At 37.8% G+C, this 72,089-nt stretch overlaps 3 protein-coding genes across 5 annotated transcripts in view; 1 reads left to right on the forward strand and 2 right to left on the reverse strand.

The window, feature by feature from the left end:
* Nucleotides 1-11,466, reverse strand: part of LOC107786997 (uncharacterized) — an 11,919-nt gene extending 453 nt beyond the window's left edge. Inside the window, exons 1-11 of one of the 2 annotated variants that reach the window (XM_075235184.1) lie at nt 5,694-11,466; nt 5,507-5,593; nt 5,347-5,424; nt 4,551-4,759; nt 4,286-4,462; nt 3,930-4,196; nt 2,975-3,256; nt 2,151-2,360; nt 1,956-2,048; nt 1,786-1,884; nt 1,395-1,706 (exon numbers count right to left, since the gene is read on the reverse strand). In XM_075235184.1, the coding sequence (XP_075091285.1) occupies nt 2,356-2,360; nt 2,975-3,256; nt 3,930-4,196; nt 4,286-4,462; nt 4,551-4,759; nt 5,347-5,424; nt 5,507-5,593; nt 5,694-7,603 (3,015 nt within the window). In that variant the 5' untranslated portion in view covers nt 7,604-11,466 and the 3' untranslated portion in view covers nt 1,395-1,706; nt 1,786-1,884; nt 1,956-2,048; nt 2,151-2,355. The remainder of the gene's footprint in view (nt 1-1,394; nt 1,707-1,785; nt 1,885-1,955; nt 2,049-2,150; nt 2,361-2,974; nt 3,257-3,929; nt 4,197-4,285; nt 4,463-4,550; nt 4,760-5,346; nt 5,425-5,506; nt 5,594-5,693) is intronic. The other variant, XM_016608513.2, reaches the window with a different exon arrangement.
* Nucleotides 11,467-16,299: 4,833 nt separating this feature from the next.
* Nucleotides 16,300-46,886, forward strand: LOC107786990 (MADS-box protein EJ2). Of its 2 annotated transcripts, XM_075235185.1 has the most exons (5): nt 16,300-16,705; nt 18,365-18,443; nt 19,355-19,416; nt 26,584-26,610; nt 46,841-46,886. In XM_075235185.1, the coding sequence occupies exons 1-5, from the start codon at nt 16,521-16,523 to the stop codon at nt 46,845-46,847; spliced, it is 360 nt and encodes a 119-aa protein (XP_075091286.1). In that variant the 5' UTR covers nt 16,300-16,520; the 3' UTR covers nt 46,848-46,886. The 2 variants fall into 2 exon arrangements, with proteins under 2 accessions (XP_075091286.1, XP_075091287.1); XM_075235186.1 differs by lacking the exons at nt 26,584-26,610; nt 46,841-46,886 and adding an exon at nt 27,480-27,752 and having other exon boundaries at nt 16,302-16,705.
* Nucleotides 46,887-54,874: 7,988 nt separating this feature from the next.
* Nucleotides 54,875-58,831, reverse strand: LOC107822993 (putative disease resistance protein RGA3). Its single transcript, XM_016649578.2, has 4 exons — nt 58,392-58,831; nt 56,215-58,056; nt 55,878-55,937; nt 54,875-55,565 (listed from the first exon to the last, which is right to left on the reverse strand). Exons 1-2 carry the CDS (start codon nt 58,527-58,529, stop codon nt 56,608-56,610), a joined length of 1,587 nt encoding a protein of 528 aa, XP_016505064.2. The 5' UTR covers nt 58,530-58,831; the 3' UTR covers nt 54,875-55,565; nt 55,878-55,937; nt 56,215-56,607.
* Between the last annotated feature and the right edge of the window lie 13,258 nt (nt 58,832-72,089).

A 72,089-nucleotide genomic window follows, 5' to 3' on the forward strand; every position in this document is an offset into this window, starting at 1 on the left:
TTGGTTGGACTAATCAAAGCAATAGTGAGAATTTGGTGGTAAATAGTTTTAACGGCTAGAAGCACTTAATCTGCCAATTAAGATCTCCCAGTAAATATCTGGCGGCGGACAAATTAATACATCATTATATAGCTAGTGAAGCACCTTAGAGAAAATGATTTACCCTTTCTCAGCCATCAAGTCAAAAGGCTAGAAAATGATTTACCCTTTGGTGAATGTTGATACATGTTATCTGATCAAGTATGAAAGTAAAATCTCAATTTTTCTGTGTGAACTTTGCGATGCTTAATGTCCTGTTTTTCTTTTTTAACCTCCTTCCAGAATTTATCCTACTTTTTCTTTTGATGGCATCTTTGACCAGTTTCTTGTATGAAAACTATGTAAATAAAAGAAACATGCTTAGAAATTACTGAAAAGATGCAGGATGAAAATACTTTTGCATTTCAAAACGGTTAGGAAGATGTTACTGTATAAGATTATGTTCCGACTGTTAAGAAGCTCAATGACATTCAATAAGATAGTTGTTTAATTTAGGTGGCACTGCACTGCCAATGAGCTGAGTATTTCAATTGCTAGAATGATATTTAATATTTATGACATCAATTTCCTAATAGGAAGGGAGCCTTTTCGAAACAAATTTAGTATTTCTAGTAATTTCAGAACATGAATTACGTTGTTTAATGCACTTAATGGCTGTCTAATGTACAGTATAAATACATCACTACGATGTTGACCAAATTCATATCCTAAATCAATGAAGAGCTATACAGTAACAAACAGATGCCAAATGTAAAAGCTCCTAACAAGTATGGAGAACTATCCTGTAGAAAAACTAACCTATCAGTGTTGGAGACGAACCATTCAGGTGAAGTTCTAAGCCACATATTCCTTTATGTTCGTTTTAATAATGTTCACATGGGCAGTTATTGACATTGTCCTTTCGCGAGCTTTTTGCTATTGCAGTCAGTTTGTGAAGACCGCTAGAAGGCTTACCATCTTAACAGATTCTGGCAGCGATAATATACGAGATAGAGACCGATGGATATTGATCCTTGTTAACTGTACAGTTGATTGTTAGTAGTAGTTTCAACCTACTTCCTTTTCCTTCTTTGAGTTGTTTTTAAGAGTTGAATGGGGAAATCTCTCCTTCAACCAATGTTTAGCAAATTGTAGACTGAAAATTCAGCGTTGTTTAATATTTTCAATCTACCTGAATTTCTCAATGTTTAACTAAATATTGTTGCATATAATTATAATTATTATTGCAAATTGTTTCCCTATGCACAACCAGCAAACTCGTAATCAATGGAAGATATAAATTTCGCAAATGATATATAATAACATACACTTAAATAAACAAAATAAATTGATGTTTAGGGTAAGTTGTTACTCACTTGGTATCATCAAGGATCCGAATAGTCATTTTCCTAAACTGGAGGCTGTTGCGCTAAAAATAATTGCTTCAGTTCTTTCATCTCATTTTCAAAGTTAGACAAACGATCCTTCAAAGACTGATTTTCATTTTGATTTGAACGTAGCTTAGCCAATAATTTAGCTTTTGAGGAAGTTCCACCTTTCAAATCTTTCGCCTTTAATCCACCCCCGAAGCCAAATACATGACTACGACTTTGAGGTCCAAAGCATTTTTCTACAATCTCTATGCTAGGAAGTGACGGTTCGCACTGCACCAATTCCTTGATTTGAGCCTACAAAGTATATAGAGAGATTTTTGTTAGATCCTATAATAACTAAAAGTAAAGAACTTGTTCAATTAACCAAACGCACATGTTTTTCGATTGTTTCAGAATCAACAAGTGTGTTATTCTTCTTGCGAGTCTCGAAGAAAATAGTTGCCAAATCCGGTGGTTTGCCATCTTTCCCGCCCTTTACATAAAAGTAAATATGTCAAATAACGTCTCGCCAATATTAAGAAAAAATAGATTTGATGATAACACCTTTTGATAAATAATCTCTCTAATTGGCTTGCTACCAATATGATGAAGCATCTTCAACTTAGTTCTATTTGCTGCATTCCTGTTACTTCTCGCCTATATTTGAGTAACAATATTAAATTCAAATGCTATAAATAAATTATTAGTCAAAAGATAATAGTATAAAATAAAATTACACAACTAGGTATTATGTCAAACCTGAAAACTTTCAGTAGAAAAATATTCCTTTACCGACCACTCCCATTGTTTCTTATCTGCCCTCTTGGGCACATTCTTAAGAGCCTCATGTATTGGCTTACCCTTCACATACTTTGTATGCAATTGTCTTCTCCATTTGTTCTATAACTCTTTCATCCATCCTAAAATATGATTGCGATGAATATCCATGTCATCACTCTCAAATTTATCCTGCAATATATCATGAGGATAATATAGGTTGATATCCAATATCATCACAGAAACTCCATGTGATAGAAGAAAATATAGTTCTACAATCAGTCTTGAAATGATCCGGCCAAATTATTTTTTAAAAATAAATTAGCTTTATTTTATTTTTGTGAATTTAAAACATAAAACTCACAATTTTATTATATTTTAGTGAAAAACGTGATAAGAACTCAATAATTAAGTACCAAGAATGATAAGAAAAGAGGAATAAAAGAATAAATTAGAATAATCCATCCAGTTATCGTAACAGCTGCCCACATATGATTTAACTTTTTCTCCTTAATACGATCCCATGATGATACTCCCAGCGGACATATATTACGGTCACGAACTATTTTTCCCAAGTGCCTCGAAAATAGATTGCTATTCTTTCCAACTGTTCGATTATTGTAAAATGTTACTTTTAGCTTCTCTCCAACTTTAAGTGATGCAACTTCTTTGCACTTGTTACTTCCTCGAACCTTTTTTTTTTTTACCTTTTTAGCAGTACATGAACCTACATTTGCTTAATTATAAATATCAGAAAATATTATAACATGATAAACATGTGATCAAATAGATTTGAGAAACCGTACTTGTTTCAACTGTTTGGGTGGACTGCATAACTTGATCAATAGAAGGAGAAAATGGAATATCAGTTTGCATATTCTCTTTGTCATGAACCAAAGAGTTTTTATTCTTTGTTTGCACTCCTTGAGCGGAAAACATGGTTGTGTCTAATCTTGTACTCTTAGAAGGTCTTGACATGCTTTGACTTGCATAATGAGCATTATGATGAAAGGATCGTTCCTCATTTTCAGACTCTTCAAAGGAGCACATAGATCTAAGCTCTCGCCTTCGTCCTTTCCCTAGAGTACCTGATGTAAGAAATCATATTACTAAAAGTTTGATATTAAAGTAAATTCAGTTAAAAAAAGAATAGAATTGAGAAGTTACAGCATATTACGCCGCAAGCTGTTTTCATTATTTTACTACAGAACATTTTCAAGACCAACACTTGAAATAGGAAAGCATTGTTATGGAAAAAGGTCAGTGAGTGTACCAAATAGATCCTACAACCTTTAACCTGATGCATAGCCTATAACTATCTTAATAACTAGGACAACCACAAGATATCATGTGCTCAACACCTTAGCAAAGCAATATAATTACCAAGTACAAGAACTATAAAAACCATCTATCAATGAACAATTTTGACATATCTTTGGTGTTGTCCACATAGATAGATGAGAAGTGAACGAGACCATTTTTCACTATTCTGGTTCTGATCCTCAACATGCCAATAGGAAGTAACTCCTAAAATGAACTGAGAAACCATTGGTCAACATATATTATATCATTCATAGGAATGTGGATCATTTGGCATCCTAACAGTCATGTACGACAAATTTTGGCCAGTCCAGAGTGATGTAAAAGCATGACGCAAACAACAGAATACAGAAAAAGACATACACCAAGCAGTCATTATCATCAACTAAACAATCTACATTCACAACTATACTAAATGTCTCAATCGAAAAAAACACATACTTGTTTTCACTTTTTGGGTGGATTGCATAACTTGATCATCAGAAGGAGAAAACAGAATATTAGTTTTCACATTCTCTTTGTCATGAACCAAAGGGTTTTTATTCATTGTTCGCAATCCTTGAGCAGCAAACATGGTGCTCTTAGAAGGTCTTGACATACTTTGACTGGCATAATGAGCATTCTGATGGAAGGATCGCTCCTCATTTTCATACTCTTCAAGGGAGCATATAGATCTAAGTTCTTGCCCTCGTCCCTTCCCTAGAGCACCTGGTGCAGGAAATCACATTAGTAAAGAAAATCAAATCTAAATAATTACAAATTTTATTCTAAAAGATAATAGCTTTTAGAAACCCTACTCATTGACTTTTGTTGGATGTATTGCATAACATCATCAGTAGATGAAAAAGATGGAATATCAGTTTGCACATGCCCTTTCTCAAGAACCAATGAATTTTTATTCGTTGGTCCCAGTCCAGATACCCCTAAAGAACACATAGATCTAAGCCCTCGCCCTTGTCCCTTCACTACTGCACCTGGTAAAAGAAAATCATGTTAGTAAAAAGTTTAGCACTAAAATTTAAGTGTACAAATTGATAACAAAATAAATTTGAGAAACCATACTCGTTTCAACAATTTGGTTGTACTGCATAACTTGATCAGTAGACTGAGAGGATAGAATATCTGGTCCAGATACCCCTAAAGAGTATATAGATTTAAGCCCTCTCCCTCGTCCCTTCCCTATAGCACCTGGTGCAACAAATGCATATTTGGTAGTGGTTTTCACAGTGGATGCCATCTCATTTTCATTCTTTGAAGGTTTCATATCAAACCTACAAAAAAACAAATTAAGACATTATAACAATAATGTACTAACAAAAAGATCATGTAATCAAAATGCATACCAATATGAATATGGTAATGGCATAAAGAGATACTTCACCTCAGTTGTTCTTTTTCGTTTATTTTGTGTAGGATTTTTTAAATCTACAACATCACCATCCATTTGTTGCAAGATCTAATAGGAATCACGAGGTTGCGTCTTTCTTGCTACACGCCAACCCTTATTGGAATTATCATTAGCATAAAATACTTGATATGCCTGGTCCGCTAATATAAAAGGCTTATTTGTTTTCAAAAACCGTCCCCAATTAACACTGACAATGCCATATTCATCTATTTTAATTCCTTTCTTTTTATCATACGCATCAAACCAATTACATTAAAATAAAATCACTCTTCTTCTGGTGAATTGCAATTCAAGAACATCAGTTAAAACTCCATAGTAATCAATATTCTCACTATGTTCACCAGTCTCACCGACAACAACCACACCACAATTTTGAGTCCTTAAATATTTATCATAATCTTCTACATGAAATCTAAATCCATTAACAATGTAGCCATTATAATGTAATACATATTGGGTAGGACCACGTGAAAGTGCAAGGAGATCTTCCATGAGCAGACTATCATCTCCTTTATACAATTGTGCAACCTATCAACGAGATAAAGTTGATTACTTTAGAATGAGCAATATAATATTTGATTTTCAAATTTGATATGTATATATTACTCACTCTATCTTTAAACATTCGATAAATTGTCTGTTCCATTCTGTATCAGACAAGTGTTGAGTAGAATCTATATGAATTTGTGCAAACTCTCTACAAATTTTAATCGAACCACAAATGTCATACATAAAGGAGAAATAATCCTACAGGAAACAAGGAAAACAAAATATGATATGAAGAAAAAATTTCATACTCTAGAAATGGTAGAACTTCATAACAATTCTTCAGTATGTATATATGTGCTTGCTCTAATTCATCTGCTTCAAGATCATGATGTTTTGGAGCTCCTAAAGTTTTTCCAGATTTACAAAATAAAGATAAACCTCCATCGGAATTTTTTAAACCACCATCATAATTTCGTTCTGGCCGATTAAACTTTGTGTCGATTCTATGCAGATACAATGAACATAAGGTCATACATTCATTTGCAAGGTAACCCTCTGCAATGGAACATTCTGGACAAGCCCTATTACCAATGAGAGATTTCAAAAAATATAACCATCGTTCTATAGGATACATCCACCGATACTGAACAGGTCCAGCAAGCTTAATTTCATTAGCTAAGTGAGTAGGCAAGTGCACCATGACATCAAAAAATGAAGGAGAGAAGACCTTTTCTAACTTGCAAAGAGTTATAGGAATTTGAGCTTCAATCTGATCCAAGTCATTAGTCCTTAATACCTTTGCTCCCAGCACATTAAAAAATAAAGACAACTCGATAAGGGGTTCACACACTGTTTTAGACAACATACCACGTAGTGCAAGAGGGAGTAAATGTTGTAGAAGAACATGACAATCATGACTCTTTAAGCCAGAAATCCTGTGCTCTTTCAAGTAAACACATTGAGAAATATTAGATGAAAATCCATCTGGAACCTTTAAATTCTTTAAGAAAAGGCATATGTTGTGCTTTTCTTGGGGAGATAATGTATAACATGCAGTTGGAACTTCATATTTTTCTCCATTTTTAATAGGGTGCAATTCCGGTCTAATGTTCATTTCTTGCAAATCTAGTCGAGTTTTAATGGTATCCTTGGTCTTTCCTTTGGCATTCATTATCATCCCCAAAATATTATCACAAATATTTTTTTCGATATGCATAACATCCAAATTATGTCGCAACAAGAGAGATTTCCCGTATGGAAGTTCAAAAAAGATACTCCTCTTATTCCAATTATCTTTTCGAACATCATGTGATATCTTGATCCTTTTCTTTGGATCCTTTGTCAATTGGAACCCTTTAAGATCTTCCACTTGATTAAGTATCTCAATACCATAACGCATTTTTGGTGGGAGCCTTTTATCTTTTGTGCCATCAAATGACTCCTTATCATTCCTCCATTTGTGATTAAGAGGAAGGTAACGCCGATGACACATAAAACATTGCTTCTTACTATTCTTCAATCTGATTGAGGAAGTGTCAATGTTGCAATATGGACATGCTAATTTGCCTTTTGTACTCCATCCAGATAAATTTCCATATGCTGAAAAGTCATTGATGGTCCATAACAAAGAAGCATGTAACTTAAAATTCTGTCGAGTTAATGCATCAAATGTCTCACTACCAATTTCCCATAACTCATTTAATTCCTCTATCAAGGGTTGAAGATATATGTCAATTGTATCACCTGGACTATCGGGAACAGGAATAAGCATGGACATAATGAAATTTTGCTGTTTCATACATAACCAAGGTGGTAAATTATAAGGAATAAGTACCACAGGCCAAATACTATATGAGGTTTTTGAATTTCTAAATGGCTGGAATCTATCACTAGCAAGTCCAAGTCGAACATTACGAGGCTCAGCCGCAAATGAGGGATGAAGTTCATCAAATAATTTCCATGCCATTGAATCAGCTGGGTGCCTCATTGTTCTATCATCAACTCTTTCATTATGATGCCATGTCATTAGAAAAGATGTCTTTGTAGACATAAACAACCTTTGAAGCCTAGGCTTCAATGAAAAATAGTGTAACGTCTTTGATGCTATTTTTTTACCATTCTTATTCTTTGCTTCCCCGCTATGTTTATCTGTTTTCCATCTGGATGCACCACAGACTTTACAGGAATCAAGTAAGTTATTTTCCTTCCAATATAACATGCAATCATTTATACAAGCATCAATTTTTTAGTAGGATAACCCAAGGTCCCGAATCACCTTCTTTGACTCATAATATGAATTTGGCACATTCGCTCCATCAGGCAACAACTCATCCTTCAGCATTTTTAATAACATTGTAAATGACTCATTGCTCCAACGACCCATACTTTTTATGTGAAGCAGTTTAATCAAAGTGGAAAGCTTTGAAATTTTCGAATTTTGGTATAGTGGCTTTTCGAAATCTTTCAATAGGTTGTAAAACTTTTTGGCTTCAACATTCGGTTCCTCTCCAAGTAAATCATTATAATTAACGTCTGCAGTACCTCCATCATGATTAGGATACAAATCCCACAGCATTTCATGTATTTTATCCTCATCCTCATAATCTTCTACTTCATTATCATCTTCAACTTCGCATTCCGACTGTGGCTCACCCAAAACTTCACCATGATGATACCAAAAGGTATAATTTCGAATTATTCCATATACCTTTAAATGTATCTCAACTGTCTCACGTGTTCCTAATGTTGTGTTACAATATTTGACACACCGACAACGTATTTCATACAATTCTCCTGTTCTTCTAAAGGCATAATCCAAAAACTTTTGCACCCCAATTAAATAGGGTTCATCAAGTCGATTATCAACAAGTTGCATCCATTACTTACTTGGTGCCATAACCTTGGAAGTAAATAAAAAAAAAGTTTAAATAATTAAGATAACAAAAGTATTAAGATGCACATTACTTTAAAAAAGAGTACTAAGATGCACATTACTTGTTATCAAACTTGTTACACTCATCTTTATGACTAAACTTCCTACGATTTCACAAGAATGAGATAAACTACAAGTTGATATGCATAACATATAACACACAATTGCTTAAGAAAATGAGAAAGTAAAACACATAAGATACTTCATAGCTAAATTACTGAGTTTCTATCTTAAAGGTTAGATGCATAGAAAGCTTGCATTGCAGCAAGGATAAGTCAGTTCGTACAACTAGAAGGCCAAAGATATGTGATTTTTATTTTAATAGATTGGTGCATACTTGTTACTTCAGGTGCTTTAAACTTAAGAAAAGAATAAGCAGAAAAGTTTCCATAGTATTCTATTGGTTCAGAGTGATGCAGTGGCAACTGAGTAAGTTGAGGTTCATGCTCTTATGGGCTCTGTAAGTTAAGTGAAAACTTAAAATGGTCTTCTGTGTAAATTCAAACATCATATGTCATTGAAAAACTGATGCTACCACACTGATGTAGACCACTTATAAACTGGAGTAATTTTCTAGTTCAACGATCTTTTCATCTAACAACCATTGCAGCCTTCCACACTTAACGAGTATTAAACAATTACTAGCATATAAGGGAAGTTTCAAAATGGTGATTCGTGGTCTATTTGCAATATCGTCTAAGAAAATTTTGTATTGCATCATCAGTTGTTGACCTAGCTTGATGAGCGGGTCTAGTGCATGTTTTCTGCTTTGTAAAGTCTTGTAAGAAACTAAGATGCAGCTGCTTATTAAAGGCATCCTCTGCAATAAATCCAGGAATAGATAACTGATAATTGAAATCATTATATGCCAAATGGTACTGTTTAACTAAAGCAACAAAGATAGCAGACTGTAACTTATCACAACTTAATGTAAAAAAAACAACTACTATGCTTCGTCACAACCAAATTAGGATCCGCTATTTGTATCCTCACTATCCATCCCATGCCATTTAAGACCGTCTCAGTCCAAAATGATCATAACTTAATATACCACCCATAGATCCATTATTACAAGAGGCTCGAATATGTATTAATTACGGTACCTAAATTTCCATGGGTGCTCGCTTTCTACTAATAATAATAATAATAATAATAATAATATGAATAAAATAATACCACTAGCCTTTTGGTCTTTACATAAGATAAAATAAAGTTTAAAAAATAAAACAACTAGGCAGCCGGCCTTGCCTTCATTGTGTTCCTAGATATTTATTTACTCATTGGATTTGAAAGCTATTGTCAGTGTTTCCACTTTTTCCACAGGTTGACCCCGTACATATGCCATCATCATGTGCAAAAAGTCTTCATATACCTTATGGTTAATCATCTATGAATTTTAGAACCCAAAGATGATCGTATTAATAAATGGTTTTCATACGGCTAGACTAGTCCATTGTTGTGGCATCAGTGGAACGTACAAACAGGTATATTACTTTAAGTAGTTATCATTTCTTTATACTTGATGGATGTTTTACTGAATCCACGGCTTCAACACAACACACGATGGCTTGACAACCAGGTTACTCTATTGTGTTCACGAGTTGTATAGCTACCAACAATATGAGATGCAAAAACAAAAGACAGAGCCAGTGATACATTGCCACTGCAAGGAAAGCCAGCAAGTTGCTTCTTACATCCATGTTTTAAGGCAAGTTTAGTCCTTTTTGCTATTTTGTTTGAGGGGTTTATCAGTTAGCAAAACCTTTATTATGTATGAAGTCGCGCTAGTTTGTTAGTTTAAAGCAAAAAGAACTGCCTTACTGGACCAGGACCTATTTATCCCCTGCAATATCTATAGAACATAGAGGAGGACTACATGCATTACACAGAGCAAGAAAGAACATAACAAGAGAAAACAAGGTGGCTTGATTGAAATGTTAAACTGATATTTATGTAGGGTAAATGGTGCAATAACTCTTCAAAATCCATAAATAAAGTAATAACATGGCAAATCGTACTCGTTGAGAGACGTGGGAGGAGGAAAAACAAAAAACAAAAGAAAACCTTACATTCAGTTGATCTAGGGAAATCTACGCAGTGATACTGAAATGCTAAATGTCATTTCCCAAGAGTATGTGGCTGTCATAATTGTTGAAAGAAATTGGACAATCTCATCCATACCAGGGCAATGTGAAGGATCTTTCTTGATGCAGTTATCGATCAATCTTTCCACCAAAACCACAGGTTCTCCTTTTCTTTTTTCTAGTACCACCATTCATCTCTTTTTCTGAAGTAGTAGATCGCCTTATCATCCCTTTTCCATAGTGCGTGTACATATAAATTTTTTTATCATTAAATTCTGCAATGTTATTCAGTCCATTTTTGCTAGATTTTATCTCAAATCATTTGAATTCCAACTAAAGTCTCCATATTTTTCTTTAAATTGCAGGTTTTATTTATTGAATAAGCCCATAGCGATGGAGTTAGGGGATAACAAGATTTTTTGCTGCTAGTAGCGACCCTACTGGGAGCCAAACTCATGACCCTTCAAGCAGGTCCCCGGAAGAATTGTATAATGCAAATCGCAAAGGAGAAAACTATCGCAGAGACGAAACACTACAAGAAAAACTCAAATTTCTCCTCCTTGACCTACGAGCCCCATCTTTAAACCAATACTCTCACTTTTATCACTCACACAATAACTATCAGTACTCTAAACAACCCAATTGCAGAAAACAACTAAAGAAGCAGAAAATTACAGAACCCGATTTACGATTTCTGGTTCAATAAAAAAAAACGCAAGAAGAAGAAAACAGGAAACGAAACAGATAAAAGAGAAAGAAATTAAACTTATTGATTAGGCAGATAATCCAATAGTAGAGTTTGTGTAAAGTCCCTTGGAGAGAGATCGAAATTTTGACGCCAAAGTTCGGAGTGATGAATCTTGCAAGCTTCTGAGGTCTGACCGATGAATTTTGCAACCTTTGTGAACTTTGAAGAGAATTGAAGTTGCTGGGATTGTAGCGTGTAAGTGATTTTTTGGGGGAGATTTTAGGATGAAAGTGAATTTCTAGCGGGATTTCACAGTGAAAATATATTTTTGGAGGATTTTTTTACTTTACTTTCAGATTCCCGCTCTTATCCCACTGAAGCCGAGTATTAGAGACCAGATATTAAATTTTATATAGACCAGAATAAGTTTGCTAGTGTATTTAGAAAAAAAATTGGGTATTAGAGACCCAAAAAAAATTCTATCCCTATAAGTACACTTTTAGGGACCATATAAAAAACTTATCGCTAAATACTGGTCCCTAATAATCCTTTTTCTTGTAGTGTGTCATATTATAACGGATTTTTTATCAATTGGCTATCAAATCAATAATTTTTAAAAATAGGGTACAGATTAAAAGGTGACACAAATATAGGGTACGGGTACAAATTCCGACTAATATTTTAAACAAGTTTGGTACTTCAAATTTTCTTGACCACGTGATTGTTGTCAAGAAGGACTACTGACGACAAAGACAAGGCTAATAAATTTAGAATAGAATATTCAAATAAATAATGTTGAATTTGTGATTATGATTTCACGTAATAATAGATAAATTAATTGTAACGAACCGGCCGATCGTTTCGAGAGTTATAACTCCATTTTTTTCATTCCTATTTCTTTTTGTGTTATTCAGCTATATTATATTATATCGGGTTAGTGAGTTCGAGTCCGGAAGGAACTCGGAGTGAAATGAGACACTTAGTCTCATAATTGAAATTTTAAGTTAGAAAAGTGGACCGGATATGGACCTATATGTAAACGACCTCGGATTTGAATTTTGATGATTCCAATAGCTCCGTATGGTGATTTTGGGCTTAGGAGCTTGTCCGGAATGTTATTTGGAAGTCCGTAGAGGAATTAAGCTTGAAATGCTGAAAGTTTTATTTTTGAGAAGTTTGACCGGAGGGGTTGACTTTTTGATATCGGGGTCGGAATCCGATTCTACAAATTGGAATACATCTGTTTTGTCATTTAGAACTTGTGTGCAAAATTTGAGGTCAATCACACGTGATTTGATAGGTTCCAGAGTTGTTTGTAGAAATTAGAAATTTCAAAGTTCATTAGGCTAGAATTGGGGTGTAATTCATGATTTTAGCGTTGTTTGAGGTGATTTGAGGATTCGACTAAGTTCGTATGATGTTTTAGGACTTGTTGGTATATTTGGTTGAGGTCCTGAGGGCCTCGGATGAGTTTCGGATGGTTAACGGATCAAAAATTGAACTAGAGCAGCTGCTGCAATTTTCTTCTGTTGGAAATTTCTTCTGCCAGATTCGAGCCCAGAAATCTCTCAGAATCGAGTCCAGAAATCGAGCCCAGATCGAGCCCAGAGTCGAGGGCCACGATCGAAGGCCCAGTATCTAGAACAAGGATCGAGGGCTAAGATCGAGAACGCCAAGATTGAGGCAAAATCAAGGTTGTCTGGGCAGAATTATAAAAATAGGGACTTCGTCCCATTTGCCATTTTTGATAAATTGGAGCTTGAGGAGAGGCGATTTTTTGATATATTTTCAAGGAAAACTTGAGGTAAGTCCCTTGTGATCATTTCTACTCCATAATATTGAATTATCATCGAATAATCTGACTAGATTACATGATTTTGAGGTGTACATCGGAGATTAGGACTTAGAAATTTAGAAATAAGATTTGTAGATTTGAGGGTCGAGTTGAGGTCGGATTTTGGTAAATAGGTATGGTTAGACTCGTGGTTGAATGGGCTTTCAAATTTTGTAACTTTTGTCGGGTTCCGAGACATGGGCCCCACAGGCAATTTTTGAGCTATTTTTTGGATTTTTATGAAAAAATCATTATTATCTTGTGGAATTAATTCCAATAAATTTTATTGACTGAAACGAATTATTTATGACCAGATTTGAGGCGTTTGGAGACCAATTCATGAGAAAAAGGCATTGCAGAATAAGAATTTCGCGGTTTGAGGTAAATAACGATTGTAAATCTAGTACTGAGGGTATGAAACCCCGGATTTCGTATCATTATACTATTTTGAAGTGACGCACATGCTAGGTGACGCGCGTGTGGGCATGCACTGTTGGGGTTTTGTGACTTGGTCCGCCCCGTAGCAACTGTAAAGTTGCATACTTTGTTCAAACCATATGATACTTATGTGTTTTAGAAAGAATTTCTGTAAATTAGGCTGAATGCCATGTTTGGGCCTTGCGCAAAAGCTGTTTGGACCCTTAGGGGCAGTTTCTTACCATTCTCTCACTGTTTTTGATTGAAAATCTATACTCAGTCATGTTTTTACTTGTTTACCGCATAACTCAGTTGTATGACTCTATTTTGATGCATATAAATATTTTGGGCCGAATTCCCTATTATACTTAAATGCCCGAGTGGCTTGAGAGGTTTATCACTAAGTGAGGCCGAGGGCCAGATTTGTGAGGATGAGTGTGGATCGGGGCTGCCCCGCCTGCAGCATACTTTATTATTATAGCACGTGAGTTGTCCGTGCAGATTATAGTGCTTGGGCTGAAGGAGCCCCTCCGGAGTTTGTACACTCCCCTCCTCCAGTGAGCACAGGTACCTACTGAGTGCGAGTGCCGAGTGCTGAGTGACTGGGAGGCATGAGTGATTGTGAGGTATGCCCGAGTGGCACGAGTGACTGTGAGGTTTGCCCGAGGGGCTGTTTGTGATTTCATCATTTTTGCTCACCTTTGCATTGAGCTTTTGTTTGAAAAACTGTTGGAAAAAATAATTAAAAAAAGTCTTTAAATGATTTTTTTTAGTGGAACTGGGTTTAAACGAGATGTTTGATTCAAATCCTGATTTTTAAGAGCATGCGGTATTTTACTGAGATTTTTCCTGATATGAACGTTATATGCTTCATTGCTCGCCACTACTGCTCAGTCTTTATTTATTGTTGTTACTTACTGAGTTAGCATACTCACGTTACTCTCTGCACCTTGTGTGCAGATTCAGGTGTAGCTGGACACGGCAGCCGTTGTTGATTATTCTGGTTGCAGATTTTCTTAGAGATAGCAAGTTAGTTGTTTGGCGATCGCAGCCCCTGCTCTTCTCCCTCTTATCTTCCTCTAGTTGTATTTAGCTATTTTCCGGGCTGAGTTAACCTTGATATTGTTAGACAGATTGTAGTATATGCTCATGACTAGTGACACCCCGATGTCGGGCTTTTCTTTTCCGCACTTCTATTTTTCTTTGATTTGAACTCTTTAAATGGAGGTTTTATGTTAAATAACCTTGAAATTATCTTTGAAATGAAAATATCGGTTTGTTTTGAAAATGAGTCGGCTTGCCTAGTTCCACGATAGGCGCCATCACGACAAAAATTAGTTTGGGTCGTGACATTAATATCTCTCCCGCATTTTTTTGCATATTCAAAAGCGTAAGGGGAAAGTTTAAGTTATTTATCTATTTATTTTTTGATTCCCGGAGATAAAGAGCAAGCTTCCGTTGCCCTTGACAAAACAATATAATGAGTAAATCTGTAAATGGAAAGAAAGAAAAAGAAAGTTAAAAAAAGAACGCGGGGAAGGGGAAATACTCACGATATTAGGGGGAGAGTCGTCCAATGAAGCGTCGACACGCAGCGGAGAGTAAAAGGTCGAGAATGTCACTTTTAAGGTGGTTGTTCATATCCAATGGGTATTGCGATGTGATACATTAACTTACCCAAAACCCACAAAAAGCAAAATATCTAGAAAGTAATACTCTTCTGTTTCAATTTATGTGAACATATTTCTTTTTTAGTTCGTGCCAAAAAGAATGACATCTTTCCTTATTTGGAAACAATTTACTTTTATACAATGATTTATAGCCACACAAAATATATGTGCCTCATTTTACACCACAAGTTCAAAAATTTTCTCTCTTTTCTTAAACTCCGTGTCTAGTCAAATGAGTTCACATAAATTGAAACGGAGGGAGTAAGTAATATACAGACTACCCCTTAGTTATAGCTAACTGTAACTAAGTAGGGTAACTCTAGGTGCCCTCATCCCCATTCCTCACTCAAATGGCTATACTTGTATTCATCTGTAAAATACTCTCTCGGTTTCAATTTACATAACATACTCTTTTTATTAGTTATACATTTTTTTTATTTGGAAACAATTTAACTTTAAACTTTTTATTTTATCCACTTTTACCCTTAATGAGAAACATTTATAGCACACAATGTCATTGTTCCCACAAAACTTTTGTCCCTTAAGCTTTTAGGATCACATATTTTAAAAGTCTTTTTTTTTTTCCTTAAATTTTGTGTCAAGTCAAACTACATCATCTAAATTGAAATAGAAGAAATATGTTGTAATTTCTTTTCTTACAATACTTCTAAAAGTTAAGCTATCACAGTGAGTTAGGTATCATTTTTATCAATAACAACAATAACAACAACAACAATAAATTCTGTATAATTTCACGAGTAGGGTTCGACGAGGATAGAGTGTACGCAGATTTAACCCATAGCTGGTGAAGATAGAAAGACGATTTTCGATAAATCATTGGCTCAAGCAAAAAAGAAAAGAAGAAGAAAAGAAAGAATAAGAAGAAGATATTTTACCAGTTTATCAATTAATGATTATCCCATAATTTAATTCTATATAATTAACTCATAAGCGATTTGAATTTGTAAATATTTTTTATACTAAATAAAACTTATATATATATATATATAGAGAGAGAGTTTTTTTCTATATAGAGGAATTATTAGATACACTTTTTAGGGTATGCGGACCACTTGACTCTAAGGGTAAAATATAAATGTGCATTCCTCAGGTGAGATCCATAGGATGCTGATGACTTGGTTGGTTTGAGAATACATAATCATTAACCTGATTTATTAATTCTTTTCATTTTTTGTTTTAAGTGAGAGGAGGTCTTTTTTTCGAATAGGGTATTGTTGGGGGTTTTCGGGAGGAGGGGGGGGGGGGTAGGGGATAAGAAAAATACCAGCTGGTTATAGGTAAGGGACCAAAGATACAGAAGCCCCAGGGTTTCCATTTTTTTCATCTTCTCTCCCCTCTTTCATTTCACTCATTTCATTTAATTTGGTACCCTTTTTTAATCTTTGCACTACTAAAAGTAGTTCCAGCTGCTAACCAAGAGCGGAATAATCCCTCATATCATCTCTCTGGCAAATTACAAAGATAGAAAGAAAGAGAAAAGAGAATAAAAATGGGAAGAGGAAGAGTAGAGCTGAAGAGAATAGAGAACAAAATAAACAGGCAAGTTACTTTTGCTAAGAGAAGAAATGGACTTCTCAAGAAAGCCTATGAACTTTCTGTTCTCTGCGATGCTGAGGTTGCTCTTATCATCTTCTCTAATCGTGGTAAACTCTATGAGTTCTGCAGCACTTCAAGGTATTACAAAAATAACCTCTTCTTCCTACTAAATCTCTTTCGGTTTATATATATAATAACCTCTTCTTTTCTATATATATATTTTTTTGCTACTTCTCTATGTTTTCTAGGGTCTGCTTTTTTCGAAACCCTTATATGTGGAAGTTCAAAACAAGAATTGCAAATTTCTGGTTTTCAATTACTTCATCAACTTTAGTTTAATGAGTTCCATTCTCTCTCACTTCAATTTTTATGCAAGATCTGATTTGTCTTAATATGCCGTAATTTTACCACATATATATATATGATCGAATTCTCTCTCTATACTTAAGATTTGATTTTTCATTTGGGATATCAACTATTTTACAATTCTTCTTTCATTCTTCAGAGGATCTACTTCTTTCTGTTATCATCTTGTAGTATTTGTTTTTTAAACTATCTGGCATATGTAAAAATTGATGTTGTTTGTTTTATTTTTTCTGGACAGTCTTTGCTATATAAGTTTTTATACCTGAATATTTTTGAAATTTTATTTCCTTTCCCCTTAGAGTCATTCTTGGCTTGCAGATAGATTTCTATGAATTTGATTTCTAATTTAAAAAAATTATCATCTTTTGAATGAAACTATTGAGCACTAAACACCACTCGCTAAAGGAACTACCAAAATTTCTGAAAACCTAATCAGCAATTTTCCACGTTACTATCATACAGTATTTCACTGTTAAGATTTGATTTGCAGAGGTGTCATGTTTGACAGTCCAAATACTGCTACTTTTGTTCTTTGATTCCCAAGAGTCAAGACGGAGCTAAGGCTGCTTAGTTTCGAAGCTGCCAAAGCTTTAAATCCCTTTGGAAAAAAAAATTAATAGAGTAATGATTATAAAAAATGTACTCAATTATTTAAAAGTAGAATTTCCACCAGATAATTGTCAATATTTGTGACCAGGAGTCGATATATTTTGGTAATTTGAGTGCTTGAACCATGTTGAGCAATACAGTTTGATTATTAAATAGATACATTTTCACTTATATTTTTTATATTTGTTAATAAATTTAAATAACATGAGTTAATCCAGACCTGTTACATATATTTCCACCAGTCATTTCTTTTATTTCACTATATATTCAAAACGAGAATTCTTTTGACCAATGACTTCTGTTTGTTAATTGATAGAAATAATCTCTTTATGTATTAGGATTCTTCATAACATGCAAAATTCGCAACCAGAGAACTTTGGTATTACATGAGTATAGAGAAAAATTTAGAACAAATATTGCTGTTTTTGTCTGAAGAGTAGATCTCTTATGCAAAAAACTTAAAAGAATTTCGATTTAATAAGAGGAGATAGTCACCGGAAATTACTAAGCTCCTCTTTGGCCATAGATTTTGGCTATAATTATTTTTCAATTTTTTTTTGAAAACATTGTTTATTCATGGGAATATAATTAGGTTTTGGAAAAAAAGTCAACTTCCCAAAAACTTGTTAAGGGTAGTTTCTTGGTGAAATTTTTTTCTCCACTCACAAAACTTTAACTTTTATTTCAAGTAAAATTCATGTTCAATCATAACTTTAACTTTCAAAAATTATTTTTCAACACAACTTCAAAAACTCTTTTCTCACGTTTCAACCAAATCTATGTCCAAACACTAGCTAAATATGTCAATTTTCATTCTTACAGCATGATGAAAACAATTGAAAAATATAAACGTTGCAGCTATGCTACTTTGGAAGCCAACCAATCAGCCACTGATACTCAGGTAAGTATTCATGTACTCTTTTCTTCATCTTAGCTGTGATAATATTATTCAGTAAGTGATTCTTTATTGGAAAACAAAGTTAATCTATAAGATGATTCTTTTTCTTTCACTTCGTGTCATTAATTTAATTAAATATTTTCATTCTTTGATCAGTTATTCTTTTTAGGAAAGAAGATTATTTTCAAAAACTGTGTTGCAACCAAACTCAAAGAAAAGGCTTTGAGTTTTAACACTTTTCCTTGGTTGAGTTTGGTTGATGTGATGTTGTCTCTATCAAATTAACTTTTCAGTCATTGCTAATTTTAGTGTTCTTTTCTCAACAATCACGACCGCATGTAATGTACAGGTCAAGTTAACATTTTCAAACTTTGCTACCATTCTTCTTGTTGTAGATGTTGTAATTGGTAAATTATTATTCAACATGAAACATACTTATCATCATAATCTGCATTTGTTTCATGTATAAGAGATAGTCAGTAATGTATACGCTTTGATGGGAAAACAGGAATGCAATACCATCTTATTAACTTGGTTCCACTAATTTGTAGAACTTAGCATTGATTATGCTTGGAAACAATAATCTTGATTATTTTTAAATAGGGGGCCTAAAAGCACAATTTTGGCCCTAATGGAAATAAAGTAGGAATGTGATCATTTCCTACATTTTATAGATGATGAGCATTTCACATCGCATATTCGTTATCGTTCTCTTGAGTTACTACACAGTCTATAATCTCAACTCCAAACCCTTGATATTTTAACTTCATGGTAGAATTGAACTTTTTTCATGCAGTATACTACACAAAAGAAAACACTTTTTTCTGATTAGTTACATTTTTCAAGTATAATTGATTAAACTCCTTAATTTTGTGAAATCATGGAAAAGATTAAAATTGCTAATTTTGTGACAGAACAACTACCACGGGTATTTGAGGCTAAAAGCTAGAGTTGAGCCCCTTCAACGATCTCAGAGGTAAGTTCCTAATCTTTTAATACTCCCTATATATATCTGTTTTAAAAGGCGTTTCTGGGGCGAGCCCCGGGGCGAGGCGTACCAAAAACGCCCCGCGCGCGATGGTGTGGGGCGAAAGTCTCAAGAGGCGTACGCCCTGCAATTTGGGGCGTACGTCCGTCCGTTCAGGGCGTACGCCCGGGCGTTCGGGGCGCATTTTTTTAGTAAGGAGTAAGCCCAGAGACTTTTTCAAATTAAAACAAAATTTGTTGAATTAGTCCTTCATATATTACCCAAATTCTCAAAAGTCAGTTGGGTAATTACTCAAAAGTTTTAAAAAGTAACTCAAAAGTATTAAATTTAAAAGTAAAGACCTTTTTTATTGATTTAAGCCCTAATTCATGGTTTTTTTAATTTTTTTATCTTGTCCGCTAGTCTGCTAATATCTCCCAAAAGCAACGAATATTTAATTTTTTTTACAAATACAAAGAGAACTACATTTTTCTTCATAGCAGCAAATTCAAAGTTCAAATTGCAGGTTAATCATCCTTTTTGTTCCTCCATATAGAAAACTTTATTCTTTTAGACTCAAATTACTTGTGCTTGTAAGTAACGTATAATAGATTGTTTTGATTAGTTTTTTGTGGGGATGGAGCACACATATATATAGTTTTCTTCAATTTTTATGCAATTTTACCTATTTATAAATATTAACTGTCATTATATTATTTTATAAAATATTAAAAATTAAATACCTATGGGGCTTACGCCCCGCTGAGGCATATGTAAAATGCCCCGCCTTACGCCCACGCCTTTTAAAATACTGGTCAAGATCCCAACACCTTTTTATTATATTTGTGAAAAAATATATATACACACACCCATTGATTTGTTACCTTTTATGAAAATAATTATACAGAAATCTTCTTGGGGAAGATTTGGGGACATTAAGTTAGCGTTTAGCCATAAATTCCCAAATTAATTTTGAAAATTCTGATTTGGGTGAAGTTTGGTTTGAAGATAAAAATGTGTTTGGACATGAGTTTTCAAAAGATATTTCACTTTTTTTGCTGAAAAACATTAAACATGACTTAAATCCATAAGTTCTAAAAACTAACACAAATACCCAATAGTACCTTCATCAATAACATTCATTGTATTATCACAAACCACAGTCCTGAACATAAATAAATTTGGTACAAAATTATCATTTTTATAATGACCTACATAATACACTATCAGATGACCGAGAAGACGAAGCAGCATTGTTACAAATAATAAATGGTGGGCTCTTTTATAAAATACAAAAGTTTGGAACAATTTTTAAAAGATGTAATAGTAATATTTTGGGCCAATTTGGGATTTGGGAATTTGCCAAAATATGAATCAAATTTATGAACAAACATGTATTTTCCAAAAAAAAAAAATCAAATATATTTTGACAAAATTTATGGCCAAACGGGTCGTAAGTGTGTTTATTTTTTTTTACTTCATAACCACTTAATGGTCTGAATAGGTCTGTAAGATTAAGATCTATGACAAAGACTTTATTTCATTAAAATGCTATCATCTACATTCATTATTAGTTGCCACCACCGCCTACCATTATCAACTATCACCATGCCACCTACCATCACCATACTCCACCACCACCACCACCATCATCATCCTCAATCATAGCTGCCATGCACCATTATCAACAACCACCACCCACCATCTCACTACCTTCGCCACCATCATTCTCAACCAAAAACTCATACATCTCAACTATCACAACTAACCACCCAATCACCATAAAGAATAATAGTCGGCACTGCCACCATTATAAACTACCACCACCTTCCTTAATCACAACCACAACCACTATCACCACCCACCATTATTAATTATTATTACCCACCACCATCATCCTCAACCATAATCGCCATCACCACCAGTTACCACTAGTTACTACCCAGCACCACCACTAGCAACCAAAACTACCACAAATCACCGCCTCTAGTCAGCATTCACAAACAAAAATTAAAAAATACAAAACTACCATATATATATATATATATATATATATATATATATATATATATATATATTATTAACAGAATATTAGATTAATTTATATTTTATTTGAATTTTATGTTCATTAATTTTCAAATAAAGATAAATTTTGTACATTCAGATGTTAAAATACAAATAGTCTTAATCATTTAGTATTCAGATCTTAATACACATCTTAATATTCAGATGTGTATTCAAATTCAAATAACTCAATCTTAATGCACATCTTGATATTCAAATATCTTAATCTTAAAAAAAAAACAAAGCCTTAGTATTCATACTACCATTGTACCATTGGAATCAACATTTAGCATTGGTGGGCATGTTCTGACAAAGGTCATAAGTTGCATCCATCATGAAAATATCCAAACACTTGTTATGTAACGACCCGATCGGTCGTTTTGAGCTCTAGCACGTTGTTCGGTAGTTTGAGGCCTCGAGTAGCTTCACTTCATGTTGTATGACTTGTACGCGTGGTCGGAATTGAATTTTGGGAAGTTCAGAGTGGTTTCGGAGGAAAGATTCTAAATTCAGAAGCTTTACGTTCGAAGAGTTGACTAAGGTTTGACTTTTGAGTAAACGACCTCGGAATCAGGATTTAAAGGTTCCAATAGGTTCGTATGATGATTTCGGACCTGGATGTATGTTCGAGTTGAGTATCGGGAGATCGGGAGCATTTCGGCATCTATTTTGGAAGGTTAGCATTTTGGAAGTTTAATAATTTCTTAAGTTTGATGGAAGTGATATTTGGTATTATCGATGTCCGTTTGGGGTTTCGAGCCTTGAAAAAGGTTCGTATCATAATTTGTGACTTGTACGTAAAGTTTGGCATCATTCTGGAATGTTGATATGATTTGGACGTGTTCCTCAAAGTTTGGAAGTTTGAAAATTGAAAGAAAGATTTTGATCGTCGAGTCATGATTTTGATGTTATTTGTGGCGTTTTGAGCCTTTGGATAAGTTTGTATAAGGTATTGGGACTTGTTGGTGTGATTGGATGGGGTCCCGGGGGCCTCGGGTTTGAAACGGATTGAAACTTGGAATTGAGGACATGTTGTTGCTGCTGAAGCCTGGTGTCATCGCACCTGCGGAAGGAGTGGCCGCAGGTGCGGTCACGCAGGTGTGTAGGGGCCATCGTAGGTGCAATTTTAGTGGAAGCAACCTGGGAACGCAGGTGCGAGGAAACTTCCGCACCTGCGAAGTCGCAGATCCGGAGAAGTGATCGCAGAAGCGGAAGGAGCTAGGCAAGACTGGAGTCGCAGAAGCGGAAGGAGCTGGACAAGACTGGAGTCGCAGAAGCAGAAGGAGCTGGGCAAGACTGGAGTCGCATAAGTAGAAGGGCTCCGCATGTGCGAGTGCGCAGGAGCGAAAGTTGGACCGCATAAGCGATCACGTAGGAGCAGACTGTCACAACCCAAAATCCAACTAGTCGTGATGGCACCTAACCCAACCCGCTAGGTAAGGCAACTTTCAATTATCCAATTCCAATAACAATTATTAAAGTAATTTAAGTGAATAATCATCTTAATCTTATACATCCCCCAAGAACTAGTAGTACAAATTATGAGCTTCTAAGAATAGAGTATACAAAGCGGAAATAAAATAAATACATAGTCTGTTTGAATAATACATAAACACAGCTTTTATAAATCTAAGGCTACCATGAACAAGAGGAAGCTACAACAGGTACATCTTCAAATCCCGCAACTATCGAGCACAGTAACAACAGCAGCCAACATCTGCACGCAATGTGCAGAAGTGTAGTATCAGTACAACCGACCACATGTACTGAGTAAGTAACAAACCTAGCCGTAGGTTGAAAGTAGTGACGAGCTTCCACCAAGGTCGGGTCCAAAACCAATAGTCCACAACAATCTATAACAACATAAAGCAAATAATACCAGAAGTAACTCAAAGATAAAATACTCAGCCAAATAATGGTTTCAAAAATGGTAGTTCTTTCTTTCAAATACATCAGTGAAAACCCAAATCGTTTGCCGAAATTGTCAATAATACGAATATTTCTAAAACAATAAATGTCTCCAAAAATCCTTTCAATAATAAATAATATGTTTCATTTTCCTTCCGGATAACCCGTGTAAAACAAATGCATCACTATGCCCATCTGTCAAAAATGTGTGAGAAATCATGAATGATGTGATGTTGTACAGCATGACGAAAAATACATCTCTATGCCTGTATGTCATGTGTGCATGCCAATGCGATGTAATTCAGTGATAAAATCATAAACAGCCCCTCGGGCAGAACATCACTCATATACAGCCCCTCGAGCAAACCTCACAGTCACTCGTGTCACTAGGGCATACCTCACAATCACTCTTGCCACTCGGGCATACCTCACAATCACTCTTTCCACTCGGGCATACCTCACAATCACGCATGCCTCCCAGTCACTCAGCACTCGGCACTCGCACTCAGTAGGTACCTGCGCTCACTGGGGGTGTGTACAGACTCCGGAGGGGCTCCTTCAGCGCAAGCGCTATAATCTGCATAGACAACTCATGTGCTGCATGGACAACTCATGTGCTTTAATAATAAAGTATGCTGCAGGCGGGCAGCCCCGATCCACACCCATCCTCACAATCAGGCCCTCGGCCGATATCAAATATGTTGCGGCGTGCAGCCTGATCCCATAAATATGCAACATGCTGTGGCTTGCAGCCCGATCCCATAAATATCCTCATAAATCAGGCCCTCAGCCTCACTCAGTCATAAACCTCTCAAGCCACTTGGGCATTTCAGTAAAACAGGGCATTCGGCCCAAAACATTTATATGAATTAAAATAGAGTCATAAAACTGAGTTATGATATGCAATGAAATGAATATGACTGAGTATGAATTTTCAATTTAAAACAAATAATTCACAGCAATATGACCTCTGTGGGTCCCAATAATACTGGCACATAGCCTCAATCATGATTTTTAATATGCTTTTTAGCTTAATTTCTCTAACTCATAAAACGCATGGAAAATGCCAAGATCATTTAACTACAAAATTTCACTGAAACAATTATGTCACAATTTCTATAGTGCACGCCCACACTCCCGTCACCTAGCATGTGCGTCACCTCCTAACAATTCACAAAATACATATATTCATGGTTCATACCCTCAACTCCAAGATTAGAAGAGTTACTTACCTCGAACAGGCCAAATCCAAAATCGAGCAAGCTAAGCAATGCTCCAGAAATTCCATCTGCGCGTATCAACTTCCAAATGGCTCGAATCTAGTCACAATTAATTTGATTCAGCCCACAAAAATTATAAGAATTAATTCCATATCAAAATACTAATATTTTCAAAAAATTCGAAATTACACACCAAAAATCACTCGTGGGGCCCACGGTTCGAAATCTGACAAAACTAACAAAATACGATAACCCATCCAATTACAAGTTCAACCATACTAATTTCACTCAAATCCGACTCTAAATCGGTATTCAAACTTGAAAAATTCGTTTTGTGACATTATAGAAATTTCCTTCTATTTCTCTTGAAGATTCAATAATCTTACACCAAAAATGAAGATTAATTCATGGAATATAATCACAAGGGATTTAAGAACACTTACCTCAAGTTGTATGGAAAATTTCTTCTCCAAAATCGCCCAACCCGAGCTCCAAAATATGAAAATGGGTGAAAATGTTGAACCCTCGAATTTTAAGGTTCTGCCCAGTCGATTTCCGCATCTGCAGACAAGGGGTCGTACCTGCAACCCTCGCTTCTACAAAAAAATGGGCGCATTTGTGAGCTAGGCCGCTTCTGTGGAGAGCCAAGGGTGGATGCGACTCCGCGCCTGTGGATAAAATTCCGCACCTGCGCTGCCCGACTTCCTCACCCTTTTCCGTTTCTGCGCCAACCCTTCGCAGATGCGGCCTCGCAGATGCAGGCAAATTCCTCGCACCTGCGAGCACTTCCCTGTACCACACTTGGCCGCTTCTGCGGGTTATTTCACGCACATACGGCTTCACACCTGCGATCAAAATCTTCGCAGGTGCGATCACACCAATAGGCAGCAGTTCCAGCATTTCCTTAAGTCCAAATTTGATCCGTTAACCGTCCGAAACTCAACCGAGGCCCTCGGGACCTCAACCAATTGTATCAACAAGTCCCATAATATAACACAGACCTATTCGAGGCCTCAAATCACACCTAACAATATCGAAATGATGAATTACTCCTCAATTCAAAATCAACGAACTTTGAACTTTCAAATTCTACATCTTGTGCCAAAACACATCAAATCAATCCGGAATGACTTCCAATTTTGCGCACAAGTCACATTTCACATTACGGACCTATTCCAATTTCCAGAATCGGAATCCGACTTGGATATCAAAAAGTCAACGCACCGATCAAACTTTTCAAAAATTCATCTTTCGGCATTTCAAGCCTAATTCCAGTACGGACCTCCAAATAATTTTCCGGACACGCTTCTAACTCCAAAATATGGAGCTATTGGAATTAGCAAAATTCAAATTCGAGGTCGTTTAAACATAAGTCCGCACTGGACCCGAACCAAATACCCCCGGCAATTCACACAACAACTGTAAAGTACAATTTGAGAAGTAAATGGGGAAACAGGGTTGTAATACTCAAAACGATCAGCCGGGTCATTATACAGACTTTGGTCGGCAGAATTTGATTTGCCCGGGCTTAGGGAGAACCGCACCTGCGATTGGCAGTGGTGCTTTTAAATCTAGACTTAGCTCTCATTTTTCTCTTGAGTGGCCGAATTTGGGGAGCTATTTTGAGGGGGGTTTCATTATGCAATACAAGGTAAGTAATTTTCCATTTGTTGTAAATTAAATATATGGTTTATATATGGATTTAAGGATGAAAATTTATGAAAATTATGGAATTTTGGTAGGAAACCTAGAATTTGGTATTTTTGGATTTTGACCACGAAATTGGACATGGAATTAGGAATAAATTATGTATTTGAGTTCGCAATGTTATGGGCAAAGTTATCTTCGAAAATATTCGGAATCCGTACATGTAGGCTCGAGGGTTGACTTTGTTGACCTTTCGAGGGGAGTTGGTAATTGTTATAAATTAATTAATTATGAGTATTAGAGTACATTCTTATTGGTTTGCACACTGTTTGACTAGCTTTGGATCGACGAGCATCGGTTTGAGGTGTTGAGAGGCTTTGGAGCCAGTTATGGAACTTCAAAGCGAGGTAAGTCTCCTGTCTAACTCTGTGAGAGGGAAACTACCTCTAGGTGATGTGATTGTTATGTGCTACTAGTTGTGGGTGCTACGTACGCACGAGGTGACGAGAGTCCGTACGTAGCTAAAGCATGTTTATGTCCGGGTAGACTTATGACTTTATCATGTAATATTTGAATTATTTGAACTCATTTTGCTAGCTTAATTAAGTGAATTTATAATTGAAATTGATTTAAGAATATATATTAGTTGTTGGCAAAATATTTGATAAACGGTAAAGGATATATCCACTTTATGCTCAGGTACTTGTATTGTAAGCACATGACTCGTAATTCGATAAATTCCTTCCTTTCTTGTGGAGCGGGCCGAATGTCTCGGCAGTATAATAGATACATCTATGGTTTGTGCCACTCGATCATCGACATTGTATATATTATTCTGGATCGGGCCAAATGACTTCGGCATAATCGTGCGTTATTTCGCTTGCAATCCGAATATTCACGAGGTTATCCTTCCACTAATGCCTGACATCTTATATGGTATTCCTTATCCATTTGATACTGGCACTTAGATACAGTTGAGTTGTTGAGGTAAAATATAAGACTGAGGAATTCATACCTTTAAAAGAAATTTTTGGAAGATTATTTAACTTAAAGATTTACCCTATTATTGTTGTGTGCTTCATATATGCTTATGATCTATTATATTGCTTTATTGGACCTCTAGTAAGTGTTGATGTCGACCCCTCATCACTACTTCTCCGGGGTTAGGCTAGATACTTACTGGCTACACGTTGATTTACGTACTCATGTTACACTTCTGCACTAAATGTACAGGATCTGACAGGTTCAATTGGTGGTCTTTTTGGCGCGTAGGCACAGCTGCTGAGGAGACTTTATGGTGAGATGCATTCCAGGCTACGTATCGCAGCCCACAAAGTCTCTATCGTACTATTTACTTTACCCTGTCTTATTTACATTTCGGATAGATATTGTATTATTATTGTACTCCTTAGTAAATACTCATGTACTTGTGACATCGGATTTTTGGATGTTCTAGAATTTGTTTAAGGTTTGCTTAACCTCGATACACTCTTACTCGTATATTATTTAAATTGTATTTATCTACGACTTTAACATATTTATGTCTCCACCTAACAAGATTCATAATTTCAAAAATACTAAAATGAATAATTAAGTTGGTAGTTCACCGTTGGCTTGCCTAACGGCGACGTTGGGTGTCATCACGGTCTATAGTGAGTTTTGGGTCGTGACAAATTGGTATCAGAGCCCTAGGTTCACTTGGGTCTCACGAGTCATGAGCAATTCTAGTAGATTCTTGCGGATCGGTACGGAGAAATAAGTACTTAACTTTAAGAGGCTACAGGGCTGTTAGGAGCACTTCCCTTCTTGATTCCTCATCGTATGATTTGATTCCATTGAAGCTTATGCCTTCATTTCCTTCATACTCAATATTATGTGACGTGGAGTACTTGTTATCAACTGGGCATCAGGGAGTCGTAGTGGTACTGCATATGTGGTGCAGGATGTTTCTCCATACGTATTTGAGCGAGTTATTATCATCATCTTGTGGAAGAGGTTCTGTCGTTTCAGCCTTGTACCCTTATTTCCTATGGTTCGAGGCTATGTACCGATTATTATGATATTCATGCATTGTTATCGCATAGTGATGGTGTAATAGTATGGTGCTTGTTTATGTGTCGAGGCAGTGAATGACTCGAAAGGAGGATTTCTCAATTCATGGTTTATAGGTTTGGCATTTAATTCAAGTAAAGGAAAGGCAATTGGACTATGAATGTTCAGGATTTGGTTGACGGAGTAACGAGACTTGATATTTTCGAGCATGATGGAATTTTTATTTGGGGTGTGGTGTCACCGTCCTTGTTAGAATGCATTAAGGCCTATGGGTGTTAGGGTCTCCTTTGATTTGCCTTCCGAGCAGGGTGTTGTAGAATGATGCCCAAGTAGCGGTTATCAGATATGGCAGCGTATGTTGGCTTAAAAGTTGAATCAGTGCTCATAATGTTGATGGTTCGTAGGAGATGATCTTTATGGTGTCTCAGAGTTGGTGGCAGATTACCCGTTCGGGTGCTATAAAGATGGATTATGATTTGGGGAAGTATCTTGGCAGCAAGGGAGGAGGAAAGACATGGCGGGAGGTATCTCGCGGTGGTTAAATTGCTAGCAGGTCAAGTATGAAAAGCTGAGGTCAAGAAGTTGCTTAGAGGAGATGGTTTAACCTAAGTGGGAAAGGCGGAGTAGCAAATGGATTCTGTGGTAGGTTAGCCATATGCCTTGAGAAAAGTTTAGAGCGATTTGGGAATCATAGTAGACAATGACTAGGTCTACGGATTTTATTTGGAATGGTGGCTACAGTGCTAAGGAAGGTTGAATATGAAGGAAAGAAGTTTGCTTGGAGTGTTTATGGGTGTAAGAGCTTGATTATCATTATGGGATACGACGTGACCTCAAGTTTGGAATGTATTGTTGAACTTTCGGTCTATGTCAATGGGGAATGAATAGACTTTTACAGGTAGTGGACGAGCATGGGCTCGGGAGGGTTTACTGATTTCTTATTAGTTGTACCCAATGCAGCGTCGTTGGAAGATGTCGGTATGGAATTCCATAGGTGGGATATCTCCTGTGATCAGGCCAGCGGTTGCGTGATTTCTGATGAAGCTTCTACGAGGAGTTCTACTTACTATCCGACAGAAGGTCGAATATGAGATTGTGGCTGATGATTTGAAATGTTCATGAAAAGTTTAACAAGGGACTATGAGAAATTTGGCGAGTTGACGGTGCGAGATCATGGTAAGTGAGAAGGAGGAATCTTTGTGGGTCTTACATTATGTGATGGTAGCTTAAAGCTAAGTGGGGGAGCCCACCGTCTACGATTGGATCGCATGGTTGTCTGCTTGTGCGGTTCTGGTTATGGGTACATTGTTGGATTACTTATGACTAAGAAAAGAAAACATCAGGGGTAATTCGAGCAAAGAACTTGATGAATGTGTGCTATATTTTGCCTTATCGATTCATGTGCAGGTTTTGGGAAGGCTCAGATTTTATGATTCTTGTGGATGTGATGTACAAGGAAAAGAATTCATCCGGTTATTTTTTTTAGTAGTGTTCATGTGCTATCAGAGCATTGGAGTTTGATTATATTCAGGACCAGGTTAGAGTGGTCGACTCTCAATAGTGGTTCTAATGGGTTCAGGGGTGTAAGCGCGATGTCTAAGGATTTCTAGTTCGTTGTATGGCTGAAGACTGGGATTTTGGGTCAGAGTGTGAAGAATACTTGGGGAATTTTCTATGCTATCATCAGGTCTGCGGGGTAGTGCTGGAGGAATGGGAGAAATATCTTTGGATTCGCAGAAGGTCTTGCAGAATGGGTGTACCAGTTAGAGATGCTATTGTGCACTTGAGGAGGGCAAGAGATTGTTCATGGGTATTGAGACGATGTGGTCTCGTGAATTGGGTAACTCGGGATGAGTGTTGTTGGGTTACATTATGTTTTGAATGGAGCGATTATTATTTCTAAGGCAAGTCAATAGCAAATTGGAAGAAGTTAGGTCGGTTAGTAATGGTTGAATCAGCATGATTGTGGCAATGATCAGTTCCTTCGGTGTGTTAAGTTATACATGTGGATTGTGGTTGTACGTGCGGGCTTGACAACCACCATAATCTGATTGATTTGGGAGGCATTTGATTCAAATGGCGTTGTTGTGTAAATGGATTTCTGGAAGAGTTATGGTGGTTTAGACCACGATTTGAGGTTTGTATTTTCTGTGGTTATGGGAATTCAGTCGCGTGTTGCAATGGTTCTTCTAAAATGAGTTAAGTGAAATGTTTCTAAATGATGAAGTGTTTATTCTATTGGTGGTTAAGGAGTTATGATAAAATTCTCGTACTCTCGTGTAGTGGCGTGGTAAGTGCAGCGAGCGGTACAGAAATTTGGAGGTTGAGGACCAAGGTCGAGGTTTGGTGTTCATAAGAATGTCACGAACTCGGAGGAGGGGGGAGATTTAATATGTTCAGAGTATGCTAGCATTATTTCGGGCAGTCTAGGGATGGTCTGTTTGTGGAAGAAGTGTTGGGTATTGAAATGCGGATGCTTGACTAGCACTATAGATGTAGCATGGTTGATGACCATTGATGTTTAGATTTTACTACCTGGTGCGGAATGTTGTGGGGGTATGTCCCATGAGAAGATCGTATAAATGTGACGTGTTAGTCATTCGATTGTTAGAGATTTCAATCATGTATGGAGATTTTGGTACTGTCGCCAATGGGAGAGGTTATGATTGGGAGGCGCTCTAATCCTTTAGTTGTGGACCGTGTGAGTTTGTTCCGGATTTGACGGTGTAACGACCCGACTTGTCGTTTTAAGAATTAGCGCCCCGTTTAGTGACTTAAGGTCTCGAAAAGCTTTGCAATATGTATTATGACCCACGGGTGTGGTCGAGTTTGATTTACTAAAGATTCAGAATTAAATTAAAAGAACAATCCTTATTTAGAAGCTTAAATGGAAAGAGTTGACCGGAGAGTTTACTTTTGAGAAAATGACTCCGGAATGAAATTTGGATGATGTCAATAGCTCTGTATGGTGATTATGGACTTAGGATCATGTCCGGAAAATTATTTGGAGGTCTGTAGTGGAATTAGGTATGAAATGGCGAAATATGAAATTTTTGGGAAAGTTTGACCGGGGGGTTGACTTTTTGATATCGGGGACAGAATCCAATTCTGGAAATTGGAATAGGTCCGTTATGTCATTTATGACTTGTGTACAAAATTTGAAGTCATTCCGGATTGATTTGATACATTTCGGCACAAAATATATAAGTTGAAAGATTTGAAAACTCATAATCCGATTCAACGCGTGATTCGTAATTTCAGTGTTGTTTGACGTGATTTGAAGCCTAGACTAAGTTCGTATTGTATTTTGGGATGTGTTGGTATATTTGGTTAAGGTCCCGAGGGTCGCGGGTGCATTTCGGATGGGCTACGGGTCATTTTCTCTTATTTTGGATGGCTGTTCTGATATCTGGTGTTCTCTTCTAAGCGATCGCGTCTTCTGTTTGGGGGACTGACCATTTTCCTTCTTTGCATTCACATAGGCCTGTCCGCGATCGCGGAAGTGTACCTTTTTCTTCTCCGCATTCGCACCTCACTGCTCGCGTTCGCATAGCCCAACTGTAACAGATGATGATTTCTTCTTCTCCTCTGCGATCGCATGCTATCTTCCGCGTTTGCATAGAGACCTTTTGTGGGTAGTGTCATTTCTTCTATGCGATCGCATGCATCATTCCGCGATTGCGTTCTACATTTTGAGACAGTAGCCATTTTCTTCTTCGCGATCGCATTAGTTCTTCCGCGATCGCGATGTACAAACACTTGCGCAGAACATAAAAGTACTCTATTTCGAGGGTTAGCCATTTTTATCATTTTTGGAGTTGTAGAGCTCGGTTTTGAGCGATTCTTCGTAGGTTTTGCAAGCAAATAATCTAGGTAAGTGTTCTATACGCGAAAGTGATTATATTTCATAAATCCATGGTTATATTGATCGTTTAATTCGGATTTAAATGGAAGAAATCAAGATTTTTGCAAAATCTTCCAAAAACAAAAATTCAAGATTTGGAGGACGATTTGTTATTGAAATTTGATAAAATTGGTATGGTTGAACTCGTATCAGAATGAGTGTTCGGATTTCATAAAAATTATGTCAGGTTCCGAGAGGCGGGCCCCGCGTTGACTTTTGTTGACTTTTTGGAATAAATTTTCAAGTCGACGTATTATTATCCAGAATTATTTCCGATGAATTTTAATGAAGTTGTACAATTAATTTGGATAGATTTGAGCTGTTCGGAGGTCAATGCAACCAAGAAGACGATTTTGGAATATCGGCATAACTTCAAAAAGGCAAGTGTCTTGCCTAACCTCGAGTGGAGGAATTACCCCTTAGGCATCGAGTCTTATATGCCATATTGTGTAATTGAAAACCATGTACGCGAGGTGACGAGTACGTACTTGGTTTATATGTGCAAAATTATATCGGTTGAAATTCGCAGACGCCCTTAAGTATTAAGTTGGAAAATTGTTGTAACTTATTAAATCCCTTATTTGTCATGCCTCATTCCTTGTTTGCCGATGTTGTTTTTATATGATAATTTGGTGTGATTGCCACTTGATTTTTATGTGAACTCTGTGTTTGTTTGAGTTGCCATTTTTATGAAAATCACTTTCATGATTGATTTTACCTACAGATAAATTAAATGGAAAATTTAGTTAATAAGATGAATTACTTTTCAGTTCACGTTGTTGAAAATTTGGTATTGAATTATAAAGGCCATGAATCATATTGAGGCAAAGTGCCAAATTGTGAAATATTATTCGGTTGAGTTGTTCACTCCCGAACATTTTGTTAAGATGTTGTGCACATTATGATCGAGTGGTGGCTCCTTATTGTGGAAAAAATAATATGTTGTAATTTTTGAGCACTTGATGTGCAATTTATGATATGTTGTAATATTTGAGCACTTGATGTGCAATTTGTGATATGTTGTAATATTTGGGCACTTGAGGTGCAAGTTGTATTATGCTGTGATATTTGGGCACTTGAGGTGCGATTTGTGAAATATTGTGATATTGATACGCATGCGGTGAGATAAGGGTGACTTGAAACGCGTGGCTAGTAGGAAAACTACTAGAAGTCATGCGGTGTGATAAGGGTGGCTAAAACGCGGGATGCTATTTCGGAAAAAAAAAATAATTTCTTTAAATATTTAATGTGAAGGCTCCTGCGGTGATATAAGAAAATGAAAGATTGTGAATTTATTTATGATTTGGGACTACGAGGCAGTACCTCGGGAGTGCCCTTTTGTTGATATCTCTATATGGCTGCACTTGCCTTTGGTTATTTTGTTTTTTCGTAATTTATAAATTATTGTGTTCTCTGTGATGTATTATTTCACTTAATATTAAGTGTTTTGTATTTCTTGATGTATTGTGTTGACCTTGACTTTTTCGTACGAGACTTTGAGGATTTGTAATTTTTGGGTTGTACTTGTTTTGATGATTGAGTTGTTTTAAGTGAAAGAAAAATTTAGTATGTTTTAATTTAATAAATTTTATATCCAAATCAGTAGTTTATCTGATGCTTTATTTTAATGAAAATGTCATTTTCTTCACTTAAACGACTTCTAAAATAAACTTATCTTTTTGTTGATTTCTTACTTGATTTAAAGATTTTTACCTTACTTCATTGAAAATAAATAGATGCTACGAATCTTATATACAATGATGATAATAATATTGGCACGTGAACTGTCCGTGCAACTATGATATGAAAAGTGGGCACGAGGTGCCGTGGAAATATGATGATTTATTTATGGGCACGAAGTGCCGTGGAAATATAAAAATGGGCTGAAACCCGTGTTTACGAAAAATATAAAAATGGGCTGAGACCCGTGTTTGTTTTTATGATTATGAGATGAGGTGTCACATGGTGACTTTTTAATTGAAAGAATTATATTCAAAATATTTATTTGGAAGGACTTTTATTCAAAAAGAATTATATTTGAAGAGATTTAGTGAAAGAATTTTATATTCGAAAGTTGTTTATTTGAGAAAATTATATTTGAAAAAGAGTTTTATTCGTAAGAATTATATGCGAAAGATATTTAATTGAAGAACTTGATTTAACTGGGTGTAATTGTATTTATCAATTGTTGAGCGAGATTAATGGTGATTTTATTGTCTTACTGTGCATATTACTGGTTGTTTTATGTTGCCCTTATTGTTATTTGTTTCCTATTATTTTGTATATCATATTGAACAGGTTATTAGATTAGTGAGTGTCTTGCGTGTACCTCGTCTCTACTCCATTGAGGTTAGTATTGATACTTACTGGGTATCGACCGTGGTGTACTCATACTACACTTCTGCACATTTTTGTGCAGAGTCAGGTATTGGAGATATCGAACTTGGGCAGAGTTTAAGCGGGATCGTAAGAATTCAAGGTAGATCTGCTTGGTCGTCACAGTCCCTTGGAGTTTTTTCATTTCATTGTACTATTAATTTTTAATCAAATAGTATTGTATATTCGGTCCTCGTGATCATCCTATGTATTCAGTTAGAGTTCGTGACTCAATACTACCAGTCTTGAGAGGTTGTTATATTCATATTTGTTCCACTGTTAGTTTTGATTACTTATTCAAAGAAAAAAAAATGGCTTGAAATGTATTTATAATCGGCTTACCTAGTCTTAGAGACTAGGTGCCATCACGACGCCTTTGGTGGGATTTTGGGTCATGACAGACGGTTGTCCTTATGTGTCATGAATAGGGTTATTATGGATCCTTGAAAGGTTATTAGCCCAGTAAGGGATAAGCGGAATCAGCTTGAGGTCCGCTAGTAGATTTATATTAGATCAGATGTGTTCATTCAGCATAGTACTATTATGGAGGAGTCTTCGAGTGTTGGATGTTATTCCCCGTCGTTAGCTATTCCATGTAATACTATATTATTCCATGTGGGTTGTGAGACAACTTGATTATTCGCACATGTGTTGTGATCTCGTGTAGCTTGTGGTGTTACATGAGCAAGATGGCTCTCGAGATACAGGTAATTTATTGCACCTTAGCGTGCTTAGGTTTTGTAGCGTATGGCGCTATCCGTCTCCCCAGGGATTATATTATGTACTTGGCGTGCTTGTGGTCGATATTCGGGCATTTCGTAAGCATAAGCATTTCGGCTTGTTGGGTGTTTCCTTATTGATTGTTATGCTTGGATCGAGTTAGATACGTTGTTTGGATTGGGTGGCCCGCCGCCACATGTATGTTGTGTGGATCGGTTTGCACGCCGTAACAGTGTCATATTAGATCGTGTTGCACGCCGCAATAGTGTCATAGTTGGATCGGGTTGCACGCCACAACATCGAGATGTTGAGTTCGGTTCCCTATATCTATTCTTGTGTATTTTGTTTCTCATTCTCTGAGAAGGGTTCATAGCATCTTTTCGGCTGTTTCATTCGTTATGCGGCTGGGTAGTTCCTTTCCAGAGTTCGTTTTTCCTTATGTGTCATATTCCAGTTGTAGCTTATTGGCGCACTGATGGCGTCATATGAGATCTTGGTCAGTGTTCGGGGTGGCTTATTGCCTGAGTAGCTTGTACTGGGTGAGACGAGGTTATTGGACCTAAAATCAGTGCAATCAAACTCATGTAGAGTATATTAGAGAGAAAATATCGTTAATCTGTTCAGAATGAGGTAATGATTCTTGTCAGGTAAAGGGATTCCGTGAGTTATTGATTTGATGGGTAGTTATGAGTTCCTGTGCATCTCTTACATCATAGCAGTATTGTGAGGATTGAAACCAGGCTTATATGTGTTTTGAGGTATACTACGAGTGTTGGGTCAGTGAATTTGCAGCTGTTGTGCTTGGAAGAGGTTGCCTTGGGCAAATAAGTTATGCAGTGCGTTGTGTGATGTCAGCATGGGTTCATGATCATGTGTGGGTTCAACGTGTGGAAATTGATATGGTGTTCGTATGTTAGAATCGGGTCTTGTAGAGAAATTCAGAGGTTGGAATTTGGCTCTAAGGTTTATTGACTAAGTAAATAAGAGGATCTTCAGTCTAGCTCGAGCTAATGTACTCAACTGGGTTGTGGTGGCACGAGTAGGTGCACAAGGTGTTGACTTGTGATTTTGGGACAACTCCGGAGCAGTTCTTGGCACATTCAAGGACGAACGTATGTTTAAGTAGGGGAGAATGTAACGACCCGACTGGTAGTTTTGAGCTCGAGCACGTCGTTTGATGATTTGAGGCCTCGAGTAGCTTCACTTCATGTTGTATGACTCGTACGCATGGTCGGAATTGAATTTCGGGAAGTTCAGAGTGGTTTCAGAAGGAAAATTCTAAATTCGGAAGCTTTAAGTTAGAAGCGTTGACTATGGTTTGACATTTGAGTAAACGACCTCGAAATCGGGATTTGAAGGTTCCAATAGATTCGTATGATGATTTCGTACTAGGGCGTATGTTCGGGTAGTGTATCGTGTGGTCAAGGAGCATTTCGGCGTTTATTATGGAAGGTTGGCATTTTGGAAGTTTAAGAATTTCTTAAGTTTGATTGCAGTGAATTTTGGTGTTATCGATATCCTTTGGGGTTCCAAATCTTGGAAAAGGTTCGTATCGTGATTTGTGACTTGTACGTAAAGTTTGGTGTCATTCTGAAATATTTTGATATCATTCAGACGCATTCGTTGAAGTTTGGAAGTATGAAAGTTGAAAGAAAGATTTTGATGGCCGATTCACGATTTTGATGTTATTTGTGGCGTTTCGAGTCTTTGGATAAGTTTGTATGAGGTATTGGGACTTGTTGGTGTGATTGGATGGGGTCCCGGGGGCCTCGGGTTTGAAATAGATTGAAAACATATTGAAACTTGGAATTCAGGACATGCTATTGCTGCTGAAGTCTGGTGTCATTGCACCTGCGGAAGGAGTGGCCGAAGGTGCGATCACGCATGTGCGTAGGGACCATCGCAGGTGCGATTTTGGTGGAAGGGACGTGGGAGCGCAGGTGCGAGGAAAATTCTGCACCTGCGAAGTCGCAGATGCAGGAGAAATGATTGTACAAGCGGAAGGCGCTGGGTAGGACTGGAGTCGCAGAAGCAGAAGGGATCCACATGTGCGAGTGCGCAGGAGCGAAGGTTGGACCGCAGAAGCGGACGCACAGGAGCAGACTTTGGTCCGCAAAAGAGGATTTGCCTGGGCTTAGGGAGAAGGTGCAGCTAATGATTCGCTGGTGTGAAAGTTGATGGGCAGTTATCACGACTCAATTTAGGATCATGACCGACACTTAGGAGCAAGTGCCCCTAAGTAAGCCTCACCGATATTTTACAGAAAAACGGATAGAGTTTTCCCTATTTTTTGGACTATCCAAAAACTTCCCTGTCTCAAAATCAACAACCAAACAGCCTAATATTAATCCAACCAACAATAACTTTATCTATTAACCAAAATAAGTCTCAACCATTAATAATCCACCCGTTAACAACCAGAAATACTAATTTATCTCCAAATTTGATAAGAAAGTGCAATACTCATCATAAGTCTATAATAACGAAATAATACTCATGACACTAAAAGAATGACTAAGGACCAACTCTAAGAGTTCAAAGAAAAGACTATAACGATTTATTCAACTACTTGCCCACGCGAACAACTACGGGGCTTACCAAGAACTATCAACATGTGCGCTCTAATTAACGAAATTCTCGCATGCGTCAACTGCTGTCTCTGTAAAAAAGAATAGCGGGGAGTGAGTCGCTAGCTCTATGAGTAATAACACTTAATCACAACCGTTTTATTGGGGACAAGTCTGAAAACATGCTAGTATATCAAACAGAAAATATCATAAGAATGCCCTTTCTAAAACGGTAAATATAATCAGTCTTTTCATGTGTTTCCTGTAACAAAAATCAATCTAACAAATCGGTAATAAACTCAGTAAACACTTTCTCATAGCAAATCTTTATGTCTGGGAGATTTCCAAGAAAGGATCATATAATTTGTATCACTGTGTGGACCCCTTCGTAAAAGGAGTCAAATATAACTTGTAGGTCCCTACTCGAGGGAAAACTATAACTGTATGCCAGTTCTACCTTCCCACTAGCGAGAGCTATAACTGTACTCGGTAATCGGTCAATACAAGATGCACCAGTTATAACGAACCCATCGTTAGCTACGGGGTCCTTCAAAATCTCCTCCCATTTATACTTTTTCTTGTAACTAGTAAATATTCATAAGAAAGCATTTTCAAAACAATAAAGGGCATATCAATTCTTATCAAATTATGTAAATCCATTTCGGCAGTGGTAACCATATCTCAAGTAACAGTAAAACATGAACATTTTAAATAGTGGTAAACATCTCCAGTAAACTGTTCAGTACCAGATCAAGTAAAAGACTTGTCCCACATGCAATTCCAAACATTCGGTAACACATTTTATTTTCAAAATAACGTATAAACCATGCATGTTATGAAAATACAAATTGTGGTAAGATTACTACTCACAGTACTCTTGCCGAAAAACCAAATGCTTCACCTCGAGCAATTCGTACAACTTCCTCCAATCAGTCTATAATTACACAATATTGTTAATTTCCATGTTTAGGCTAATTCATAGCTAATTTAGAATACCCAACCCTTGAGGTTTCATATTTGACTCTTAATTCGTCGAATTATATTTACTCATAGAAATAGTCCATAATCTATCAATTTCAAACTATTTAGTATAATTTATTCCTCTAAAATTAGACCTATCAGTGCTTAAACCAAACCTTTATAGCCTTACAGTCCATAGAATTATTTTTTTTAAAAAACAAACTGATATTGAATTCTTTTGTACTTTGTGAAATCGCATAGATGCAGTAAAATAATTCAACAGACGATAAGAAGAAGGTTAACCTCTTGAGCCGGAGGAGAATTGCTACTTTCAATTCCAACTCCTAGTTCTTCTTAAAGCCTCTGTCCAAAGCTTTCTTCTTCTTCTTCTCTCTTTTCTCTTTCCCAGTCACGGCTTACTGTTAAAGTCCCTCTTTCCAAACCCCTAATTTGATTCCTTAAGTAACAGATAAGGTTTTAGACTCCCCCCCCAATCGAATTCCCGTCCCAGGTTTTTTCGGCACTTAAGTGCTTTTGTCTTCTTTTGTTTTACTGTTTTTGATTCTTTGTGGCCTAAGAAATTTTCTTGTTTTTAAAATCCCTTTTTTTTTGCCTTTGTACTTGACCAGATGGGCTAAGGCCCACTAATTGCATTCACTCTTTATTTTATTATTATTTTTTTGCAAATTCCTTAACTACTCATTATTTAATAGGAGATATAACATTCTCCCCACCTTATGAAATTTGGTCCCCGAATTTAAATCGAGTGCATACATGTGGACTGAAATAAGTAAGGATACTTAACTCGCATAGCCTCTTCCACTTCCCATGTAGCTTCTTCAACTGTATGATTTCTCCATAGAACTTTTACGAACATAATTTCTTTTGAACATAGCTTTCTTACTTGCCTATCAACAATAGCCATCGGCTCCTCCTCGTAAGACAACTTCTCATCAAGCGGTATAGTAGGTGCTTCAATCACCCGAGATGAGTCTGATATACATTTTCTTAGCATTGAGATGTGAAATACTGGATGAATAAAAGACAACTCAGGAGGAAGTGCCAAACGATAAGCCACAACTCCCACTCGGTCTAGTATCTCATACGGTCCTATAAACTTGGGGCTCGACTTGCTTCTTTTCCCAAACCGTATCACACCTTTCATAGGAGAGACTCGTAGGAACACTTTGTCTCTTATTGCAAACACTAAGTCTCTTCTTCTCTTATCCGCATAAGATTTTTGTCTGCTTTGAGCTGTAAGCGATCTCTGTCTGATCAACTGGACCTTGTCCATAGCTTCTTGTACTAAGTCAGGTCCCAATAAGTTAGTCTCACTAGCTTCAAACCATCCGATTGGAGAACGATATCTTCTACCATATAATGCTTCGTACGGTGCCATTTGAATACTGTATTGGAAGCTATTGTTGTAAGCAAATTCAGCTAAGGGTAGATAAGCGTCCCAAATACCTCCAAACTCAAGAATGCACGCTCTCAACATATCCTAAATACTTGACTAATGAAGACTTAGCCTGAACACAAGCCAACAATGCCTCTGAATTTCTGACACTAAATCTTACGCTTGTACCCTCTAGTCTATGCATATCTTCAACCAAAGGTCTCCTTGCAGGAACTATATGTGCCAAACTTCCCATAGATTTTCTGCTCAATGCGTCAGCCACCACATTGGCTTTTCCAAGATGATACAAAATAGAACAATCATAGTCCTTGAGTAGTTCCATCCACCGACGCTGTCGAAGATTTAGATCCCTCTGCTGAATCAAACTCTTATGGTCAGTATAAATCTCACAAGTTTCACCGTATAGGTAATGCCTCCAAACTTTTAAAGCAAATACCACTGCAGCCATCTCCAAATCATGTGTAGGATAGTTTTGCTCGTGATTTTTTAATTGTCTCGAAGCATAAGCTATAACGCGACCATTTTGCATGAGAACATATCCTAATCCCACCCTCGAGGCATCACAGAACACCATAAATCCTTTAGAACCTGATGGTAAGGCTAATATTAGTGTAGTTGTCAAACATGTTTTGAGTTTTTGAAAGCTCTTCTCATATTCCTCCGTCCACTGAAACTTTGTATTTTTCTGTGTTAGCTTGGTCAGTGGCGCTGCTATTCTGGAGAAATCCTACACAAAATGCCTGTAATATCCTGCTAAGCCTAAAAAGTTGCGAATCTCTGTAGGAGAAGTAGGTCTGGGCCATTTCTGCACAACTTCTGTCTTTTTGGGATCCACCATCATTACATCCTTGGATACAACATGCCCCCAAAATGCTACTGAGTCTAGCCAAAATTCACACTTAGAGAACTTAGTATAAAGCTGATGTTCTTGCAATGTCTGCAACACAGTCCTCAGATGATTCTTGTGTTCTCCTTGGCTACGAGAATATATCAGGATATCATCAATAAATACTATTACAAATCTATCCAGAAACGGCTTGAACACCCTATTCATTAAATCCATGAATGCAGCTAGAGCATTAGTCAGTTCGAAAGGCATCACAAGAAACTCATAGTGCCCGTACCTAGTCCTGAAAGCAGTCTTAGAAATATCTTCATCTTTGATTCTAAGCTGATGATAACCAGATCAAAGTTCAATCTCTAAAAAGTGGACAGCTCCTTGTAACTGATCAAACATGTTGTCTATACGAGGAAAAAGATATTTATTGCGTATTGTTATCTTGTTCAACTACCTATAGTCAATGCACATTCTTAGAGATCCGTCTTTCTTCTTTACGAACAATACCGGTGTACCCTATGGTAATACACTAGGTCTAATAAAACCCTTATCTAACAAATCTTGTAACTGTTTCTTTAGCTCTTTCAACTCTGCTGGTGCCATCCGATATGAGGGTATCGATATGGGTTGTGTGTCAGGTGGCAAATCAATACCAAATTCTATTTCTCATACTGGAGGCAATCTTGGTAAATCCTCAGGAAATACATCAGAAAATTCTCTCACTACTGGTACATTTTCTATACTAATTGTTTCCTCTCTTGTGTCATTTACAATAGCTAAGAGAACCAAGCAACCTTTCTTCAGAAGTCGTTGAGCCTTCATAAAAGATACAACTTTACAAATCTCTGGAACCTGACCCCTTTTTAGAATAAAACTGGGTTCGTTTGATATCTCAAACTTAACTATCTTTGCATGACAATCGACGATAACATAGCAAGAAGATAACCAATCCATTCCCATCAACATGTCAAAGTCAATCATATCAAGTACAATAAGGTCAGCTAGAGTATCTCTACCCTCAACCCGAATCCGACAAGCACGATATACGTATTCAGCTAATAGGAACTCTCCAACAAGAGTAGTAACTAGGAAAAGATCATTCAATAGCTCAGATTGTCTACCAAACCTCAAATCAAAGTACGAGGACACATATGAGTGAGTAGATCCGGGATCAATCAACGCAAGTGCATCAAATGAACAGACAGAAAGAATACCTGTAACCACAGCATTCGAGGCCTGAGCATCCTGTCTAGTAAATGCAAAAACTCTCGCATGACCTCTACCAGCATTCCCTTATCCTTGACTCATAGTAGCACGATCTCCAGCACCTCGACCTCTATTTCCTGTACCTGTAGCACCTGAAGTATTACGAGTGGTCTGAGTAAGTGCAGCTGACTGAATAGAAGCTTGGCTGAAATTCCTCGGAGGCTGAGGGCAATCCCTCAAGTGATGTCCTAACTTGCCACACCGAAATCACTCTCCAGTCAGAACATGACACTGGCCAAAATGTGATCTACCACAGGTCTAGCAGACTGGAGTAGTGGCATATATCTGCCCAGAATTATGAAGTCCAGATGATGATGGTCCCCTAATACCCTGTATGTAATATGGTTTGTATGTGGACTATGAAGACAAGTGTGTCCCTCTCTGAGAACCCTGTTGCTGCTGTCCCTAACTTCCCGCTCTGTGATTTTCACTAAAACCACCATTGAAAGATCCCCCTGTCTTGTCCCTCTTACGTAAATCACTGGCTGCACACTTGTCACGTCCCTTATTTTCAATCTTTCTAGTGAGATCGACTGCATCAGAGTAGGACAAAGTCTTCATCTGTGGGGCTACTACATTGTATAGACGACCAACCAACCCATCAACAAACCTCTGAACTCGAATTTCTTGGGTAGGCACTAAGTAAGGAGTATATCTAGCCAGATTACAAAACTTGGTGTTATATGTTGACACATCCATATCTGGAGTCTGAACCAATCTCTCAAAGTCTCTAGCATATTTTTGCCTTAGGCTGTCTGAAAGGAAATGATCCATGAACAACTTACTAAACTCGTCCCATGTCAGTGGTGCTGCTCCTACTGGTCTTCCTAGCAATACAGTTTCATACCATATGTTGGCCATATACTCTAGTTTGTATGTTGCGAGCTCCACGACTCTCTCACTAGAACATCCTAGAGCACGTAATGCCTTGAGTGTTCCATCTAAGAATCTTTGAGGATCTGCTGAATTATCAGAACCTGTGAATTTTGGTGATTTCAATTTCAAGAACTCTTGTAGAGATACCTCCTTATTCCCGAAAGTCTGAGTCTGTGCAGGTGCTTGTGTCTGTAAGGTAGTCTGAGGAGCTGAATTTCCACCCTTAGTAGGCACCAATGCCTCTAACACATTCAATAACCTTGCCACTGCATTTGCCGGTAAGGTAACAGTAGGTACAACAGTTGGCACTGGTGGTGGAACATCCTGAACTCCCTGTTCTTGCACATGATCTGGCATAGCAGCCTGGGGTTGACCCATGTTCACAACTTCAGGTTGAGGAATGGCCTGTCTTCTAGTCTGATGAGCCCCAATTTGACCGCCACCTCGGGTAGTACCACGTCCAGCAGATGAAGTTGTGCGTGTCTTAGCCATCTACGAAAGAAATATTCCAAAGTCAATCTCATGTTATCTCAACGCACGATCAAAGAATGAAAGAAGGGAAAACATTCCTAGATGTTCAGTAGCCTCAAGATCATAAGTAGGAGTGGCAAAATGGTTAAAATAATAGTTAACCACCCATATTATCCACTAAAAAATGGGTTGGATAATGAACTATTTAAAAATGGGTCAAATATGAATAAGAACCATATTATCCATTTAGAAAACGGATAACCAATGGATAACTAATGGGTTTAACTTTTACATTTGTAAAACCTCAAATTTGGGGTTCCTCAAGTTTGGGAGACTAGAAATTCTCCCACAAGTGATCATATTCATGAAGCCATGGATAATATGGTTACCCATATTATCCGCTGGTTAACCTATTTTTTATCCGTATTAAATATGGATTGGGTCGGATAATTTATTTATTTTTTCATTATCCGTTTTTGACCCGCCTCATATTCGATCTGACCCGCCCGTTTGCCACCCCTAATCATAAGTATGGGCGCCTACATACCCATGAACCAGACTCTACTAAACATTGCTCCATGACTCAGGACTTAAAACCTAGGCTCTGATACCAATTTTGTCACGACCCAATTTAGGATCATGACCGACACTTAGGAGCAAGTGCCCCTAAATAAGCCCCACCGATATTTTACAGAAAACGGACAGAGTTTCCCCTATTTTTGGGACTATCCAAAAACTTTCCTGTGTCAAAATCAACAACCAAACATCCTAATATTAATCCAACAAATAATAACTTTATCTATTAACCAAAATAAGTCTCAACCATTAATAATCCACCCGTTAACAACCAGAAATACTAATTTATCTCCAAATTTGATAAGAAAGTGCAATACTCATCATAAGTCTATAATAACGAAATAATACTCATGACACTAAAAGAATGACTAAGGAGCGACTCTAAGAGTTCAAAGAAAAGACCATAACGATTAATTCAACTCCTTGCCCACACGAACAACTATGGGGCTTACCAAGAACTATCAACCTGTGCGCTCTAATTAATGAAATCCTCGCATGCGTCAACTGTTGTCTCTGTAAAAAAAAAAATAGCGGAGAGTGAGTCACTAGCTCAGTGAGTAATAACACTTAACTACAACCGTTTTATTAGGGACAAGTCAGAAAACATGCTAGTATATCAAACAGAAAATATCATAAGAATACCCTTTCTAAAACGGTAAATATAATCAGTCTTTTCATGTGTTTCCTGTAACAGAAATCAATTTAACAAATCGGTAATAAACTCAGTAAACACTTTGTCATAGCAAATTTTTATGTTTGGGAGATTTCCAAGAAAGGATCATGTAATCTATATCACTGTGTGGACCTCTTCGTAAAAGGAGTCAAATATAACTTGTAGGTCCCTACTCGAGGGAAAACTATAACTGTATGCTAGTTCTACCTTTCCACTAGCGAGGGTTATAACTGTACTCGATAATCGGTAAATACAAGGTGCACCAGGTCTAACGAACCCGCCGTTAACTACGGGATCCTTCAAAGTCTCCTCCCATTTATACTTGTTCTTATAGCCAGTAAATATTCATAAGAAAGAATTTTCAAAATAATAAAGGGCATATCAATTCTTATCAAATCATGTAAATCCATTTTGGCAGTGGTAACCATATCTCAAGTAACAGTAAAATATGATCATGTTAAATAACGGTAAACATCTCCAGTAAATTGTTCAGTACCATATCAAGTAAAAGACTTGTCCCACATGCAATTTTAAACATTCGGTAACACATTTTATTTTCAAAATAACGTATAAACCATGCAGGTTATGGAAACACAAATTGTTATAAGATTACTACTCACAGTACTCGTGCCGAAAAATTAAATGCTTCACCTCGAGCAATTCGTACAACTTCCTTCAATCAATCTATAATTACATAATACTTTTAATTTCCATGTTTAGGCTAATTTATAGCTAATTTAGAATACCCAACCCTTGAGGTTTCATATTTGACTCTTAATTCGCCTAATTATATTTACTCATAGAACTAGTCCATAATCTATCAATTTCAAACTATTTAGTATAATTTATTCCTCTAAAATTAGACCTATCAGTGGTTAAACCAAACCTTTATAGCCTTACTGTTAATAGAATTTTAAAAAAAAAAAACTGATATTGAATTCTTTTGTACTTTGTGAAATCGCATAGATGCAGTAAACTAATTCAATAGACGATAAGAAGAAGGTTAACCTCTTGAGCCGAAGGAGAATTGCTACTTTCAATTCCAGCTCCTAGTTCTTCTTAAAGCCTCTGTCCAAAGCTTTATTCTTCTTCTCTCTTTTCTCTTTCCCAGTCACGACTTACTGTTAAAGTCCCTCTTTTCAAACCCCTAATTTGATTCCTTAAGTAACAGATAAGGTTTTAGACTCCCCCCCCCCCCCCAAATCAAATTTCCGTCCCAGGTTTTCTCGGCACTTTAGTGCTTTTGTCTTCTTTTGTTTTACTGTATTTGATGCTTTGTGGCCTAATGGATTTTCTTGTTTTTAAAATCCTTTTTTTTTTGCCTTCGTACTTGACCAGATGAGCTAAGGCCCACTAATTGCATTCATTCTTTATTTTATTATTAGTTTTTTACAAATTCCTTAACTACTCATTATTTAATAGGAGATATTGTAGCAGTGGTGCTTTTAAATCGAGACTTAGCTCTTACTTCTCTCATTTTTGTCTTGGGTGGTCGAATTTGGGGAGCTATTTTGAGGGGGTTTCATCATACAATACAAGGTAAGTAATTTTTCACTTGTTGTAAGATAAATATATGGTTTCTATGTGGATTTAAGAATGGAAATTTATGGAAATTGTGGAATTTTAGTAGGAAACCTAGAATTTGGTATTTTTGGATTTGACCACAAAATTGGACATGAAATTAGGAATAAATTATGTATTTGAGTTCGTAATATTTTGGGTAAAGTTATCTTCGAAAATTTTCGGAATCCGGGCACGTGGGCCCGAGGATTGACTTTGTTGACCTTTCAAGCGGAGTTATGAATTATTATAAATTAATTAATTGTGAGTATTATAGTACATTCTTATTGGTTTGCACACTGTTTGACTAGCTTTGGATCAACGTGCATCGGTTTGAGGTGTTAGAGTGGCGTTGGAGCCGGTTGTGGAACTTCGGAGCGAGGTAAGTCTCATGACTAACCTTGTGAGGGGGAAAATTACCCCTAGATGATATAATTGTTATGTGCTACTAGTTGTGGGTGCTACGTACGCACGAGGTGACGAGAGTCCTGTTGAGATTTTTTGTTATTTAAGATGAAATAGTCTTAAAATGAGGGTGAATGGAAAATGGAGGAAAAATAAAATTTTTGAGTAAAATTTTAAGTTTCCCCCTCTTGACAATGAGACATTGTCCCATATTGGAAGATGAAAAGATTTTTGGTGGCTATATATACAATTGCTCTTCTTGTAGATCTTAAAGAGTTAAGAAGAAAGCAAGCCTCGGGCCGTCGTCGTCGTCGCTCGCTCGGCTCGGCTTTGGCTTCGGCTTCGGCTTCGGAGGATTTGGATTTGGATTTGGTCAAATGATCGATTGATTGATTAATTTTTTAGACCAAATTTATTTGTTAATAGTAAATATTAACGTAAGATTATCCGCATTTGTAACGGATATATTCCAATCCGTGTATTTACCACCAGCTGCAATAGCAGCCGCCTAATGCTCTTCCCACCATGGCCAAGTGCTTGCTCCACAAACAAGCTAGTGCATGCTCCAGCATGGAGGGTGGAGGGTCGTTCATCTTCAAAGCTGACTGCTATAAATATGTGCAGCAGCTGTTGAAGAAAGACACGAACGAAAAACCAAACTGAAAACGTTCAACTTTGACTATACATTGCACTCCTTCCTCTCAGCATTTCCATACGATTTTCTGAGTTTCTACTCCTTTGTTCTGCATTGTTTTAACTTCAAACAAAGCAACTGTAAGTGTGATTTGCTACCGAACTTTGTGTTCGCTGAAACACTGGAGTTTGAAGTACCGCTACACCAGTGTGTGATTCGTTCTATCCTGGGAGGAAATAATTCATAACCTTGGGTACTAGGAGGGGATTAAATTCCTTAAGGAAACACTGTGAATTCAGTGGGCTCGAATTACTTACTGTTTCATTACGATAACTTATATTTTCCAGAATTATTATTTACAAATACAGCAATATTGGCGGGATTAACAATCTTAAGGAATTTAATTATTTATTTCTGTATTTGTGTTATTCTTATTATTCTGCAAACTAAAATCTTTGTGGTTTTGTGTACTCCCGTTTTGGAGAGTAAAGCCTTCGTGGCGTTTTGTTGGAGATTAAAATCTACGTGATTTTTACTCCAGTTTGAAAACGTTTATTAAACGTTTGTTTGTGTCATTCTTTTACAGAAAAAATGACGACTGAAAGCGAAAACCAAGCTGTTCCGACGGTGACTGCCAACGCATCGACAAGCCGAACACCGGCATTGGCACCGACAGAAAAACCCGAAAAATTTTCCGGGATTGATTTCAAGCGCCAGCAAAAGATGTCCTTCTACTTAACTACGTTATGTCTACAGAATTTCATCAAGGAAGATGTTCCTGATCTGCCAGATAAAACTCCAGAGAATGAACGCTTTATCGTGATCGAAGCGTGGAAGCATTCTAATTTTTTATGCAAGAATTATATTCTTAGCGGACTGGATGATAATCTGTATAATGTATACAGTGGCGTGGAGATGTCAAGAGAATTGTGGAATGCGCTTGAAAAGAAATATAAAACTGAAGATGCCGGGATGAAGAAATTCGTTGCCGCAAAATTTTTGGACTACAAAATGGTAGATAGCAAGTCTGTTATTACCCAAGTCCAGGAATTGCAAGGATTATTCATGATCTACTTGCTGAAGGTCTTGTCATCAATGAAGCATTCCAAGTAGCAACAATGATTGAGAAGTTGCCTCCGTTGTGGAAGGACTTCAAAAATTATTTGAAACACAAACGAAAGGAAATGTCCCTTGAAGTTCTCATTGTTCGGTTGAGAATCGAAGAGGACAATAAAGCTGCTAAAAGGAGAGGCCGTGGAAATTCAACAATAATGGGAGCAAATATTGTTGAAGATAACAAAAAGAGGAAGAAGGCTTCTGGTCCGAAATACAACCCAAGCAAGAAGCGGTTCAGTGGAAACTGCTACAACTGTGGGAAAATCGGACACAAATCTACGGAGTGTCGTGCTCCGAAGAAAGACAAGAAAAAGGGTCAAGCAAACATGGTAGTAAAGCATGATGATGTTGATAACTTGTGTGCCATGCTTTCTGAATGTAACTTGGTGGGAAATCCTAAACTGTGGTGGTTTGATTCAGGAGCTATTCGCCATGTTTGTGCAGTTAGAGAAGCTTTTGCTACTTATGCTCCTGCTGGACCCGGAGAGACAGTTTATATGGGAAATGCTTCAACAGAAAAAGTTGAAGGATATGGGAAGATATTTCTGAAAATGACTTCTGGCAAGGTCATGACTTTGAACAATGTCCTTCATGTTCCCGAAATGAGAAAGAATTTAGTCTCTACTGGACTTCTTGTTAAGCACGGTTTTAAGTGCGTTTTTGTGTCCAACAAGGTTGTCATAAGTAAGAATAAAATATTTGTAGGAAAAGGTTACCTCACCGAGGGCCTTTTCAATCTGAATGTAATGGTTGTGGAAAACAATAATAATATTTCAGCTTCTTCTTACTTACTTGAGTCAAATGATTTATGGCATGTACGTTTGGGTCATGTCAATTATAAAACCTTGCGAAAAATGATTAACTTGGAAGTACTGCCTAAGTTTGAATGCGAAAAATCAAAATGTCAAACATGTGTGGAATCTAAGTATGTTAAACATCCTTGTAAGTCAGTTGAAAGGAATTTAAATCCTTTAGACTTAATTCACACAGATATTTGTGACATGAAGTCAATACCATCTCGCGGTGGAAAGAAGTATTTCATAATTTTTATTGACGATGGTACTCGATATTGCTATGTTTACTTACTGAATAGTAAAGATGAAGCAATAGACGCATTCAGGCAATACAAAAATAAAGTTGAAACGCAACTTAACAATAAAGTAAAAATGATAAGAAGTGATAGGGGTGGTGAATATGAATCTCCTTTTGAAGAAATATGTTTAGAATATGGAATTATTCATCAAACAACAGCCCCTTACATGCCCCAATCTAATGGGATTGCGGAAAGAAAGAATCGCACATTAAAGGAGATGATGAACGCATTGTTGATAAGTTCTGGTTTGCCACAGAACTTGTGGGGTGAAGACATTCTTACGGCTAATCGAATATTAAATTGAGTGCCCCATAGCAAAACACAATCCATTCCATATGAAAAATAGAAAGGAAGGAAGCCCAACTTGAATTATTTTAAAGTGTGGGGGTGTTTGGCAAAAGTGCAAGTTCCTAAACCCAAAAGGGTAAAGATAGGACCGAAAACCATTGATTGTGTTTTCATAGGATATGCGACAAATAGTAAAGCATATCGATTTTTGGTTCATAAATCAGAAAATCCCGACATTCATAATAATACGGTTATAGAATCAGATAATGCTGAGTTCTTTGAAAATATATATCCGTATAAAAAGGAATGTGAGTCATTTGGTGAAGGATCTAAACGACCTCAGGAAGAAACAAAAGAAAGTATATGTAATCAGGAGGATCCAAGACGTAGTAAACGTCAAAGAACGTCTACTTCATTTGGATCAGATTTTGTGACTTTGTTATTGGAGAATGAGCCTCAAACATTTAAAGAAGCTATGACTTCTTCGAAATCATTGTTTTAGAAAGAGGCAGTCAATAGTGAAATAGAATCCATATTGAACAACCATACATGGGAATTGGTTGATCTTCCTCCTAGAAATAAACCTTTGGGTTCTAAATGGATTTTTAACAGAAAAATCAAAAATGATGGCACTATTGATAAATTCAAGGAAAGACTCGTAGTCAAAGGGTATAGACAACGAGAAGGTCTAGACTACTTTGATACATACTCTCCAGTTACAAGAATTATGTCCATACGAATGTTAGTAGCATTAGCTGCAGTGTATGGTCTTGAAATTCATCAAATGGATGTTAAGACGGCCTTCTTAAATGGAGAGTTGGAGGAAGAAATTTACATGGAACAACCTGAAGGGTTTGTGGTTCCAGGTAAAGAAAATAAAGTATGTAGACTTGTTAAGTCTCTTTACGGACTAAAACAAGCACCCAAACAATGGCATGCGAAATTTGACCAAACAATGTTGTCAAATGGTTTTAAGATAAATGAATGTGATAAATGTGTGTACATTAAAAATGTTCCAAATCACATAGTCATTGTTTGCCTATATGTGGATGATATGCTGATAATGAGTAATGACATTGCCAACATAAATGCTACTAAGCGTATGCTCAATAGCAAGTTTGATATGAAAGACTTGGGAGTTGCTGATTTAATTCTGGGAATTAAGATCCATAAGACTCCTCAAGGTCTGGCATTGTCACAATCTCATTATATTAAGACAGTACTTGAAAAATTCAAGCACTTGGGCTTTAAAGTTGCAAAGACTCCAATTGACGTGAATCTTGCATTAGCAAAGAATAAAGGCCAAAGCATATCACAATTGAATTATGCTCGTGTGTTGGGATGCTTAATGTATATCATGAATTGTACACGACCAGATATAGCTTGTGCTATAAGTAAACTGAGTCGATATACGAGCAATCCAGGCCAATCTCATTGGATGGCAATGAAACGAGTTTTGGGATATTTAGAACATACCCAGAACTTTGACTTGCACTACAGTAAATTTCCTGCGGTGATTGAGGGATACTGTGATGCAAATTGGATCACCGGTTCAACTGATTCTAAGTCCACGAGTGGATATGTATTCACTATTGGTGGAGGAGCGGTATCTTGGAAGTCGTCCAAACAAACATATATTGCCCGCTCTACAATGGAGGCTGAATTCATAGCCTTAAATAAAGCCGGTGAAGAAGCTGAATGGCTCCGGAATTTCTTGGAAGACATTCCATTTTGGCCCAAACCGTTGGCACTAATATGCATACATTGTGATAGTCAAGCGGCAATCGGAAGGGTTGGGAGCGTTATGTATAACGGTAAATCTCGTCATATACGACAAAGACATAAAACCGTTAGGCAATTACTCTCTAGAGGAATTATCACGATTGACTATGTAAAGTCAAGTGATAATGTGTCGGATCCACTTACAAAAGGCCTAACTAGAGAGGTAGTTGAGAAATCATCAAGGGGAATGGGGCTATGGCCGAGAACAAGTCATTGTGGCGGTAACTCTACCTAGAAGACTGGAGATCCCAAGATCTAGGTTCAAGGAGATCAAACAAATTCATTAATGACGGTTCAACATTGTCAAATAAAATTTTAGTCCGTTCTCGTGATGAGACAATGTTCAGTACCAAGGATAAAGCATTAAGGCTTTTTAATGATTTCTAAATTTGATACGGGGTATATCAAATAGTGTATCTACAGGATGACACGTTTAGGAATCACCTATGTAAGTGTGAAGTGTTAGCCGCTTCAAGGAGAACTTTGTAAGGCCAGTTCTCTAACGCACTTATGAAACCAGGTGGTGTTCATGGCTGAAACGAACACAACAATGAGAACCAAAGACGGTTAAGGGTTGATTGTGTGACTTATGGTTGTCTAGGTATACACCAAAGATCGACGGTTCAAAGATATCAAATCTACCGATTGACCGAGTATATCCGACATAAGTTTACTACGGAAAGTTCAAAGGGAAACCTACTTATCCAGATGCGATTAATCCTTGCTTGCAAATCATACAATTTTTCCATGCATACTTCCGTGATATAGCCATTCCCCATTCATGTGGGGGATTATTGAGGTTTTTTGTTATTTAAGATGAAATAGTCTTAAAATGAGGGTGAATGGGAAATGGAGGGAAAATAAAATTTTTGAGTAAAATTTTAAGTTTTTCCCTCTTGACAATGAGACATTGTCCCATATTGGAAGAGGAAAAGATTTTTGGTGGGTATATATGCAATTGCTCTTCTTGTAGCTCTTAAAGAGTTAAGAAGAAAGCAAGCCTCGCGCCGTCGTCGTCGTCGCTCGCTCGGCTCGGCTCGGCTTTGGCTTCGGCTTCGGCTTCAGAGGATTTGGATTTGGATTTGGTCAAATGATCGATTGATTGATTAATTTTTTAGACCAAATTTATTTGTTAATAGTAAATATTAACGTAAGATTATTCGCATTTGTAACGGATATATTCCAATCCGTGTATTTACCACCAGCTGCAATAGCAGCCGCCTAATGCTCTTCCCACCATGGCCAAGTGCTTGCTCCACAAACAAGCTAGTGCATGCTCCAGCATGGAGGGTGGAGGGTCGTTCATCTTCAAAGCTGACTGCTATAAATATGTGCAGCAGCTGTTGAAGAAAGACACGAACGAAAAACCAAACTGAAAACGCTCAACTTTGGCTATACATTGCACTCCTTCCTCTCAGCATTTCCATACGATTTTCTGAGTTTCTACTCCTTTGTTCTGCATTGTTTTAACGTCAAACAAAGCAACTGTAAGTGTAATTTGCTACCGAACTTTGTGTTCGCTGAAACACTGGGGTTTGAAGTACCGCTACACCAGTGTGTGATTCGTTCTATCCTGGGAGGAAATAATCCATAACTTTGGGTACTAGGAGGGGATTAAATTCCTTAAGGAAACACTGTGAATTCAGTGGGCTCGAATTAATTACTGTTTCATTACGATAACTTATATTTTTCAGAACTATTATTTACAAATACAGCAATATTGGCGGGATTAACAAGTCCGTACGTAGTTAAAGCATGTTTATGTCCGGGTAGATTTAGGACTTTATCATGTAATATTTGAATTATTTGAACTCATTCTGCTGGCTTAATTAATTGAATTTATTATTGAAATTGATTTTAAAATATATATATATATATATATATATATATATATATATATATATATATATATATTAGCCCGAGCCTTATCACCCTGAGTTGTTGGCAAACATGCTTGAACCATTCAAATTGCCTCAAATAGATCAGAGTGTTAGGAGTAGTAAATAAAACTTTTGGTAATTAGTCATAACAATTAATTTTCTCTAATTGTATGAATATATAGCTAAAATTTTATGGATCCCATTCCCCACCCCCTCAACTGCCCACGCCACGCATTCGTTTATCTATATGATCAATCCGCTACTTTCACACATAAAACTCCCATGCATGGATAACATGAGTACATGCTGAATTTGCCTTGGTTATAGTTATATTCTTTGAATATACATTAAATTACTTATACTGCTTATTTAATGACATAAATCAATCCCATTGGTCAGCATTTCTTATGTTAAATGTTCTTGTCCTTCATGCTTATAGCAAGTTATACATTCAGCAATTTTCATGGCGACAGGTGCAATATGTAACAACTTGTTCTATCATCTACCTTTCAATGAGTTTATTTTATTTCTAACATTAGTTAGATTGACAATATTCTTAAAATTGATTCAGGTACTCCATTTGAAAATATTAACGATGAAGGAAATAGTACATGATTAACAAAACAACACTTGATTAAGAAGAGTCATAGTATATCGTGGCTAAACCTAGGCAAATCTCCATCAAAATGGATAGAATCCTTAACGCAAGGGGGGAAGGTAACGAACAATCTATACGTGTTCCAAATATAATATTCACCTCGCCACCGTTGCAGCACTCGTGTTCCTCCCTTCTATATTTTTCTAAAAAGTTCCTTTTAGATTATCTCATTGAAGAAATCGTACGAAAATCTTCCAAAAGAGATCCTCATCTCAATTTAATACTGGCGCTTTGCTATTACCATTGACAAAATTTGGGTCCTTCCACCAAGACAACATTAACAAGCCACGTATTTGCTGAGACATCTTTCAACACTTAGAAGCAATAGAGTAATGCCTCTGGCAACCTTTGGAGAACAACATCACCAATGATTAAAGTTTTGTTTCTTGAAGCGCAACAATCTCAACGCTATTAGCAAACAATGCCCGCATCTTGTCGCTTTCTATACAATTTTGTATATAAATAAGATAAGTTTCAAAGATATTTCTTCATCCCCAAACATTGAGTTAATTCCAAGTAACTAAAAGGAGAGATAAAAATAGCAAGTTTTTTTTCAAAATCTAATACTAACACAAGAGGGTTGTTCTGATGGTAAGCAACCTCCACTTTCAATCAAAAGCTTGTGAGTTCGAGTCACACCAAGAGCAAGGTGGGGAGTTCTTGGAGGGAAAGATGCCGACGGTCTATATATTGGAATCAGCCTCTCTATCTCATGGTAGGGGTAAGGTCTACGTACACACTATCCTCCCCACACCCCACTAGTGAGATTATACTGAATTGTTGTTGTTGTAATACTAACAGATCCATCACAATTTAAAGAAAATGTTTAGGATGCTCAGTCCTTACTGACAAGTCCATCCTTCTCCCAAGCAAGAAAAACAGCAAAAACCATGTCCACTTTTTCAAAATCTAGCCACATTCGCTCAATCAGTTCAGTTGTACTAAAAAAAAGGTTCAGTTTTCCCTCTAGATCACAACTAGTCATAGCAAATGTCGCACCTTGAAGTTGGCAGAAACCCTCTGCTTATCAAAAAGAATCTCAGATGTGCATACACATTTTAAGTCAAAACAAACAAGATATGTAATATGAATGTTTAGTCTCCAAATTGGAACTCTATCCATCCATCTCTTTGATAGAGAACTGCTACAAAATGCTGAGCGTATTTGTCTCTGTTATCTTCAGAAGCGCATTCGAATTGTTAAAAATCTGTTAGGCAAGAAACTCAATTAAGGCATAATATAACTTTGAAGAATCAACTAGACATATCTGACATTCACTTTGTTTTGGGGAATGAATTCTAGAATTCTTCTCGATAATCTCTTTTTGAAATGTTGAGTGAGTTACAATCTAGGCCAAGGAATGTTAAGAACTGAAAACTTTATGATATTACAGGTGTGCTTACTGATATGATTCAGGAACACAATACGTGTCAATGTTGTTTCCTTAGCATTGCATGAAAATACAATAATACCTGTAATGCTTCCTTATAAAAATAAATAAAGTTGTAGTGCAGCTTACCTGCACAAGGTGATGAACTTCTTCCAAGATCATGTCTATTTCCAGCTTATACCTTCACATCTGGCATCAAGAAAGCAATACTCAGTCATAATAGAGATGAAAGTCCAGTACCACTAATCAGAAGTGTAAAAGATTAGGCAACATGAATGAGAATTTCCAGGGTTAAAAACACATATGCAGAATGTAAAAGAAACTAGGGTGCCATTGTTTGACTATGCATCTATGTCACTATCAAAGGTATAATTGTCAACTCAATAATTCCAGGATAATAGTCATCCAAAGAAACTACTTAAGACAAAAGGAAATGATAGAAGAGGATTACAAGAAAGAGAAATACCTAATAGAGTAAGAAGTACATAGAAATCCTTGGTTTAACACTTAGTTTCTCCGTCCTTCAACAAAATCTTCTCAAAATCAATCCGTATAAAAGGCACATGAGCTATCTGAGACGCACCACTAGCTTCACGCTTGCAGAATATTTTTTTTAGGTTTGGGCAATTTGTTATACTCAGATATTCAAGCAAAGATGAAAGCTTATAGTTGGCCAGCAAGAAAACTTTCTCACAGTCACTTATCTCCAAACTTTTTAGAGAACACAAAAATGAAAGCCATTCGAGGGAAACCAGTTTGGGGCAGCTACTTATTCTTAAATAAGAAAGGCAGGGAAAGTCACCATTTACCACTCCCGACCACTCTTCTAGACTAGGCATGCCACCAATTGTCAACTTCTCTAGCTTTGGAATGCGTGATCCACTTCATTACCATAACTTCTACGGAAGTGATTATCAATAAACCTCACCTCCGAAAACTCAACTATGTAAAGAACTTTTAGTGATGGTAATCCCCCAAGCGATGGCAGGACAAGACAATTTCTGCAGCTATGTAGAGTAAGATTAACAATGTTGCAGAGATATGAACCATTGTTTATCCAACTGGGAAATATTGAACCATTGTAGAAAAGGATTCGCAATTTCTGAAGGCATGCAGTAGGTTTAAGGAAATCTAATATCTCTTCTTCAGATTTTGAACTACCACTGCAACGATACCCCCATCTTAGCTCTAGTTCACGAATGTATTTCTTATTGGTCATGGCTGCTTCCTTCGCTTCATGGGAGCTCAAAACATTTTCAAGCCTTGAAATACAAAATGACTCCCTGAGGTTAACTAAATGCTTTAATTCCACAATATGACAACCATCCTCCGTACCCACCGGGAATGCTCTCAATGTTTGTAGATTGGTTAGATTCCCCATCTTAACCGGCATTGGACCACGTAAATCAAACTCCAAGTGGCGGAGGTTAGCTAATTTGCTTATTTTCAAAGGTAAGCCAACAAGATTGGCACAACCATCAAGTTTTAGTGTTTGCAAATTTTGAAGACGGACTATAGATTCAGGCAAACACTTGATTGGTGTTCCTGAGACATCGAAGTAACGCAAAGATTTTAAGCTCCCAATAGAAATTGGTATTTCAGATATGCCACTTCGACGCAAACTCAAACTCCTCAACTGCTTCACACTATAGAAAAGATCCTGTGGTACACGTCCCATAGAAGAACCATGTTCGCAAAGCAACACTAATGTGTGCAAGTGCTTGAACCTGCTGAGAATCTTAAAACTTGTGGGTTTAATGTTCTTTGAGATCAAAAATAAGTGTTGCATTTGTTCTGAGACACTGCCCAACTGATCAGTTTCCTCTACTTTCAAATAACTTACACCTACTTGTGGTGCAATTTGCAGAAAACGATGCATCGCGTCTGTGACCTTGTATTTCACTGGCGCCCCAAAGCTATCAAATTCAGTAGCAACCACATATTCTTTTTCTAATAAGTTATCAAAGTGAGCGCGGGCTCGATCTTCCATTCTATCCCCTTCTGGTTCAAAAAAACCTTCGGCCACCCATAATTGGACCATTGTTTGCTTCTCAAATTCGTAGCTATCAGGAAAGAGGCAACAATGTAAACAGGACCTCAAATGTGCTTCAAAATTCCAAGCCTTTTCAAAAATTTCATCCTTCATTTTGGAACTTTTATCTTTGTCTTGCTCCACAGCTGCCTTGTTATGATCAAACATTTCTTTTAGTAGCAGCGTACTAGGACATCCCAAAAAAGTGGGTGGTAGTGGACTCCTTTGTTCTCTCATCTCTTCCTCGTCCTTTTGTTTGGCTATGAACTTTAGTCCCTGTCAGTAATGAACATGTGTTCAAAACACATTTTGTAGTAAATATTAGCATATAGTATTGAAATACCACCCTGCTGGTGCATGTTTGTTCATGCATTAACCTTGGTTTCTACCAATAGGGAAGAATCTATTATGCTATCCTATACAACACCTTTGTTAAGCCCACAAACAGTTAGATCTTATCAAGTATACTTCAGTAATCTCCAGCCATACAAACAATTTTAGTTTAATGCAAACCAGTAACACACAAACACTAATTAATATCAATAAGATAAATAAGGAATTTTTTTGCATCATATAAATGGTACCTTGGTGAAGATATATCATAGTCTCACCTGCTGCTTTTCTCCCATGCCATCAATATCTTTAGCAGAAGTCACTCTTTTGAACTTATGAAGAATAGTTCTCCATCCAGCACCCGAAAGTAAATCGTGCTTCAATTTGTGAGCCTTTTCAATACTTTCATCCTTCATTTTGGAACTTTAACCTTTGTCTTGCTCCACATCTACCTTGTTATGATCAAACCTTTCTGTTGGCAAAGTACTGGCACATCCCGAAAGAGTGGGTGCTAGTGTACTCCTTTGTGCACTCATCTCTTCCTTGTCCTTTTGCTTGGCTACAGACGAAGCAGAATCATTCTTCTTCAGTGAAAAATAACTGAGAATTAAGACCTCAGTCTAAGCAGTACAACCTTTACAGAGAAAGAGAAACAACACCATGTAGAACTTGCACATCATGACCATTCGTAGAACTGAATCATTAGAAGAGATGAAAAGTGACGCTACAAGTAGCTTTATTCTCATAAATATTGAAAGTACATTACGGGGAAACAATTAATAAGAATATTAGTACTTTTTATTGATAAACCAACAAATTAGCGATTAGTTCGCATGAAAATACTTGAAATGCTTACCTATTCTTCTCCGATTTGTTGGGGTTGGTTTTTAAAGATTATCTTTTTCATTTTCTTTTTGTATGGTACAAAATAAATCATTTTCTTTAACAGTAATTATCAGAAAAAGAATATTCACGTTCTTAGTTAAGAATCCCTGATAAAGTAGGATTTAAATAAAGCGTAAATGTGGAATTAAATCCTCTATAGCTCTATTAAACCTTTAAACAAAAGTTAGACCTAATTAAAAACAAACATCACATTTACTGCCCACGATGAGACAAAGTCCAAAAAGAGGGTTCTGTTCTTGTATGGATTGCAATTACTAAATTACCCTTCTAATAATATATTATTTTATAATTATAATTAAAGACATATTTAAAAATTTTAATTTATATTGTGTCTTTTCTAAATAGTTGTGTCCTTTTATTAGTAACTAATTTTTGAAAAACTTATCTGGCCATTAGAATAGAACTATTTATTTAAGAAAATGACGCCTTGAATTGAAGAGTTGTGATCCTTAGCAAAATAACTTTTCAAATATGTTCCTTCACATTCAAAATCAAGAGACCATTTCTATTTAATTAAAAAAAAGTTACTTGCATTTCATAGTCTATTTCTAACGTTGTTACCGCAAAAAGGTACCACCGTTTAGTTCCTAATTAAAATATATTAGAAAAATCAAGAGATGGTTTGTCCAGTTAAAATTATTGAAAAAAGTAGATAAAAGTGCAATAAGAGTTGACTCATGAGGCAATCAGTAGGACCTCTTTATATAAGTTTTTTATTTCAATGTTGTATTCTATAGGAAGAACGTAATCAACTTAGATGATCTTTTTAATGATTTTTACCAAGTGAGGAGCAACATAACTAAGAAGGAACTAAACGCAGAAAGATTCAGAAGTCCTACCATATTGGAGAAGCGGAGCCTTTATCCAACAATGATAAACATGATTATTTGATTCCATTTTGTACTGTTATTTTGGTTGTTAATCCATTTTTCTAAAATACATCTTCCAAATTTAATTCTAAGTCTGTCAATTATTCTTGCACAATTTTGATTACGATTTGAATTATTTATGTTTGTTCGAATAACTTTTGAGAACTGAATCTGTTATATTGGATTAGGATGAGAATGAAATTGGTTTCGAAAACTAAACTTATATTTGAAATAAGTCGAAAAACTGCCACTGCTAGATGGATGTTGATTTCTAATGTATGTTGCTACTTCCACTACTTGATTTTGTGTCACGATACTACTCTTTCTTTTCTATTTTTTCAAACCATATCTATTGTATGGGTCAAAATCTGTTTTAATTAGGATTTGACACGAAACGGTATCGTAGAAAGCGATATGGTCGAGGTCGATTAGTAGATAACGGGGCTCGTAGCCGAGTAGTAAATAAAGGCCGAGGTCAAGAGCTAACAGCTAGTTTTTGTAATAGAATATTCAGGAGAATATTCTATTGAATATTCTCGGTGTCTGTACTTTTAGGGTTGACTGGGGAATGTTCCATATAAAAGAGAAAAAAAGATAGGGGGAGACGGATATGTAATATTCTCTGATAAGAACATTCTTGAAGAAGCACACTTATCTCTATATAAAAGACAATCACTACCTATCTAAAGAGATTCGATTGTCTATTATTCCACATTTTTTCCATTAGATCCGAGAAGGGTCCCAACATTCTAGTATTTGTCTAACATTCACTATTGTTAGAAAGAAAAATCATCTAACTCATTCAATATTGGGTGAATCATTCTCCTTATTTACTTTAATGTCATTTATCGTTATTTATTGCTTGATATTCCCCATCACTAATGATCTTGAAGCATTAAATATATATCACATTTAATCTTCTCTCAACACTGCTCTTGCGTGATTGGTGTTAATCGATTATAGATTTGAAGTTATTATCATTAACTAAGTTTAGCCTTTCGTCATACAATATTAATTAGTTTAATCAAAAGTCTATATTTTTTTGTCAAACAATTTGGCGCCGTCTATGGGGATACCTAGTTAAATCTTTAGTTTCTTCTAGATCTATAACTGGCACAGTTCACAAAAAAAAAAGAAGCTCCTACTTCTTTGTACACCCAGATCTGACATTGCAGGTAAGGGAGAAGAGAGGATGAAGGCAGTGGCCGATTTCACTACCAACCTCTTAAACATCATCAATGAGGTCTCCGAAACAGAAGGCGAAGGCATAACGCCTAACACCTCTCCCCGACGAAGTGAATCACCCCTCCCTCACGGCAGTTTCATAGCATCCTGCAGTAAAGGAGCTTCCACGTCCACAGCGGAAGAAGCGTCACCAGTAGTGAAGAAGCTACTGAAGTTTGGCTAACAAATACGCTTACCGACATCCTCAACAAGCCCACTCAGGAGGCAGTTAGAGAAAATGCAAGGACTTGCAATACACCAGCAAAGGCCGAGCAGTACGGCCCTCCCCCTCCAGTAACAGGTATCACTCACAATATTAATAATGCAGGTAACGACACCCTCACGGCCATTCTGAGAAAAATGGAAGAAATGAAAAATGAAAACAAAATGCTTCGGGATCAAATGAGAGAACACCAAGAAAGAGTCGACAAAATACCGGGTGGCCCAAAACTCTTGCCAAAAAGAGACGCTATCCGGTTCGTCGAGCAACCCTATAGTGATGAATCCGCCCCACATGCCATACCCAACACGTTTAAGATGCCGCCTTGTCTGAAAATTTATGACGGCACGATCGACCCCGAAGATCATGTAACTCACTATGTTACTGCGATAAAGGGCAATGATCTCTCCAAAGAACAACTCTCCTCCATCTTGTTGAAAAAGTTCAGCGAGACCCTTACCGGAGGAGCATTGGCTTGGTATTCACAGCTACCCGCGCACTTCATTGAAACATTCGAAGAGATGGCCGACAAGTTTGTAACGGCCCATGTTTAGAGTGAACGATATATTCGCCATCAAACAATCACCCGCAGAGGGATTGAGGGACTTCCTCGCTCGTTTCAATAGAATAAGCATGACCTTACCGAATGTATCGGAAGGAATAACTGTAGCAGCTTTCCAGAATGGGCTGAACAGCAATGGCTCGAGGGCAACCAGAAAACTATTAAACCGGATTATGAAATATCCTCTAACCACTTAGGATGAAATACACAATGCGTAATGTGCCGAGGTCCGTACCAACGAAGACGATCTGAATGGGCCAACTGATCGATTGACCTCGGTGCAAGCCAAAACCAGGAAGGATAGAAGAAATGATACCAAGAGAGATCTTGCAGCTCCACGATCCAACCGAGAAAGGCATCAGCCATATGTTAGATGTGCCATCATGCCCCTCGCCCAGCACGAAGAGGGCCCATCTAGGCCAAGGACAGGGACTCACCGGAACGAGAGAGGTATGCTCCCTTTACTATCCGCTCACAATTTTTGTGTGTCATCCTCAGAAATAGTCTATGCATTGGAGAAGCTCGGACCAAAAGTAAAGTGGCCACAAAAGATGAGGTCAGATCCAAACACTAGAAAATCAGATGCCCTCTGCGAGTTCCACCAAGAGCGAGGTCACAATACCGAGGACTGCATCGCCCTAAGACAGGAGGTCGTGAACATGCTTCATTAAGGACACCTCAAAGAAATGTTGAGCGGTCGAGGAAGGACCAACTTTGCCCGAGGATGTGAACAACACCAAGGACCGCCGAAACCACCCTCACTGACTCGCACCATTCAAATGATCATCGGGGGCGGCGACGACATTTCGATCAACAGCGTAAAGTTCGCCACAACCCACAAGCTCAAGCGGTCAATCACTCATGAACGGTACGACGAACTCGAATAAAGTATCATCTTTGATAAGTCAGATACCCATGGTTTGGTTTTCCCTCTCTATGATGCCCTTGTTATCACTTTACGAATATTAGATATAGATGTAAGACGCATTATGGTAGACGATGGGAGCGGCGCGTGCATTGTCCATCCTCGAGTACTTGCACAAATGAAACTGGAGGATAAGATAGTACCGTTGCATCACGCTAACAGGTTTTAACAATGCAGTTGAACGAACATCTGGGGAAATCATACTCCCCGTCCTGGCCGGCGGCATCATTCTGGAAACCACATTCCATATCATGGACCAGGATACGGCGTACAACGCTGTAATAGGTCGACCTTGGATACACACCATGAGGACTATCCCTTCCAGCTTGTACCAAGTTATCAAATTTCCAACCCCATGGGGAGTATTCAGCATATGATGAGAATAACGCACATCTCGAGAATGCTATCGCATCGCACAGGATTGTACATACACCCAACAAAGGAAGGGCAAAGCAGAGGATGCATAGAAATTAACTGTGTTGAGGTCGAGCTGTCGGGGTCGAGGTCGAGCTGTGATGAAATTAACAGTAGTAGACCTCGAGATCGACCATAGAAGACCTCGACCCCGTCCAACTTGATGAAAATGACCATAGCAAAAAAGCCTACATCGACGCAAGCTTCAAGAACCAAGTAAATTCCGTCAATTCTTAACTGCTAACGCAGACTTGTTTGCTTTTTCCCATGCAGACATGCCAGGTATCCCGAAGGAGGTCGCCATACACAAGTTGAATGTCGACCCGTTCTACCCCCCGGTAAGGCAGGTCAGGCGAAAGTTCAATTTTGCAATAAACGATGCAGTCTGCGAGGAGGTCAAAAAATTGTTAGAAAACGGGTCCATCAGCGAACAAAATATCCCCAATGGGTTGCCAATGTGGTCATGGTAAAAAAGAAGAATGGAAAGTGGTGGATGTGTGTAGACTTTACGGATTTTAACAAAGCATGTCCCAAAGATTCATTCCCACTACCTCACATTGACCAGCTCATTAACGCAACGGCCGGGCATGAACTGCTGAGCTTCTTAGATGCCTACTCGGGCTACAATCAGATCCTTATGGAAGAGGAGGACCAGGAGAATACCACCTTCATCACCCACTAAGGAACGTACTGCTACCGGGTGATGCCCTTCGAACTGAAAAACGCGGGCGCGACATACCAAAGGTTGGTGACCAAAATGTTCAAAGACCAACTTGGCAAGACCATGGAAGTCTATATAGACGACATGCTGGTTAAGTCCAAAAAGAAATAAGATCACATCGACCACCTGAAAGAGGCCTTTGACATACTCAGGTGATATGGGATGAAACTAAACCCTAAGAAATGTGCGTTCGGCATAACTTCAGGAAAATACCTTGGCTTCCTAGTATCACAAAGAGGCATCGAGGTCAATCCCGACCAAATCAAAGCCATTGAGGGAATATTAGAACACTTAACCAGCAAGAAACAAGTTCAGAAGCTGGCCGGCCGCATCGCCACCTTGTTGAGATTCATCTCACGATCATCTGATAGATGTCACAAGTTTTTCGGCATGCTCAAAAAGGACAACGACCTCCTATGGATATCCGAGTGCGTTCAAGCCCTGAAGGATTTAAAAGCCTACCTATCATCGCCACCGTTGCTTGCCAAAGCAGAACCAGGGGAACGTCTTCTCGTCTACCTCGTCGTATCCGAAGTAGCGATGAGTGCAGTCCTAGTCCGAGAAAACAAAGGTACGCAATCTCCTATCTATTACATTAGCAAAACCCTAATCGACGTCGAGACGAGGTATCCCCACCTCAAAAAACTGGCCTTGGTCTTGGTCATAGCTTCACGAAAGTTTAGACCCTACTTCCAATGCCATCCGATCTCGGTAATCACAACTTTCTCCTTGAGAAGCATCTTGCATAAGCCCGAGCTATTGGGAAGATTAGCTAAGTGGGCCATAGAATTAAGCGAGCATGATATCACATATCAACCGTGGACGGCGATAAAATCACAAGTCCTCGCCGACTTCGTCGCCAACTTCAGCACAAAAATAATGCCCGAAGTCGAAAAAGAAGCCGCCCATCCTTCTCCGCGAACACAAGATCTATGGATTTTGTACACCGACGACGCCTCCAATACGTCAGGGGCCGAACTGGGACTTGTACTCGAAGTCTCAACAGGCGAAGTGGTTCGCCAGTCCATAAGATGCCCGGACATGACTAATAACAAGGTCGAGTATGAGGCCATGATTGCAGGGTTAAGGCTAGTACTCAAGTACGGGGTGAGGCGGGTCATCCTACGCTGCGACTCTCAACTCGTCGTCAACCAAGTCACATGGACTTTCCAGATCAAAGAGCAAAGGTTACAAAAATACCAGGCCGAGATCTGCAGACTATTGCCCGAGTTCGACGAGTGCCAATTTGACCAAATCCCTCAAGCACAAAACATCGAAGTAGACGGCCTCGCCAAATTAGCGGCATCAACTAAAATCATAATCGGAGAAGGAAACATGGTCACGCTCCTCCACTCATCGATAGATCAAATCGAGTTAAAGACCATAAATCTAAAATGGGACTGGCGCAACCGTATTGTTACATACTTGCAGGACGGAGTACTCCCAGATGATAAAAATGAATCTAAGAAGCTCCGGATGCAAGGCGACCAAGTACAACATCATTCAAAACGACCTATATAAAAGGACATATGGCGCCCCCTAGCGAAATGCTTAGGCCCGAATTAGACGCAGCGCGTACTAGAAGAAGTCCACGAAGGCCACTGCGGAGCTCACTCAGGCAATCGAGCTCTGGTCAGATGTCTCATACGGGCAGGTTACTACTGGCCTACCATAAAAAAAGAGGCCGCAGACTTCGTAAAATAATGCGAACAATTCCAAAAATGCGCCCCAATGATCCATCAAGCGGGCGAGCATCTCCACTCGGTCACCTTCCCTTGGCCTTTCATCAAATGGGGAATAGACATCGTCGACCCCCTCCCTGCGGGGCGAGGTAACATATGATTTCATTTGGTTTTAATTGACTATTTTTCAAAGTGGGTAGAAGCAGGAGCATTCGCCCAAATATGCGAACAGGAAGTGATCGCCTTCATATGGAAAAACATTGTGTGCCGCTTCGGCCTCCCCAAAGAGATCAGTTGCGACAATGGACCCTAATTTACTGGAAAAAAGGTCGCTGAATTTTTTGAGAAGTGGCATATCAAAAGAATACTCTCCACACCATACCACCCTGCGGGAAACGGGCAAGAAGAATCCTCCAATAAATCAATACTAAACATCATGAAGAAAAAGCTTGAGGATGCCAAGGGATTATGGCCGGAGCTATTACCAGAAGTGCTTTGGTCCTATCGCACAATGCCAAAGACGAGTACATGAGAGACACCCTACTCTTTAGTCTATGGGACTGATGCGGTAATACCAGTCAAAGTCGGAGAGCATAGTTTGTGATACTCCCATGAGAGCGGGCCGAGAAACGATGAAAGCAGAAGGCAAGAGCTCGATGAAGTCAAAGAACAGAGAGATATGTCCTACATATGGATGGTCGCCCAAAAATAGCATGCAGAACGCTATTATAACAAAAAAACCAAGATCAGACCACTCAGAGTCGGGGACTACGTGATCAAGGCCAAAACACAATCAAGTAAAGACCCGCTGGAAGGAAAACTAGGGACAAATTGGGACGACCCATACAAAATCATGGCAGCAGCAAATAAAGGGTCATTTCAACTATAAACAATGGAAGGAAAACAACTGCCAAACAACTGGAATGTCGCCCACCTCAAGTATTTCAACTTTTAAGAAAAAGAGTCCTCCAAGTCGCACTCTTTTTCCCTCACTTGAGTTTTGTCCCAATAGGGTTTTCTCGAGGTGGTTTTTAACGAGGCGGCAAGGGGGACACTTCCAAGTCAAAATGCGAATGGAAAGAGACACCGGCAGTTAGTTCATTGTCCAACCTCTCAACACGTCTCCAGGTAACCCAATGAAGGGACTAGATAGACTGGGACTGGAATGCCATTCCGAAAAACATGTAAATTTCTCCAAGTATGAGCAAAACACAAATGTATGAAGTCCGCCCATATTCTCTCCAGAACAACATCGCCTCAATATTAACCCGTCCCCCGACCACAATTAAGTAAATTACATTCGACCTCGTTCGAATTAACTCGCATTTGACCTCGTTCGAATTATACCACATTCGATCTCGTTTGAATTAAACTACATTCGACCTCGTTCGAATTAACTCACATTCGACCTCTTTTGAATTAACTTACATTCGACCTCGTTCGAATTAAACTACATTCGACCTCGTTCGAATTAACTCGCATTCTACCTCGTTCAAATTAAACTACATTCGACCTCATTCGAATTAACCCACACTCAACCTCGTTCGAATTAAACTACATTCGACCTCATTCGAATTAACTCACACTCGACCTTGTTCGAATTAAACTACATTCGGCCCCGTTCGAATTAACTCACATCCGACCTCATTCGAATTAACTCGCATTCGACCTTATTCGAATCGACTCACATTCGACCTCACTCGAACTAACTCAATACAGGTTACGTTTGGCCTCATTCGAATTTACAACTGCTAATCCACGACCATGGCCAAAACCAAATTTTTATGGTTGAAACGTCACTTCTTACTTCAAATATATTCCTTACAAAAGCTAAAACAGATGCCAGCAAAAGTATGTACAAGAATTACAAGAAAAAGAAAGAAAAACAACTACGTACTACCTAACTCAGCAGCACCATCTCCACCCATTTCTCCACCTTCACCGTCGGGATACTCATCGTCGTACCAGGCATCCTGCTCAATTCTTTACACGTCTTCCTCAGCATCACCATCTTGCGGTGTGGCAGGGTCATAGCCAAAAGCAAACTGAGCTTTACGTGCATTCGCTAAGTCGGCTTCCAAAATAGCCCCCATCCTTATCAGATCCCTGGATATGTCCAGCTGGGCCTCATCGTGAATCCATTCCTCATACAGATCCTGAGGAACATCAGGAAAAACAGTACGGGAGGAGGACGGTTGGGCTAATAACAGTGCCTTCTTGGCCTCGAGGGCAACAACTCGATCACTAAGGTCCGTAATCTCTTTTTTTAACTCCCAAATCCGCTCATCAAGCCGCTCCTCTCTGAGCCTATCCGTCTCCATGGCGCAATCCCGTTCGGAATGAATAACACAGATCGCGTCCTCTAAAGCTGCAGCTCTATGCGCAGCTGATAACTGGGCCGACTCTGCCCTCTCCAAATCCACTACCTTCTCAGCGACCTTGCCACTCAAATTGGCCACTCGAAGTTGACACTCCTCCATCTCGGTACGCAGCGAAACCACTTGGGACTGATGGTCGGCGCACTGGGCCACAACCACCCTACTCACTTCGAGCTCCTCCTCTTTGTCCTTTAACGCCTCCTCGAGCTCACTACATTTTCCGATGACCTTTACCAATTTGTCATCCTTCTCCTTTAGCTCATTTCGGAGGGCCCGAAAGTTGCTACTACCACCAACTCGTAGGTAAAGCTCACGATGCTTATCACGATATTCACGATATTTTCGCTCCATATTTTGGAAAATAGCCTTACGCCTCTCCTCTCGGCGGGAACTTTCAATCTCCAAGATCACGGTCTGAAAAGAAAGCTAGAGCGGGTAAGAACAAAGTCAAAATCAACATAAAAATAAATAAGGAAACAGAATACCAAGAATACCCTAAGAGCAAGGCGGGCTATGCTCTTCGACAAAGTGGAATCCTTTAGCTTCTCGAGGGTCTTACTCTCCACATCGGAACAGAGTGGACCAAGAAAAGGGACCACATCCTCTGTATCAACTAATAGGTCCCGGTCTAAAGGGATCGCAATGGTCTGCGTGCTCTCTTCCGTAGTAGCGGAAAAACTCCTCTGCCAATGGGAAAATGGGAAAAGAATAGCCCACGTAGAATGGATATGCATAGAGCACGCAATATCCAGGGCGATGAATCTACACCACATCGCGTCCAGCCGGGACCAAATCAATGTAGATTGGAATTTTGAACTTCGCCCTAAAATTAGCAAGGGCAGCCGCATCCATATCAGACTCTACGGCCTCAGGGTCATCCTCGGGTAGCTTTGAGAAGTCAGTTCTAGCTTTATCGCTACGGGGAATTATTTCCTTCACCGTAGGAAATCTTTCATCTTCTACTGCGATGGCAGCCCCACCGCCATGGGGAACCATGTACACTGTCAAAGGAGCAGGATTAGGCATCCCCCCAGAACTGGAAGACACGTTAACCATTTTTGTTTGTGAATAGAGTGGGTGCAAACGCAGAAGAGTCTAGTAGTAAGAACCACCGAAATCGATGAAAGCAGGAGTATGAAGTAAGGCCAAGGAAGTAGAGATTCTGATTGAGGAAGAAGAGGGTATGAAAATCCGATTTTAGAAAGCCAAGAGTGAACCTAAGAACCGAATATCCCCATTTATAAGAGTTAGGGCATCAATACCGAGGAAGCAAACCGCAGTTGCCCAACTCAAAAAGCAAAGCAGCAGAGGCACAGGAAAAGACACAGGGTATCGGAAAAACGCATAATGATGATGCATGATGCATGATGACATGACGTCATGATGGGACGACGTGACCCTAGGTTGTGGATCACAAAAGGCCACGTTTCCATCCCATTTGAAGCACTACTACTCAACCTGCTCGCATAAAACTTCTCAAGCCTGACAGACAAAGTCCGCTCATCGAGGTCACCCAAGGCCGACATCAATAAGTGGAGGGACTAACTGTATGGGTCAAAATCTGATTTCATTAGGATTTCACACGAAACAGTATCGTAGAAAGCGATATGGTCGAGGTCGATTAATAGATAACGGGGCTCGTAGCCGAGTAGTCAATAAAGGCCGAGGTCGAGAGCTAACGGCTAGTTTTTGTAATAGAATATTCAGAAGAATATTCTTTTGAATATTCTTGGTATCTGTACTTTTAGGGTTGACTGGGGAATGTCCCATATAAAAGAGAAAAAGAGATAGGGGGAGATGAATATGTAATATTCTCTGATAAGAACATTCTTGAAGAAGCAGACTTTATCTCAAGATAAAAGACATTCACTACCTTTCTAAAGATATTCGATTGTCTACCATTCTACACTTTTTCTATTAGATCCGAGAAGGGTCCCAACATTCTAGTATTTGTCTAACATTCACCATTGTCAGAAAGAAGAATCATCCAGCTCATTCAATATTGGGTGAATCATTCTTCTTATTTACTTTAATGCCATTTATCGTTATTTATTGCTTGATATTCCCCCATCATTAATGATCTTGAAGCATTGAATGTACATCACATTTAATCTTCTCTCAACACTGCTCTTGCGTGATTGGTGTTAATCGATTATAGATCTGAAGTTATTATCATTAACTAAGTTTAGCCCTTCGTCATACAATATTAATTAGTTTAATCAAAAGTCTATATTTTCTGGTCAAACACCTATTTCAACAATTCCTTCTACCTTTGTAGATAGATCGGTGCATATATTTAGATCCATAGTCATTTTTTTCTATGTAATTGAGCTTTAGCAAAGTTTGAATCGATTATTTAAAGGCAAATCTCTTCTATTATGAAAAGAATTACAAACTGTTATTTTTCTATTTAGGCAAAATACATAAGTTACCACCTGAACTATGAACCAAATCTCCTTTACACACTTTTTGCGGAGGGAAATCACCTTACATACTCAGCCTTTTGAAAGTGTGTCTAAGACACACCACTTTTGCGATTAACCACTTCTTCAGTTCTTCTTAGAGATTGCATTACACCCTCCAATCAATGTGTGACACGTGTTATGTCTTAGAGGAAAATATTATACTTAAAAATACACCTCAATTTGCATTAAAACAAAAGGAAAAAAAATCATCTTCCCTAACACTCTCTCTGTCTTCTTCCTAACATCCGTCAGTCATTTTCCATTGTAATTTCAAATGCATCTTCCTCCCAGCAGCAATAAACACTGAAGAAATTAGGGTGGCACTTTGATTAAGAAAGAGAACTAGTTGAAAATTTTTATCACTTGTCCTCTTTCGTTTCATCGAAATTATCGAATTAGGCGGAATTGAAGCCGAAAATAATTAACTTTAAGCCGCTGGTGCTTAATTAGGAAGATAATACCGGCCTATGTTGCCTCCTCCATAGACCAATATAATGTTCCCTGGCACCTTCCACAAGACAAACTCCAAATCAACCCAGATTTAACAAACAAAAAAAAAGAATGAAGAAGAAGAAGAAATCAAGCTTGAAAATTCGTTCTTCTATGGTGGAAGGTACCAGCGTGAAAGCAAGCAAGAAAGAGAAAAAAAATAAATTGGTCACTTATGTAGCAAAGGGGGATCTGGATAAGATAAGGAGGGAGGGGGGAGGGTAGCGGCGGGGGCGAAAGGGGAGGGAAGGGTTTAGATACTTTTTTCTACTTTTTATTTAAAAGAAAAATAAGAAAAAATAAAATTTGTACTAAATATTTACCTTTAACGCGCGCTCATTTACACTCGCAGGTCACCTCATAAAAAAGTGTGTAAACGCTACACTTTCGAAAGATTGAGTGTGTAAGGTAATTTTCCTTCGCAAAAAATGTGTAAGGAGAATTTGGTCCATAGTTCAGATGGCAAGTTATGTATTTTGCCTTCTATTTACCATCTCAAATTTGATACACATTATCAGAAATATTCTTGTAAGATTGGTCAGAGATGTGTTGTATATGTCTTTGAATAAGTTGAACTCTCTTATCTCCAGCACATCTCTTCAAATGCACATCATCTCAACAAATGATGCTGCCAATACTTGTATACCATCCAATGTTGATGCTTTTTTGCCTTTGGGTCCTATTGTGGAACCAAATAGGGATGACACTGATGTAATGTATAATGTAGATGTAGAGTCACGTTAGATGCTCCCCATATGCAACTTTTTGACTGTTTAATGCAATGTTTGTCTTTCATGACAGATGGCGAAGCCACGTGGTTACAAGGATTGATCACCCTTCGTCAAAAATTTATACTGTGTAAATAAGTAAAATATTATATTTTAGAGGTTTATAACACATATTGAACACTCTTTGTTGTAATTGTTTTCACTTTTTTTTTAAATTTGAACACCCTTGAAGAAATTCCTAGTTTCGCCACTGTTCATGACAAAAAAAAAAATTGAACTTCTTACTTACATCCTCTCCCAATCATGTATCTAATAATATACTTATTCAGGCTGGGGAAACCTTAGGGAAACAAATGGAGTGTTGCATTTACCCAAGAAGTCTATCTTGTCATT

The sequence above is a fragment of the Nicotiana tabacum genome, chromosome 17, assembly GCF_000715075.1.
Source record: "Nicotiana tabacum cultivar K326 chromosome 17, ASM71507v2, whole genome shotgun sequence".
NCBI classification, from domain to species: domain Eukaryota; kingdom Viridiplantae; phylum Streptophyta; class Magnoliopsida; order Solanales; family Solanaceae; genus Nicotiana; species Nicotiana tabacum.

Bases quoted from the DNA above. Each gene is read 5' to 3' on its own strand.
- LOC107786990 (XM_075235185.1), top strand. From the start codon at position 16,521: ATGGGAAGAGGAAGAGTAGAGCTGAAGAGAATAGAGAACAAAATAAAC. The intron at 16,706-18,364 runs GTATTACAAAAA...TCATTCTTACAG, and splicing joins GAGTTCTGCAGCACTTCAAG to CATGATGAAAACAATTGAAA. The intron at 19,417-26,583 runs GTAAGTTCCTAA...CTGTTTGACTAG, and splicing joins CCCCTTCAACGATCTCAGAG to CTTTGGATCGACGAGCATCG.
- LOC107822993 (XM_016649578.2), bottom strand. From the start codon at position 58,529: ATGAAGGATGAAAGTATTGAAAAGGCTCACAAATTGAAGCACGATTTA. The intron at 58,057-58,391 runs GTGAGACTATGA...CATTACTGACAG, and splicing joins GCATGGGAGAAAAGCAGCAG to GGACTAAAGTTCATAGCCAA.